At 32.3% G+C, this 72,089-nt stretch overlaps 3 protein-coding genes and 1 non-coding gene across 6 annotated transcripts; 3 read left to right on the top strand and 1 right to left on the bottom strand.

Moving 5' to 3' along the window:
- Positions 1–36,248: 36,248 nt before the first annotated feature.
- LOC129307117 (putative transcription factor bHLH107) lies at positions 36,249–39,438 on the top strand. The gene is made up of 2 exons (XM_054947985.1): positions 36,249–37,010; positions 38,585–39,438. The coding sequence occupies exons 1-2, from the start codon at positions 36,666–36,668 to the stop codon at positions 39,056–39,058; spliced, it is 819 nt and encodes a 272-aa protein (XP_054803960.1). The 5' UTR covers positions 36,249–36,665; the 3' UTR covers positions 39,059–39,438.
- Positions 39,439–40,412: 974 nt separating this feature from the next.
- TRNAG-GCC (transfer RNA glycine (anticodon GCC)) lies at positions 40,413–40,483 on the top strand. The gene has a single exon. It is a non-coding gene; the product is annotated as a tRNA-Gly (tRNA).
- A 1,713-nt stretch (positions 40,484–42,196) lies between these two features.
- On the top strand, positions 42,197–45,746 carry LOC129304400 (U-box domain-containing protein 7-like). The gene is made up of 2 exons (XM_054944035.1): positions 42,197–43,036; positions 44,675–45,746. Exons 1-2 carry the CDS (start codon positions 42,579–42,581, stop codon positions 45,519–45,521), a joined length of 1,305 nt encoding a protein of 434 aa, XP_054800010.1. The 5' UTR covers positions 42,197–42,578; the 3' UTR covers positions 45,522–45,746.
- On the bottom strand, positions 44,142–50,623 carry LOC129304401 (UBP1-associated protein 2C-like). 3 transcript variants are annotated; one of them, XM_054944038.1, is made up of 2 exons: positions 49,328–50,623; positions 44,142–45,351 (listed from the first exon to the last, which is right to left on the bottom strand). In XM_054944038.1, the coding sequence occupies exon 1, from the start codon at positions 50,562–50,564 to the stop codon at positions 49,329–49,331; it is 1,236 nt and encodes a 411-aa protein (XP_054800013.1). In that variant the 5' UTR covers positions 50,565–50,623; the 3' UTR covers positions 44,142–45,351; position 49,328. The 3 variants fall into 3 exon arrangements, with proteins under 3 accessions (XP_054800013.1, XP_054800012.1, XP_054800011.1); XM_054944037.1 differs by lacking the exon at positions 44,142–45,351 and adding an exon at positions 46,002–48,748; XM_054944036.1 differs by lacking the exon at positions 44,142–45,351 and adding an exon at positions 46,002–48,237.
- Between the last annotated feature and the right edge of the window lie 21,466 nt (positions 50,624–72,089).

Raw genomic sequence — 72,089 nt, 5'->3', positions numbered from 1 at the left:
AGTGTTGCTACCAATCTCATAGAATCACTTTTTTCTTCTTCAATGGTAGTGATTTTTGGTTGCCATTTAGTAGGGAGTCCTCTCATGATTTTTTTAACATGCTCCTTCTGTGGATAAGTCTTTCTAAGTGTTGCAGGCTTGTTTATCATGTGTGTATATCTTGCATTTTCTTGATGTTTTCTCCAGGATTTATCTTAAAAAGCTCATACTCTTGAGTAAATATACTCATTTTATTTTCCTTTACTCCTCTGTGCCTTCATGTGTTATCTCAATAGAATCTAACATTTCTTTTGCTGTCTTGAGATTGCTGACACAGAAGTATTCTTGTTGACTCAATGTGCTTGCTATGATCAGTTTTGCCTTAGAATTTAGTAGCACCAACTTCTCTTTTTTTCCAGTGAATTCACTCTTTAATTTTCTCAATGTCTCTCCATCTACTATTCCCATGGAAATATAAAGACCATTCTCAACAATCTCCTATAAATCAAGATCTGATGTCTTAAAGAACAATCTCATTTTGCTCTTCCAGAAGTATACTTTTCACTATTGAATCTTAGAAGCCTATTGATCTTGGCACCCTTGGAGAGAACACTATCACCAAAACTAGCCATAGGATCCTCTTAGACTATTAAATTCTTGATTAAGAGTCTATGCTTTGATACCAAATATTGGATAGGCTGGCACCTAAAAAAGGGGTAAATTGGGTGATACCAAATTTTTATGATAAACTTTAGGAGAGAGAAAACTTGATGTAAGGAAAGAGGAGATTTAACATAAGAGATTTATCCTCGTTTAGCCTAAATCTTGGCTTACATCCAATCCTCAAGATTGAGATTTTCAACTAAACTCATAAGCTTTAATAGGTGCTTGCAACCTTAGTACAACTCACAAGACTTGACTAGTCTTAATTCAACAACAAACCTTGCTACACTTAACAAGTTATTACAAAATCACTTGAGAAACTTCTTTTCAAGATTTCAGCTTGTTTACAAAGCAAAGAACTTTTAAAGATGAATTCTCTTGAAAGAATAGAATAAGTACAATTGAAGGCCTACGAACTTATGATAGCTTTTTCACAAGATTTATCAAGAATGATAAATATATGAATGCAACACTTTAATGCCCAGTTTAAAGCTTTTAAGAATTCTCAAAAGATGAATAGTTCACTCAAATATCAAAAATTCTTTTTCTAGGCTTAAATTGTATCACATATATAGTTTTAGTAGTTAATAGACTATTGAAATAATATATGTAGCCATTGGTGACATTTCTTGCATGCAACAAGACGATTCATGTGTGAAATGGAGCTAACCAAGTTCTAGACATGTATATGTTACAATTTGTAACCCTTCCCTACATCCACCAAAAATAGGAAAGGATTAACACAATCTCCCCTCACACGTACCAAACTTTACATTTAAATACTTTGTTTGAAAAGCTTGGGCCCAAGAATTGTTTTGCAAAATCATCAAAATCAACATATTAAAGCCATATTTAGTGGAAACAAATCATATACATTCATATTAACCATTGCATGCATGCCTTTGAAATAAAAAAAATAAGGTCAGATTATAGTCCACGTGTTGTAGCATGCATCACATGTGTCATGGCATGTTATACAGAGCCACGAGCTATGACCTTCTCTGCGCCATGCACCATGGTGTGATGTGCAATGCACCATGGCACACATGCTAGTTTTTACAGCTGTCATTTGATAGCACATAGGACAAACTTTAGACGTGCACTATTTCCACATACAACATCTAACAATAGTGATTCAAGCGCCCACATGAAGTTTAACTCATAAGCTAACTAATGAGATAGGTTTGGACATGATCTAATGGTCCGATCAAAATTTGGACATTCAAGTGTAACACACTTTTTATAACAATTTAGTGCTCCCAAGCGCATAAATCTCTCACATTATCTCATTAGACTGTTTTAGGCCTTGAACCAGGTCTAAAGGGACATAATACACCTGATTGACCATATTTTATATTATATACATGCATATATCACATTTTGGCCTTTCAATAGCGCCTTTCCACATTTAACAACTTAACATACACTGACCCATTTGGCCATTTTCACTACAAATTCAACAAAAATCATAAATTTACACATTCACAACATATTTATAACTAAATCTTAGCCCTTGTTAATCATTTCACCACACATTTTCACCTATGGGCTAAGATTTATAAAATCTCTACAAATTTTTCACAAATCACAACTTAAACATGCATGCAATCCCTATGGAAATTTATATACATAATATTCACATTAAATCTTAGTTCATTATATAAACTCAGAGATTTCATAACCAGGAACCACTATGCCAATCCTGACTTTTTTCCTATGCCTTGATTACTACTTTGACCTATAAAATGCAACCATGGGGTGAGATAATAATCTCAGTAACAAAATAACTATATACTATTAACTATCACATGCAACCATAAGTAGGTATAGCATAATATACAATTGAACATAACATATAACAGGTATTATACTTCAAATCTCATCAATATATATCACTTCACCACTTTTAAAACTGTATTCACAACAATTCACTACTTTTCTAACATATAGCATAATCATTATTGATCAAACTTCTAACTCACCTTGACTTAAAACCACAAGCTCGCCTTAGATCAATATATACTCTCATTGGCTTTGAGCTCACCTTTAATGATAGAATCATCCAGCTAAAGGTCTTCTATTCTAGACTATGGTTTTTCCTAACACACACAATAGGGTATCATTGACTCCAACATCACATCATATTGATACTAAGGAGTTTAAATCTCTAACACTGTACCTCAATAAGAATTAAGGAGATAATCTCCAATACCGCACCTCAATAGGTACTCCAGAGATGCAATTTTCTAATACCGCACCCTCTTAGGAACTAAGGAGAATAATGTCATATGGTTTTTCACTATATCTCCACATAAGTGAACTCACATCCCTATAATCATGCTTTTTGAACTAATTATAGGTTCCTAATCACCACCATACACATATATACATATATAAAATTATACAATTTCACTTGTTTATTTAATCAAAGTTCATTTTTGTGCCATAACCATATAATAACACAAAATATTCTCAGTTTAAAATACTTTCATGCAATAGATAGGATACTTACACACAGTTATAATAAATAGTCAAACAGAGAAAATTATTCAATTATTTCAACCTTTTTGTTACAAGAAAGGTTATTTGTGAATTTTCAATTATCACTATAAAGTCACAAGCTCCTTCCCACAAATTACTCATAAAATACACCAATCTATACACAATTGGCATTATTAGTCAATTGATTCAATTGACAAAAATCACTTAACTATTAACTAAAGCCACATTTAATTGTCCATTTTTTCTCACCTTAACCACTATAGGTTCATTGTCACTCAATTGCCATATTCTGCCACTTATATCAATCTTATTTCACTTCTACTCAATTTTCACCTCACTTCCTCTTTAATTTAGGGCTAAATCTAGCTTACAGGCTCAAAACTTTATCATTCAATTCTAAACTAGTCACAAAGCTTTAATTTAACTCTTAAAAACCTTTTTATTAATATAGGGTAAGAAACTAACCCTTAAAATTTTCCCAATTCAATTTCTCTATAACTTATACTAAGAGAAATTAGAGTAGAATTAAAGGTAAGGGTTGTATAATGCTTACCCGATAAGTTACTGATCGAAATTTCCTTCCTTGGCTTCAGAAATCCATGCCTTAGCAACCCATATCATCTTTTCCTCTCCTTCTTGTGTTTTTCTTCATTTCTTCTCTACCCTCACTAGCTAATTCATGACTTATCAAGTCATTTTCTAGTCAATGCGCCACATGATGTCATCATTAACTGTGATGTATGGCACAACAAGAAAAATTCTTACCACATGCACGCACTTCATTTCAAGATGTGGTTCTTTCACCCATATCTGCTCATTTAACACTCTAAAGATTCAAATTATCAAGTAATCATCTAAATTTTTAATCATTTAATAATTATTAATTCACCTTTGATTATTAGCTAATCACAAGATTAAGAAATCAAGATGTTACAGTTCTCCTCTCCTTTTAAGAATTTTATCCCTAAAATTCATGAAACACTTGAACACATACTTATGAAAAACAGACAAGGACATTGCTGCCTCATTTTATCCTCCATCTCCTAGGTAGCATCACCAGGAGCCATGGCTCATCAAAAAACCTTTACTAATCAAATGGTTTTATTCCTCAATTGTTTATCTTTCACATCCACAATTCGCTTTAGCTTAGCCATATATGTCAAATTCTCCTGGAGCTCAATCTCTTCTAGTTTTATAACATGAGAGAAGTCTGGTTGTTACTTTTTAAAATGAGATACATGGAACACATTATGCACACTTGACAACTGTAATGGCAAAGCAACTTTATAAGCAACTGGTCCAATTTTCTGTGGAATCTCAAAAGGACCAATGAATTGAGAAGTCAATTTCTTGGCTCTAATTGACCTCCCGATTCTGTCACTGGTTATACCCTTAGAAACATATGGTTACTCACCAAAAACTCTAACAGCCTTCTACGCTTATTCTCATAACTTTTCTACTTGCTTTAAGCCATTAATAACTTTTACATGATCAACTCAATCTTGAGTCATCTGATGTATAATGTCTAGTCTTAATATAGTCCTCTTACTTAATTTGGTCCAACAAAAAGGCAATCTATACTTTCTCTTATATAATGCCTCATAGGGTGCTATTTGAATACTGGAGTGGTAATTATTGTTATAAGCAAATTTAGTTAAATGAAGATGGCTATCCCAGCTACCCTTCAACTCTAATACACAGGCTCTCAACATATCTTATAGGGTCTAGATGGTTTACTCCGTTTGCCCATCCATCTGTGGATGATAAGTTATATTGAATCTCAACTCAAATCTTCAAAGTAAACACTACGGCTACAAGCTCTGAGTCATGAGCAGGATAATTTTCCTCGTGTAGCCTCAATTGTCAAGAAGCATACTCTACTACTCGACTGTCTTACATTAAGACACAACCTAAGCCCCTCAACGATTATAATGACCTAAATTTTTTTAAAAAAATTAAAATTAAAATTATTAAATATTTTGATTATATTTTATAAATTTTTGGAGCAGATACAATGAGAAGGAAGGGTGGTTTAATGGTATTTACTATGGATGTTTAAGTTCAAGTTGTAATAAGAAATTTTAGTGAAATTATAATTGGTGATATGGCATTTTAAATATATCTTTATCAACCAAAATACATAGAGGGGGTGGTGCTAAAAATCATTCAAATTGCTAGTAGGGGATTTTATTTTCTTTTTCAGCTTAAGACATTACTAAAATGCCCTCTAAAATATATATATATATATATATATATAATAATTATAAATTTGATACCCAAAAAGCCATAAAATCAGTTTTTCCCCTCCCCATTCCATATATTTTTTGATCTTTCTAAAAAACCAAAGGGGCAAAGGGAGATTAGTGATCATTCAACCTTCTTCCTCCTTTTCATTCTCTCACCATCGTCAACCATAGGGGTTCTGTTCGTCCACCATTATAGGGGTTCCTTAAGGTCACAATTTTATTCTTCCTTCCCTACCTTGCATTATCTTCCTCGATCTTTGATTCATCTTCTATGTTTTTGTTTACGTAACTGGTAGTGCTTGGGGAGCTAAGTTCTAGAATTGGAGGTCTCTCTTTTACCAGACTTTCTTCTTGGATTGACATCAAAATCTCTATCCTTTATCTGCCTCACATAGGTGTATTAGACCCTTCTTCTTTCTCCCATGTTTACTTTGCTCGATCCTTCTTCCTCTATTGTCTTCATATTGTTTGAATCTTCTACTCCCTTAGTTCTGCATCATTGTTGATCCAATATGGGGATAGGTTCGAATTATTCCTTCCTCATTACATTGTGTGTGTATGTTTTTGTGGCTGAGCTTGTAAAGTTTCCCTTGTTATTTGTTTTGCCCCTGCGTATGCTTGAGTTAGGAGGGGATTTGAATCAAAATGAAGATAGTTTAGGTTGAGTTTTTCTTGATTTTAAGTTGATTCTTAGTGCAGACTTTGACTGCCAAAATATGATAAATCCAAAAGTTATATTGGACATTGTTGGGATGACATTTGAATAGAAGTGTTACAATCAAAGTTTATCAAGAATTAGGGTTGAGGAACTTTTATGTATATTAATAGTTGAAGGTTATTTGACTTGTATTTTAAGAAGTACAAAAATTAATTTATAAGTTATAATTGGGAATTTGGGTTATATACTAAATGTTTGATAAAATGAGTAAGAGACAAATTTTTCAACTATTGAGAATCAAGAGTGATGAAGGTACCATTGATTACATTATAAAATAAGTAAATTACTTTCTATGATGAAGCTTAGAAAAATTAAAAAGTTAGCTTATTAGTGATAGGTTAGTATTTGAACTTGTTAGGCAAAATTATGAAATTTGTTGGATCAGTTTAGGTCTTGAAACACATGGGAACAACAAAGAAATTTTTTATACTTGATAACATTTATGATATTGAATTAAAGGTATTATGCGATTAGTTATGACTATGTAGGATAAGAAATTGTACTGTCTTGAATAAAGTATACTTTTCTAAAGAATTATTGGAGAATCTTAAGGATAAATTACTAATTGATTACTAAAGGAAGGAGGCATGGTTGAAATAAGTATATTATTATAGGTGGGAAAAAGGAATAAGAAGAATATAGTTTTTAACTATGGTTGGTGGATTAAGTACAAATAAGGATTGAGAGAACTTTAATATGCTCTAGATTATATATAGTGGGTTTATGAATGTTAGTTAGAGATATATGAATTAGAGCTTTTAATGAAGAAAGTTCTTTGTTCTTGTAGTTTAGGTAATAGAGTACGTAGCTAAAGGGAAGTGGAGAGGTGTTTAGAAAGAACATATGATTATTTTAAGAGCTTATCAGGTAAGTGAATAACATCCCAACTGATTTATGAACATAATTTTTTTCCAAAATATTTTTACTTAGATAATTTAATAATAATTATATTACGTATTTAATACTTTATTAATTAAATTATTTTTATCTTGAGAAATTATAAAGAGATGTGGAAGGATATTTGAAATTATGACATGTATATGTTTTTCTTTACAAAGGATACTTTCAAGATTGATGAAATTTTTTTATCAGCTTTGGTAATTTTGGTTTCTTAATAAATGCAAGTATGGACATCAGTTATGAAATTTTATTCTAGTAAGTTTTTAATGTTCAAAATTTGTCATGTGAGTTTGATTTTGATGATGGAAATTTTATTTTAATAATGATGACTTCCTCGCATGTTTGAAAATAGATTTGAAGGGGATCTTATATAGAACATTGGTTGCTATCAATAGTTCTATTAGCTCTTAGCATGCCATAGTTAATGACTATCTAGTTTGATTTTCATTAGCTTCATTCTCACGTTTGTTATTCATGGGTCTTGTATCTATATTTGTTTTTGTGGCTTCAAGCCGCGTTTGGTTAGCATTACCCTTGTGGACTATGTGTCCATGTTTATTTTGTGACTCCTACTATATTTGGTTACTTGCCCTGATGGACTGTGTGTCCACATTTCCATTCATGACGTAAGTCACGTTTGGTTATTTATCCTTATGGACTGTGTGTCCACGTTTGTGAATTGTTATGATAAATCCTCATAAATATAATTTTTTTAAATTAATTGATGATTTCCTATTTAATGGTTTTCAATTAATAAATATTTTTATTTTTATTTATTATTTAATTATTTTGACTTATTAAGATTAAATGTTAAAGCTACTTTATTATTATAGATTTAAATATTCTTGTTATTGAAGTTGGTTAGAATTTTTTTTATTAATCTAAATTACAAATTTTATTATATTGAATTGCTTTATCTTTAATTTCTATAACTATTGTAAATTATTCAATTTTATCTTGTAAAATTTGATGGTTAGGACATTATTCACTGGAAAGTATTTTGGTCTCAAATAGCATAACTGGCGCCGTACGTCTTGCTTACCAATAATGGATTTTTGCTAAGCTGGGTGGAGATTTGTAATGTAAATATTTATTAGTGATGTAAATATGAAATTTATCTATCATGTCATGAAGAATATATTTAGATGCTCCACATAGACTATAGATAGAGTTTATTATACATTTTGTCTGTTGGTTGAAAGTAGAAGAGGCCTTAATTATAGTGATTTCTATTTGAGAATTTTATAGTAGACTTTTGGGGGTTCATATTTATAGAAGGGATTCATATTCACAGAAGGGGTTCTACCCAAATATTTACAAAAATATTAAGACTTTTATTTAAAGGAAAAACATTAAAATGTCCTAATTCTAATACAAATATAATTACAATTTAAATAAAATAGAAAATTTTATTTAATTAAGGCTTAAGGGATGTGGGTTTATACACATGTCCCATGCCGGTCACTTCTATTTTTTAGGACATGACAACAATGCATCAAAGTACACCTCATAAGGCAACCTTAGATTAGAGATAATTAACACTAGAACTATAGTTAACTTTTCTTTTTAGCTTTTAAAATGTCATTTTGCACCAGTCATCCCAAATATAAGGCTAATCCTTCCGTGTCAACTTAGTCAAAGGAGATGCTATTTGAGAAAATCCCTAGATAAGTCGCCGATAGTTCCTAGCTAATCCCAAAAAATATGTGTCTCCATGATCGAACTAGGACATTCCCACTTCAACACTGCATCAACCTTACGTGAATCCATAGAAATCCCATCCGTTGACACCATGTGTCCCAAAAATCTAACTTCTCGCAACCAAAGCTAACACTTACCAAGCTTAGCAAATAATTTCTTTTCTTTCAAAACTTGAAGGACTATTCTTAAATGCTTCACATGTTTCTCCTTATCCTAAGAATAGATCAGAATATCATCTATAAAAACTACTACAAATTGATCTAAGCACGACCTAAATATGTGATTCATATAATCCCTGAACACAGCAGGTCTATTGGTCAAACCGAATGGCATTATAAGAACTCATAATGGCCATATCGAGTCCTAAATGATGTCTTAGTCACATCTGATGCATTAACTCTCAATTGATAATACTCTGACCTCAAGTCTATCTTAGAGAAGACTGAGGCACTAGCCAGCTAATTTAAAAGATCATCAATTCTTGACAAAGGGTACTTGTTCTTTACAATTCAATTGTTGATAATTAATACAAAGACATAGACTGTTGTCCTTCTTCTTCACAAATAGAAATGGTGATCCTCAAGGGGATACACTTAGTCTGATAAACCCCTTGTCTAACAAGTCTTCGATCTACTTCTTTAATCCTACTAATTTTGATGGTGACATCTGATACAAGGCCTTTGATATTGGTTTAGTTTTAAGAACTAAATCAATTGATAATTCCACTTCTCTCTTAAGAAGTAATCTAATCATCTCATCTAAAAATACCTCTGTGAACTTCCTCACTATCCTGATCTTCTCGATTCCACCACCAGAAACTATACTAGAGGTAAAGAATACCATCTATGAATCACAACCTTGCTAAATCAACTTATCTATACTAACTACTGATAAGAACTTGAACTACTCAGAAGAACCTACTACTGCAGACAATATTGGCAATGAAACCATTTTTTGGCATAATTAAGCATAGCATTACTCACTGCTAGTCAATCCATGCTAATAATCACATATATTCCCTTAATAGGGATATAAATTAGATCAATCCTAGAAACTCTGCCCTTAAACTAAATCCCCACCTCCTAACAAGCTGTACTTGTGATGTTAGTAAATCCCGAAGGCATAGTTACTCTAATGAGCATAGGTAATTCTTGCAGTAACAAATGCAACCAATCCACACATTCATTAGACATAAAGAAATATGTGGCACCAAAATCAAACAGTGCCTCTACTCAGTGGCCGCAAATAGAAATCATACCTTAGATCAAATTTAGAGGTGCTCTAGCCTTTTCTTGTGTAACTGCAAATACTCAGGTAGGAATCTTAGATCTTTGCTCAGTCCCTTTAACTTTGCCTTCGGGCACTACCTCACTAAATGTCCATTCTTGCTACACTTTTTAAAGCAAGCCCAGCATCTTCCTAGATGAGATCGGCTGCAAATACCGCACTAAGGCAACCTTCTTATACTCAATGTTAGTGCTGGAATATTTGATGCTTGCCTCAAAGACTATGAAGATCTAATTCTCACTCCCCCACTTCTCTGCATTGATCCCCTTTGTATTGATTGAGACTAGGATCCTCTATTAAAACCCTTCCTTCTAGAAGAACTAGAACTGCCAAAACTTTACCTAGGCTTCTTCAAAACTCTGCCTGTCCAAATTAAAGGGGATGAGAACCTCCCCATATTGTCTCGCCTCATCTCTACCCCTCCTAGCATCTACTCTTAACTTGTGACACATATCTTCATATGTTGTCATATCAAACAGTCCTATTTGTTGTCGGTACTCAGGTCTTAGCTTCTCTACAATCACTTAGCCTTCCACTTAGTATCATTACTGTGCTAAAGGTAGGTAGAGTAGACTGACAAATCATTGAACCTTCAGATAAACTCTTGCTCATCTAAATCTCCCTTCATGAACTCATGAAACTCTTCTTCCTTTTTAGTTCTGAATGAGACTGGGAAGTATTGGTTAAAGAGCATCTTCTTGAACTCATCCTAACTCAGAAGAATACCACTGAAAGGTCTCACAGACTCCTACCATCTCTTTGCAGCTCCAACTAACTGAACTGTGGCCAGGATAACTTTTTGCTCGGTAGTACAAACCACCACTCCAAAAATGGTTTCTAACTGTTCAATCCACAGCTCTGCTTCCCCCACTTTCATACTTCCATCAAAAGTTAGCAAGTTGAATCGAACAAAAGTCTTTTAAGCACGATTAATTGATGGATCAGTATTAGGAACTTCTTGTCTACTACTTGAACCCTAAGAATCAAGGCACTAAAAATTGGACCGGTTATTGAACCGGTCAAGCCAATGGGTTATGAGTTAGTGGTTCAATCTGGGTTGAACCAGAGGGTCAACTCGAAGGGCAAACTGATGATGATTAAAATAATACAATTTAAATAAAAAGACATTAATTATGAAAATACTCAACCAAATCTAAGATTAATCTCTAACACAAGATACAAATACAACAATAATTATAGAATTACAACCACCCAAAAGTCTAACAATAATAAAATATAACTTTCTAATATTCATTCTTACAATTATAATTTATAACCCTTCAATCATTAAAAAGTCCAAAACTAATTACCACTAACACTAAAATCATCAACAATGATAGTCATAATTCATAAATGCTAAGCAACAATCAGATAAACGAACAATAGCAAATAATAAAAGATTAAAACAATTAAGGCACAATTAATTTATAAGAATACTAAATCTTTTAAGTTTAAACTTATAATTAAGGCTCTCTATTCAAAGTTCAAACTACAAATAGTGAAATCTAGTTTAATTGCCTTGCCCTCCATTACCTCACTTTTTTAATTTTCAAGCTACTTTTTTACTTTTTATTTAGTTTTTACAATTTCAAAAAAATAAAAATTTAAAAATTTAAAAAGTGACCCGGCTGACCCAGCAACCTGGTTGCCGAGTTAGCCAGGTTATCCTCAGTTGACCTCGAGTTAGCCAGGTCACATCGGCTCAGTAGCTGGCCGGTTTAGGTGGAAACCCAGATCAGAAAAGAGATCGGGGCATCAATTTATGGGCTAAACCGGCTCGTTTAGTTTAGGTTTCCATACAATGCCTGAGATGGTCCAAGCCTGCTTTGTGCTTCCTCTTGTACTGGAACACCTTGAGCCTCAACTCTCCCTTCTTACTTTCTACCTCTCAAGATTGTATCATGATCCCTAATCGTTTATGTTATATCTACCATCATGTTTCTCAATTCTTCGAAGAGAAAATCCCTTCTATCTCTTTGTGGCTGTACCGGTTGGAATTCTGACTCTTATCTTTCCTTATTCACCCATCTAAATATAACACTTCTAGCACGAGTGCCTCTCCTTATCTTATACTATCTTCTCTCCTCCTAAGAATAAAAATGAGAAGAGCATCAGGGAAAGAGTTATGTAATGAACGAGAATAAATTGTCATATCTAAAAATGAATGTAGCAAAAAAAATCACCACAATCAGGTCTCAAAACTTGAGAAATTGATACCAAACTGTAACCCTTCCCTATATCCACCAAAAATAGGAAAGGATTAACACAATCACCCCGGACACATACCAAACTATACATTTAAATATTATGTTTGAAAAGCTTGGGCCTAAAACTTGTTTCGCAAAATCAACATATCAAAGCCATACTTAGCAAAATAAAATCATATACATTCATATTAATCATTGCACGCCTTTGAAACAAAGAAATAAGGTCAAATTATGGTCCACAAACTTTGACCTTCTTTATGCCATATGCTATGGCATGATGTACAATGCGCCATGGTACACATGCCAATTTCTACAGCTACTATTTGATAGCACACAGAATGAACTCTTGGCGTATATCATTTTGACATATAATGTCTGATCGAAGTAATTCATACACCCACATGAAGCTTAACTCATAAACTAACTAATAAGATAGGTTTAGATATGATCTAATGGTCCGATTAAAATTTAGACATTCGGGTGTAAAAAGTTACTTTTTATAAAAATTTAGTGCAACCAAGCACACAAATCGCTCACATTGTCTCATTAGACCATTCTAGGCCTTAAACCAAGTCCATAGGGACTTAATACACCTGAATGACCACATTTTATATCATATACAAACATACATCACATTTTGACTGTTCAATAGCCCCTTTTCACATTTCACAACATAATGTGCACTGACTCATCTAGCCATTTTCACAATGAATTCACCACAAATCCTAACTTTACACATTCATAACATATTTATAACTAAATCTTAACCCCTGTTAATTATTTCACCACACATTTCCACCTATGGGCTAAGATTTACAAAATCTCTACTAATTTCCCATAAATCACAATTTAAACATACATGTAATCCTTGTGGCAACTTATGTACACAATATTCACATTAAATCTTAGTTTATTAAACAAACTCAGATATTTCACAACTACAGCACCACTATGCTAGTCCTAACTCTTTCCCCTTACATTAATCACTACTCTAACATGTAAAATGTAACCACAAGATAAGATAATAATATCAGTAATAGAATAACTCTCTACTATTGACTATCACATGAAACCATAAGTAGGTATAGCATAATATACAATTGAACATAATAGATAACAAGTGTTTCACTTCAAATCTCATCAATATATATCATTTCACTACTTTTAAAACTAAATTCATCATAATTCACTGCTTTTCTAACATATAGCACAATTACTACTAATCAAACCTCTAAATCACCCTGACTTGGAATCATAGGCTTGCCTTAGACCAATAAACACTCTTATTAGCCTTGACCTTACTTTCAGTGGTAGAATCACCTAACTAACTGTGTTTTATCTCACTTATGGACTATGGCTTCTCCCAATGTATACAATAGGGTGTCATTGACTTTAACATCGCATCACATCGATACTAAGGAGTCTGAATCTCTAACATCACATCTCAATAGGCACTAAGAGATAGTTTCTAACATCACACTTTAATAGGCACTAAGGAGATATAATTCTCTAATATCACACGCTATCGGGCATTAAGGAGAATAATGCCATATGCCTTTTACTGCATCTCCATACGGGTAAACTCCCACCCATATGATCATGCTTTCCGGACAATTATAGGTTCCCAATCACCACCATACACACACACACATATAAAATTACACAATTTCACTTGTTTATTTAATCAAAGTTTATTTTCGTGCCATAACCATGCAATAACACAAAACATACTCAGTTTAAAATAGTTTCATGTAATAGATAGCATACTTATACACAATTATAATAAATAGTCAAACAGAGAAAGTTATTCAGTTACTTCAACCCTTTTGTTACAAGAAAGGTTACTCGTGGATTTTCAATTACCACTGAAGCTCTTCACAAGCTCCTTCCCACAACTTACTCGTAGAATACACCAATCTACACATAATTGACATGATTAATCAATTGATTTAATTAACCAAAATCACTTACCTATTAACTAAAGCAACATTTAACCATCCATTTTTTCTCAACTTAACTACTTTAGGTCCATTGTCACTCAATTGCCACGTTCTACTACTTCTATCAATCCTTTTTTGCTTTTACTCAATTTTCACTTCACTTCCTATTCAATTTGGGCTAAATCGAGCTTATAGGCTCGAAGCTCTATTGTTCAAATTCAAACCAGTCACAAAGCTTTAATTTAACTCTTAAGAACCTTTTTATTATTATAATGTAAGCAATTAACCCCTAAAATTTTCCTGATTCAATTTTTCTATAACTTCTACTAAGAGAAATCAGAGTAAAATTGAAGGTAAAGGTTGTACAAAGCTTATCCAATAAGTTACTAATTGAAAATTCCTTCCTTGGCTTCAGAAACCCATGCCCTAGCAACCCATATCCTCTTCTCTTCTCCTTCTTGCATTTTTTTTGTTTCTTCTCTAACCTCACTAGCTAATTCACAACTTATCAAGTTATTTTTTAGTTAATGCACCACGGCATAAGCATCATCAGCCATGGCATGTGGCACAACAAGCAAAATCCTCACCGTTCGCATAGGCTTCATTTCGAGACACAATTCTTTCACCTAATTTGCTCATTTAACATCCTAAAGACTCAAATTATCAAGTAATCATCCAAATTTCTAATCATTTATTAATTACTAATTCATCCTTGATTATTAGCTAATCATGAGATTAGAAAATTAAGATGTTATATAATTTAAGCATGAATATCAAGGTGACTCATGTGTGTGACAAAGCAGGCATGCGACCCTCAGTCTCTCACGACTGAATTAGCTAGCAAAATGCCAAAGCTAGTTTTGTGTGATGAATCATACATGGGACCAACTCATGATTACGCGTGAAATGACTAGTTATAAAACTCAGTCTATTTGAGAAGACAAATCACACGTGAAACACTCTATTACATATACATGAAATGGTTAGTTACAACACTAAGCCATTTTGTAAAACATATCATGCATGGTGCTTATATGAATTCAAGCATGGATTGTATGATTGAAATGTCTTAGAACAATAAGTGATAAATGATGCAAATGTACAAGATGAAACATGCTTGAAATGGCTTAGGACTAACTTAAACTAAATGTGTTCAAGAGACTAAGTGATAAAACATGCATGAATACATTCCATTTCAGGAGTGAAATGATACTTCACAATATGCATGGGAACACAAAGTGACAATTCAAGCATTCATACATAAGATTGAATTATGTAAATTGGAGCATGGAAGCTTTATCAAGGCATCACACAAACAAATATGACAAATCAATTGTGATCACTGTTAATTCTGGCGTAAAACACAATTAGGATGCCTAAGATGACAAATCACACGTGGGATGATATTGAATCACTCTTGAACCATCAAACAATGAAAAGTTCAACTTCTATTATCTAAAATAAGCTTAAATTGACTAATACAAATCATAATATGCACAAATAAAGCTTATGAGCCTAAGATGATACATTCACTTTAAAGATTGATAACTTGTGATTAAGTTCTCAAAGTTTTCACATTGAATCTATGAGAAAATAAATAACTTATCCTTTAAATCTTCTTCTTCTCTTGATTCTTCATGCTCTTTAGGTTTTATCTTTATCTATGAATCTTTATGCATCCAGACACATAAAACACACCTCTTCTCTTGGTTTTGTAATTATCAAAACATATGATTTAACAAAATTTTCCAAATTGAAATCAAATAGTCTTAGCTTCACACTTTAAATATCCATGTCAATCCTCTCCAAGCTTACAATTCCAATTCCAATTCAAAACCAAAACCCTATTCCTTCTAGTAGTTGTTTAGGATCAATTGGTGAAGGTTTAAGAAGATATGAAACTAACACAATATATCCTTTACAAGTTATAGCATCAGTATAATCAAGATAAACAGTGACTATCTGAAAAGATTCAAAGGTAAGTTTAGGAAAATAAAATATCAAAACATCCAAATATCTTGAACAACCAATAAAGTCAATTAGGCTCCCATTAGCAAGAGCCATCAAAGCACTAAATAATGTTGTGCAAATAATTTTCATTTCCATTGCATTGGCAAGTCACGAGAAAGTTTTTTTATAGATTTATCATACTTAATTCCATCACACAAGATTATAGAATGATCCCTATTATCATCATTAATTTTTTCATGTTGGTAAGAATCAAAGTCACAAAAAAATGAATCATACAGTTTATGCATATATCATCACTAACACAAGTGTAAGATAATGACCTATGAAAAACATCATTTTTATTATTTTTAACAGACAAAGAAATGCTTATGTATAAAATTATCATATGCAACCATGTCAACCAGCACACCCTACACTTATTCTCAACTTTAGTGTCTAATAAAAATTCATAGCACTCTATGGAACTAGCATGACCTTCAGTAATCATGGATATATCATTTAAATTGTAGCTAACAATGGTGTCAAAATAAGGAGTAGAATAAGACATATGTGCATCAATTTTCAAAGATTTAGGAACAATGTCAACACCATGCACAACATGCTTATTCATATCAATATAAGAGGATGTAGAAACACGGCACATATTATGTTCTTCCTCACTATTACTACTAGACATAATAAGCTTCCTACTCTCAAGTTCAAACATAAAAGGAGACTTAATGATGATTTCTTCATCTACATCTTCATCCCATGAATAATAGGATGTCTCATTATGTAAAGTAGAATAGTTAAGAGAATCAATCTCGATAAGGATAGGGACATCATTATCATTATCTTGATTAAATGGCCTAATAGGTTAAAGTTGGGCATGTTAGGCATTCATTCTCTTCAACTCATCATTCAATTGGGTCCACATATTACTAATTGCACCAAGATTTTCATCCATCCAGGCTTTCATTTCACTCTTAAAAGTCACCATGTCATTCATTGTAATACTTTGAGACTTGTCATCAATGTCATCTCACATGAAGTTCTCTTGATATTGGATGGGAGGAAGCCAAAAGGATAGCCATGAATTTCAAATGAATAAGGATGGTGAAGATAAGGATTAAATTGGGCATGATTTTCCAATGAATAGGGATGGTAATAATAAGGGTTGATTTGATCATGATTTTAAAATGGATGGTGATAGTGAGGGTAATGGTTGAATTGATCATTGTTATCAAACCAAGCCATCAAACAAGAATGCAATTAAGCATTTTTAAGAACAACTTAAAACAAAAAAGGAAACTAAGAAAGGCAATCAAAACAAGAAACAAAGATAAAAACTCAAATCTAGAAAATCCACACAAAAATGAGAACAATACTTAAAAATTCTAAAAATCAATGAAAATAGTCGGATTTGGCTAAATTAAGGAAGATCTAATACCTAATGGTATTAAAAAAAATTACTAGAAGGTTGAAAACCTTTATATTGGAAAGTTTTAGATTTTTATGAACACTTCTGAAACAGGGCAATGAAGGTCAATAATGAAAAGTCAAACCAACAAAACACTTAAATAAATAACTAAACAAAAAAACATAGAAAATGATATGAATAGGGGACATAAACAATGAGAGGAAAATTAAACAACTGAAGAATTCATTTAACTAACTTCTGGGTAAGGGTGCCAAAATTGCATGCGCACTAGTCGCTTAAGCACCCAAATTAAATTAAGAAATAAGTTAATGTATATAGGGAGTAACCTAGGTCAAATCTCTCATGAAGTTGGTTAATTAAAACCTTAGTTGATTAAATCTACCTAAAATAGTAACAACTTAATTGGAATTGATTATTTGAATTAAAACAAGCAAGGAATAAAAACTAACTTTTTTTTGTATTTTTCAATATTGGATAGATTTGTAAAGTAAATAAATTTATGATTAAAATGCAATGTTATGGTCTTCCTAGGCACATGAACTTCCTCTCTTTGTTCTATCTAACTAATTTCATCTTAACTCTAATTGGTTTTAAAGACATCATAGTAATCACTAGGAATTATTATTTTTGGGTTCTTTAGATTAACTAGGATCCTAAATTAACCTTTACAACTAAGTATGCTTAAAAATAACTAATTGATTATGTTGTTAATATCAATTTCAGCCCTTGCCTTAACCAAATGAGACCTCAATTGATTAAGAAAAATGATTAGCTAACCCCAAGTGTGCTAAATGTACAACCATGACTCATAAGCTCATTAGAGATAACTAGAAATTAAATCCAACAAAGGATTGAATAAAATTAAATTTGGACGACCCCAAATTCAAAATTGCAACATCTCAATTGGAAAATAAACAATATAATAACTTCATATAATCAAAATTGTAAGGAATTAAACAAGATGTAGAAATTAGAGAAACTCCTAAAATCTAAGAGCTCAAAGAGAGTTTATCCATACATAATAAAAAGAGATGACTAGCCTCGTCACTCCTCATTTGGACCCCCATAGCTCCTTCTTGAAGACCATCAAAAGAAATCAAGATGGAAGAGCACCTTCGGAAATGGCCAAGATGGAAGATGAAAGGAATGGTGAATCTACTTTGTAAGGTTTGATACAAACAGAATAGTAAGAAATTTGGTGGGCTCAATTGGTTAAATGGATAAATCAAAGGTGGAGAAGTGATGAAAGAGGGTATAGCATTCATGGGTGTTCTTGAGAGAAAAGATGAAGATGAATAGAAGTGAAAGATGAGTGAAAAACTTGAATGAGAGGGTTGTGAATGTGTTGCCTAAGAATTTGAAGCTAAAAGGGGCGTTTGAGGCTCCCAATTATCAATCCAAGGACTAGGATTCATTCCCTCCAAGTGCCCTAAAGTGATGTAACACTTATGTGCACTTAAGGGTTATTTCACATGGTGTTTCATGCATGACCATAAATTTTGGGAATGAATTATTTAAATGGTAATAAATGGAAAGAAAGACAAATAATAATCTGAAAATGGAAGAATAAATTCAAAAATAACATGATGGGGATGATGGAAAAATGCATAATAAAAATAAGGAAAAAGGGAATTGAAATTGGAAGATGAAATTGTCTTAACTATCCTATGTTTTCTTGAGATTTCATCAACTAATTGTGACATTTTGATCATCAAATTATCTCATCCAAGGGCTTAATTTTGTACAATGGAGCTGCCATCATCATCCAAGAGCTTCTCATGGCCTAAAACACATAATAAACTCATTAAATATCAAGTTGTGCACAACTAATTTCATGTGTCTTATGAATTTATCCAATTTAGGTATAAATTATAAAATTATCATGAAGTGAATTATGGTGATAAAATGGAAGATTAAGAGAATTTAGTTGTGAGACGTTTTTTCTCTTAATCTAGTTGTGAGATGTTTTTTGAGAGTTCTTGGTTGCAAAAACTAAACTCAATACACTTCTAAAGTTTATGAAAAGTACAATGAAAGTGCAAAAAGTGTGTATTTTAAAGGTTGTTTTAGTAAATAACTCATAGTCTAAGTTGATTTAACTCAAATTAAATCCATGAGATTAATGACGAACTAAAAATTAGAAGATGATGAATTTTTTTTTGTATTTTTTAGAAATTATTTTCAAAAATTATAGTTTTGCCCCTAAGCATTCAAAAATTGCACTTTGGACCTAAAAGTTTTAAAAATTACAAAAGTGGCCAAGATGATCTTAAATGCTTCTAATATGCACAAAATACCCTTAAAAAGTGTCAAAAGCTAGAGAAAATAGTATGAAAATGATATGAATAAATAACATCTAATATAGATATGGATTATCGGCCTACACAAGGTGTTGATGTTGATATTAGGCTAAGGGCAAGGAAGAACCAACAAGCTACATTAAGGAAGTTGAAACATAAAAGAATTTGCCAACAGAAGCCCATATGGAAATTAGTGATAGATCATTTATTCTTCTCTAAAATACCAAATTAGCAAGGGATGTTAATTTCTTAGCTCGACTTAAAATTAGCAAGAAAAATAGTGAGAAACTGTCAATCCCTCTATAAAATAAGATAATGAGCAAGGAAAATAGAGAGGAATTGCTAATCCCTCTATAAAATAAGATACTTAATGAGGGATTCTATCCCTAGCCAATTACTACATAAAAAGTTAACTTTTGGCAATGACTTTTAATTATGTATTTAATTATTTTTATTTTAAAATAAAAATTAAATAAAATATTCATAATAAATTTATTTAATATTTAATATTTCTTTATTTTAAGTTCATTTCCATTAATAAAATAATATTTTATTAAAAATATAATATAAAAAATAATTTAAATAAAAAATAAATATTTTTAACATATTACTAATTGAAAATAAAATTTAATATATATGTGTATTTTTATAATATATTATTTGATATATTTGTGTAGTTAAATAATATATATTTAATTTCTTATATAATGACTATAGGTGCCCTTTAGTTTAACTAACAAAGAAGGAGAGCATAAGACTTAAAAGGTAGAAGGTCAATGATTTAAGTCTTGGCTTTAGCGTAAACATGTGAATATATGACATAGCAAGGAACGGGTGATATGGTGCGAGGTGGACGATGACATGTCATAAATTGTTGCACACGTGGTAGGTGATGGGGCATGAGATAATAAGTGACATGACAATTGACAAGGCACAAGGTTGTAGGCGACATGTCACAAGTTCACGCACATATGGCGGGTGATATGGCATCATCATTGTTAAATATTAGCATATTTAGCAAGGGATAAAATTATTAAATTTTGAATAGTATTAGCAAAGGATATAGCCCTCACTAAAAATTAGTAAAGGATTGAATCCCTCACTAAATTCCTCGCTAATTAGCGAGGAAAATATGATCCCTCACTAAATTTAGCGAGTTGTTTTTTAGTTATGAATTTAGTGAGAGACAAAATACCTTGCTAAAACTCAATTTAGCAAGGGAAAATGGCATTTAGTGAGGGATTTATCCCTCGATAAATTCCATTTTTCTTGTAGTTAAGAGAGAAAGTGCAGATTGTGAAAGAACTTTTCTCTTTGATTATTTTGTTTTGCCTCTATATACCTTTTGATGATTATATTATTTCCCTTTGCTTTATGTTATGCTTTTGTACTAATTGGGATTAAGACTCATATTTCATTAATATGATTTGCTTCTCCCATTTGTTTTATATAATTCTGATATCTTTAGTGCTTTTATTGAGAGACAACATGGTGTCCAATAATGCACGATTTTGTGAGCTGTAATCAAAGGTAAGGAGAATGCAAGAATGGATGGAGGTGTAAGATAAATGGAGGTGAAAGATGAATACAGGAATGTGAGGCCATATCATTATCCTTTAGCCAAAAAGCTTAGACAAAGAAGCTAGTTCATGAACTCTTGGAGGAGAGGTACATTCAACCTAGTAGTAGCCTTTTTTGTGTCGGTCATACTAGTGAAGAAGAAAGATGGATCATGGCACTTTTGTGTGAACTACTAAGCTCTTAATAGTATGATTGTCAAGGGTGCACTTCCAATATTTATCGTGGACGAGCTTTTAGATAAGTTGCATGGTTCTATATATTACTCTAACCTAAATCTCAAGCAAGTTACCATCAGATCTTGATGGAAGGAGACTGTGCTAAGACTACATTTCATACTTACCATAGTTTATATGAGTAAACAATAATAATGTTTGGCTTGATAAATGCTCTAGCAATATTCCAAGCAACGTATGAACTTAGTTTTTCAACCATATCTACATAATTTTGTTTTTATTTTTTTATGATATTCTTGTATGTAGATCCACTTACGAGTAATATTTACAAAACCTAGAGTTAGTGTTGTAGGTCTTTCATCAACAATGTCTGCATGTTATGTTATTGAAATGTTCATTTAGTCAAGCAAAGATTGAATACTTAGGGGACTTCGTGTCTCATGAAGGGGTTGAGTGTAACATCCCAAAATTATTTCTTGATTAATTAAGCTAATAAAGGGCAATTATATAAATTAGTATCAAAGAGTTTATAGTTAGAGACGGCCAATAGGCCTATTGGGTTTGGTTTTAGTCATTGGATTGGGTTCAAAACTGAATTTGACCACCTAGGCTCAAATTAAAGAGAAAAAATTAGAATTTAATCCACTATTTATTACACTGTAACATAATGTATTTACGCTACAACATAATGTTGAAAATCATACTTAAGAGTGAAAATAGAAAGGAAAAAGAGAAGAATGAAGGGGCTCATGATTCTCTCTACTAATACATGATTTTTCTAGTGTTTTAAGGAGATTTAGAGCTTTTAGTCACTAAGGTAAGCCTCCCTTACCATTCCTCTTCCTCTCCACATCATTTTAAGTTAGACTTTGTAGTTGGATTATAATTTTTAGACCTGAGAAGCTTTAGGTCCAAACCCATTAACTTAAATGGAGTTAATAGTATTTGTTTGAGTTATCTAAACCTAGAGATAGTGGTTTTATGTATCCATGAGAGTGGGCCCTCAATTATGGATAAATTTATGCATTAAAGTGTTGTTAGTGATGAAGGTTGGATTTGTTTGAAGCCACTAATAGTGATACATGATTTTAATGAAGTTAATTAGAGCTAATAGGAGTTAATAAGCCTAACGTGGTTATTAAACTCAAGATTTGAGAGTTTTGAAGGATTAAAGTATTGAAATTTGAGAGTTAGAAGTAAGTAATTTGTGACATTAGTGATGATTTTAGATTTTTGGATGATATATTAGTGATTATTTAAGTTTTGAGAGCTAAATGAAGTTAATAGGAGTTAATGAACTTATTGGATGTGGGGTTGATCTTGTATTTAAGAAATTTAGTTATTAAAGTATGAAATTAGATATTGAAAGTGGTGATTTTAATTATTATTAGTGATGAGTGTTAATGTTAATTGTAAACTAACCTCATAAAGCATCGGTGAGCTTGAATTTAGTTCAGAAGGGAAGTTGTGATTGAGGGGTAACCTTTGACCTCTCAAAAGTTTGACATAATCAGAGAAAATCTTACTTTTACTTTTACGTGTTAATTAGTTAATTAGTTTTTATAAACTATTGTTGAGATATGTGAATATGCTTTTATACAAGTGTGGTATGAAATATTTAAACATCATATATTATGATTTAAGAGATATTAAAAATAAATGTATGTGAAATTGCAAATGGAATGATTGTTTTGATATATACTAATTTAAGAAAAACTTGTGTTTGTTTCATGTCTCAAATGAATAATACAAGATAATGATAAATTGATGAGTTATGTGGAGTTATGTGAAGACAATTATAAGTGAGTATGGAGTTATGTGTTAATTTGTGATGCAAGAAGCATATGATGATTATGTTATGGTGAAAATAATGATGATAAACTACATGCTATGGTTCGTGCATTTATACATGGCATGATCATATGAAGTACCAGTTCTCCTAAGGAGAGAAGTAAAAAATCTAAACCCATGTGGTATGGCCATCAATAGGAACTCAATGGCTTGCCTTGATTATGTTCATATTGTCTTACTTATTTTATAAGGGACTTAAACCTAACTAGTTTTTTACTTGTTTGATGAAGATGCTAGTTTAGGGGAACGACACCTATAGTGTGAGATTTAGGAGAAATCATAAAATCACAAGTGAGTTACTACCTTGGTCGAGTAGCTTCTCACACATGTAAGGCTAGGATAGTCTCATTATATAGAAAAGCCCATTATGTAATAGCCTTACGGTTTCAAGTTGAAGGCATAAGGAAGTTATAAGGAAGGTGGGATCATACATATATTGTTAAAGGCACATGGTTGTTAGTATTGTGATCCTAGTAGGATTGATGTGAAATCATGTGATTGATGATGTAATTGTGTATTTGTCCCTAAATTGAATGCACAGGTGAAAGTTATGTATGCCACTTGCATTTTAATTAATTGACATACATTATTATAGGTTTGATGTATCTTGGTTACAGGTGCTAGTTCTGATCAGAAGAAAGGGAAAGTACCAGAGGCTTAGGAACCTTATTTCCTAATGTAGGCCTCTTTATTTTGATTTATATATGTGTAACTAATTTGACATGCCAACTAGGAAAATGTGTATTTTGATATTTCTTGCACCATTTAATTGTTTATGTTGATTGGTTGTATTTTAGGCCCTAGAATGGTATGTTGTGATTTTAGAAGTCTGGGCAGGGCCCAAAATATTAGTGCAAGTATGACTTTTGAGTTTAAGATGATTGTAATTGAAAATTATGAAATTTGATGTTAAAATGTCTACCTCTTTGCTTTTGATGAATTTGGGGGTTAAGAAGTAAAAATATAATTTATGATATATATGTGTATTATGGTGTGTTGCATAGGTCATCTTAAGTCCCTTGAGTATGATTTAGGTGGTTGTGTAGGCTAATGCCACTTGGGTTGGATTTTGGACACTCTAGAAGTTGAAAAATGTGAGAAAATAGTAGTTTTGGTTCTTAGTATCCAACTTTTTGATATGATAGAATTTGTAGATGAGACCATTTCCATTAACTAGTTCATTGAATGAGTTTTTCATGGACACATTGATCACCTTAATTGAACATTGGACAGAAATTTAGAGAGCATCAAAAGTTTGTCCAAAAAGTTTGCCATGACAGCATAGGTTCTACATTTTATATTTTAACGTAAAATGTTATGATGCAACATAATTCTAAATTTTCTTAAGTGTGCTTGTTGTGCCTTATGCCACAGCATATGTGCATTATGTCTCAATGTATTATGCCAAAAATATTGTTTTGGTTGTTGTGACCCTAAATTGATTTGTTATCTTACCCAATATGATTTCCATGCTTCTGTATACATGTTTTTTTTCTGATTTTAGTTTATGAAATGATTTTATAACATTTTAAGTTTTGAAAACTTAACATCATAAAAAGGTGAAAGTGGTATAAGATTGGCCAATTCCAACTACAGTGACACAACTTCGAGGTAGCTTGACAGGCTACTATAGAAGATTTATACAATAGTATGCCTATATAGCAACTACTTTAACCTAACTTCTATAGAAAGATGGTTTTATATGGAACATTGAAGCTAATCAAGCCTTTGATGCACTAAAAAGTAGGCTTTGATGAATGCTCCTATTTTGGAATTATCAAACTTCTTCAAGCCATTCATCTTGGAAACACATGTGTTGAGAATTGAAATTGGGAGATGTTTGTCAAGATGGGCATCTTATTACCAATTTTTCAAAAAATCTCTATAAACAATTACAAGCTCAATCTATGTATAACCAAGAGATCTATGCGATAGTAAAAGTAATCTTCAAATTCCATCATTACTTATTCAACTATTAATTTATTATTTGGATTGATCATGCTAGCTTAAAACACCTCACTAATTAGTTTGTTCAGAACCTTGAGTAATAGGCATGTCTACCAAAACTTTTGGGTTATCAATTCACTATCAAGTATAAACGCATTCTCTACCATGACATTAAATACTTATAAGCATCCGTTAAATAGTCAAACTACCTTCTCTCACATCATATTAATGGTCAACGTCTATTGTTTAATATCAAGATAGAAAATGCTACATTTTAATTACATTAGGGGAAAACATGCTATACCAAAATAGTTTATGACATTGGAAACTCCTCGAAGAATACTTCAAAAGCAAAAATACACATTTACCCTTAATTATATGGATTAATTATACCTAAGATGCAGTTTACAAAATTGATTCTATTTTTTAGGACCGAAATCAAATTTCAAGACAAATATGAGTTTACTTAAGGCCCAATTAGGAGAAACCCACGTTGCCAAACCCAATCCATTATAACATAAATAAAGGTTAAACCCAAGAGAAGTTAGTGAAATGCCATGTTTTGATAGAACAATGACCCAATCTTAAGGCCACCTCCCCTACTTCTTGAGAAACTTGGAGCACTCACCTTGTCATTCTCCTTCAACAAGGCACCCCAATGGCTGTGAGATTGATGTGTATAGTTATAACTCTTTCTATATAGGCAAAATTTATATTTGAAGAAGCACATTATTACCTTTATAAAAGGTAATGAGCATGTAAATGGAAACTCTCTCTTGAACTCCTTCAACACTCAACACAAACCAACTTGCCCTAAGCAAACTCAACTGACCTAGCATTAATTTCAATCTCACCTAGTGTAACCCAGAATTCTAAGTCTAGACCCTCTAGGCTTGTTACTTTGTTTTTCCCTCTAACTATCAAAGCACCCTCATTATAATTACTTTCTAGTAATACATCATTATTTTACACTCACACTTGCACACCCTAGTCTAACTTACTCTTTTAGAATTTACTCTTCTAGCATGCTTGGCAATTTTAAAGGGGCACAATGCTCCACATTCAAAATCCAAACCATTAACACTATCAAAATCTAGTTTTAGCTCACTCAAATCTAAACACATCCTTACAATAACCATAACAGCCTAAAGAGCAAGAAAAGGCTCGCCAATTACTAGTATCATCAATTATGTACGTGCATGCATGTCACTTTTATCTTTTAATGCATTTTCCCTTTCATATCCCTAAAAAAAGGAAAATTTTAATATTGGAAGAATTTAATTTAAGGACTAGGAAAGTAACATATCTTTAGGTGGGCCCAAAAAAAATTTCAAAATTGTAGTTCAGTCTTAAGGGACTAAATTGAAAATAAGTTGAAAGTAGAAAAGACCAAAATACCCTTAATTCAAATATCAAAAAAAAAACCATCAGCCATCGTCGCTAGTGACCAAAGCTTCATCGGCAACAGCAACCACTGGACCTCCATCACAGTAGCTTCGACTATCGATTAGACCACCGTCGGTGATGAGACCCCTTAGTTTACCAAAAGGTTTTGGACCACTAAGCTACTCAACCCATTCAATCATATAATGTACAAAATTATATATATAATAAACCTTATTTTCAAATCACTTTATTATTGCATTACTTGTTAATACGCAATATCGCCTATAAGTTTTCCTCGCTCTCTCTAGAAGGGCCTTTCTCTCTCTTTTAGGGAGCTGAGCAATAAGCTCTTCTTGTCAATAATGGCAAGTGCATAAACACATTGCTTGATCAATACCTTTAGTAGTGGTCAACTTGAGTATTTCATTTCCTCTCTCTTTACTACCACTGCATGTAGTAGGGTTTGGGTCAGTGGGTTGCATGGTGGATTTAGGGTAACTACGTTTTGATGATAGAGGTAGACGATGCTAAATGGGATGATCTTGGGCTTAGGGAACTGCAAAAACAACATTAATTGTTAAAATTTGCTCCAAAAAGTCAATTCGTAAGCCAACTTTCAAGAATATGTTTGAGAGGGTGTGGAATGTGGTTGGTAAAGTTAAAATTGATGATTCTGGAATCAATAAGTTTGTGTTCAAATTTGATTTTCAAGAGGATATTGAGCAAATATTGAAAGATGGGCCATGGAATATATTAAGGAGCTATATGTGATTCGCAACTAGCCATCGTGGTCAGCGCTTGATGATGTTAATATGGATATTTATGAGTTCTAGTCCAATTTCATGGGGTTCCTCTGAGGGCGATGAGGCTGAAAAATGTGTTTAAGTTTAGTGCTCGAATAAGGAATGTGTTGGCAATATAGAACCCGATTCTTGATAGGGGATTGGTTAGAACCTTTGTTCGAGCTTGAGTGAAAGTGAACATTTTAGCCCCTTTATCACGTGGATTTTGGCTCTATAAACCTGATTCATCGTGTTATTAGGTAAATGTAAAATATGAAAAACTCTAGTACTATGTTACACTTGTGGAAGGATTAGTTATGAAGCTCGCTCATGTTCTCAGGCTACTGCCATAGATCCTTATGGACATGGTTTGGGTATAGCTCTAGCAAAGGGGGTGACGAAGATTATCAAGTTTGAAGACTCTGCTTTCTCAGTTGGAAGTATGTTTAATATTGATAACGAAGACTCGACTGCCATCAGTTTTGTTAACTGACAAACTCAATTTTTTATGTAAATTATATATTCATTTTAACAAGTGATAATAGATAATTAACAAGTATTGTTGAGGAATTAACAAGTAAAGTTATGCAATTAACAAGTAATTTGGTTGCTTTTTTGAAACAACAGTTAAAACAAGTCTTGTTATGGTATTAACAAGTCAAGCTATACAATTAACAAGTATTATTGTGTAATTAACAAGTAAATTTACATGATTAACAAGTAATGCAGTTTAATTGAAAGAGTCATGGATTTGAAAAATAAATTCAAGTAATTAACGAGTCCTATTAAGGTATTAACAATGACAATTTTGCAATTAACAAGTAATGTAGCTCTATTGTGGGAGTCACAGACTTAACAAGGAGAGTTAAGTAATTGACAAGTCTTGTTAAGGCATTAACAAGTGTACTTATGCAATTAACAAGTAATTTATTTCTATTGTAGGAGTCATGGAGTTAATAAGGAAAGTTAAGTAATTAATAAGTCCTGTTAAAGTATTAATAAGTAAAGTTATACGAATAACAAGTAACGCAATAATTAAGTAGTTTGGAAACAAGGTTTATTATATATATATATATATATATATAATTTTGTACATTATATGATTGAATGGGTTAAGTGGTTTGGTGGTCTAAAATTTTTTTAGTGAATCAAGGAGTCTTGGGTTTTGCACCCGTCTTGGCTACCTTTAAAGAAATTAATTCTCTATAATTCTTCAGCCACCGCTGACGGTGGTCCAACTGGCAACCAAAACTCCAACGACGGAGGCCTAGTGGCTGTCGTTGCCGGTGAAGCTCCAGTCACCAGCGACGGTGGCTGGTGGTTTTTTTTTAAAATATTTAAACTGAGGTTATTTTTGTCTTTTTAACTTTTAACTTATTTTTAATTTAATCCTTTAAAACTGAATTGATATTTTAAAAATTTTTGGGACTCATTTGAAAATATATTGCTTCCCTGATCCTTAAATAAAATTGTCCCTTTAATATTCAACTATGCATATTATTTTAATTACATGTTTATATCACGTTAAATATTAATATAATGCGAAGCACCTGATGAAACGCCCGATAAGGTGTCTAGATCAAGCTAACGCCAATGGCTAGATGTGTAAAAGCATCCCATAAGATTGAAATTATTGGTGTCCAAGCATTTTGTATTCAATATTAATAATAAATTATTTATATTTAATATTAACTATTAATATCAGTCGACTTGCTTAATAAGTTATTTTTAAATAATATAAAAATTTTATGAAACGTGATTTATTGTTTCAATTTTTTTATAAAAAACAAAACATATTTTACCTATAGTTATAATAGCAATCTCAATAAATGCACAATTTATAGTTAAATAGGTTTATATTTTGGTTTATATTTGATTAGATTTATTAATTATTAATATTTCATACCTATTTAATTAATATTTATATATTTTTCTCCTATCACTTAATTATAAGATAGAAAAGAATTTTGATACAAAATCTATTCATATTTTTTTTATATTTCGCAGAAAAATGATAAATCAAATGAATTTAAAAAAATTAAAAGAAGAAAAGGCAAGGGTGTGAATTTGTGAAGCAGTGCGTGGGTCATGCGAGATATTCTCATATATCGGTAGATAGATGAGGCAATGACATGGGAAAAAATCAAGCGGTTGAGATGCGATTTTTATTGAAGAAAAATGATGCATCAAGAATATTTATAATTTATATAATAGAGTCCACGTCGATTATGAAATAAGAGAGCAACTTCTATTTTAATTAAAAATATTTTTTATTAAAAAAAATTATCCAATTACTTATCTAAATATTTTAAAAATTTGAAGGTTAAAAACGAGATCATTCAAGAATTTTATAAATAATAATTATTTTTTACTCATTAATTTTCTTTGTGATTGTTTTTATGATAGGGGATTTTATAATGGTATTATTTAATTTTATTATGTATTTTTAAATTATCCAGTTGAAATAAGAATGTAGCCCAATTTAGAAGCTAGTTTTCTATTTATTTTGCTTTGACTATTTGATTTTATATTTATATATTTTATTTTTTTAATTATATTTATTTATCTTGTTCTTTATATTGAATTTATGACTAAATACCATTTAATTAAATCTATGAGTAATCTTGATGAACTAAGAGGTGAAGAAAAAACCTAAATCTAGATAAATATATATAAATAATTAAGTTAGAGATAGTTCTAAAAATTTGTGGTGACTTAAACAATAACTTTACAGTTTAATTAGTTGCTTGAGTATCATGAGAACGAATTCAACGTTAATTAAAAAATGACTAATAATTTAAGAGAGTATTAGAATACTTTAGAAATAATTATCATTATAATTGATTAAAAAGTTAAATTAAATGTTAGAAACTAGCAACTTATAGGATGAATTTTAAATCTCAATACTTCAAATGATTGTATTTTTATCATTATTATTTTCTTAATTTATTTTCATTATCTATATTCTCATCAAATTATCCATTTTATTTATTTTTTTGAACTATTAATTATTTGAATTTATAAATGTGCAACTTTTTTATGAGTTTGACATATGAAATACTGCGAGTGCTTTATTATTGTGATCCTATGCACTTGTGGGAGTAATTACATTTATATGTATCTTTATTTTTTTATTAATATTTTCTGTCATCTATGTATGGTTATTTTTCAAAAACTAGGTAAGTTTTTAAATGATGCGACATCTATATTTTTGAGATATTGATTATTTTTACAAGTTGAAGCAGACTTTAAACATCTTGAAACTTCTCCAAAGTATATTTTAAAATAGAGTCATTTAAAGAAAGTGAAATCTTATCAAGAAACGAAAGAAAGAAACGAAGAAACAAAGTGAAACACACTGCCCAATGCTAATAATAGAGATCTCTTAAATTTCACTAAAAAAAAAAATAGAGACATCTTAATTGTTGGCCTTTGACGTAAGCTAAGGCTCACTTGAGTTTTTCTTAATTCAATAATTGAAATAGATTAGAATATGAATCGAAACAAAAAAAATGTCAAATGCTATTTTGGCGAGACGTCCAAATCAGTCCTCGTTGTAATTTTGGTTAAATAAATTATATATATTGCTAAAATCAACGCTAAATAGTACTTCATGTCTATCTGAAAATAACATCTATGAAATGTCAATGTAAAATTTATAAGAAATCATATTATTCAATAGCCATAAGTAACATAACATATACTTCATCAATACAGAGGTAGTGCTTGGGAGCGTTAAGAGATTTTTTTTAAAAAAAAAAAGAAAAATAAGTTGAATGGCTTGGGTTTGCGCTTAAACAAATTCTTAATTAGTCACCTTAAATCAATTTTCTCATAATTTTGATAAAATGATTCGAAACAAATAATATTATTATAAAACTATCCATCGTTCTTCTTACCCTCCCAGTCTCACTCTTACCCCTCCCCCAACTCTAAAATTAGAAAAATGTAATTATAATAAATTACATGCCATTAATTTTTTTTAATATTATCAAATGCTGGTCAAATAAAACCGGTCCATGTCTTAATAAAATTCCTAAATAATTAAATTTTCCATCCTATATCATCATAATTATATTCACCATATTACTAGCTAGAGTTGTACAAAAATCTTTTAATCCTGTCCAACTTGGTCTAACCTGAGATAATTCGGTTTGATCCTGTCCAGATAAAAACTAATCTTTTAGGACCAAAAGGATCAAAAAGATCAAACTCCTTTTTCTGGTTAGATTGGACAACAGACCGAGCATTTGGACTACTTGATTCAGTCTGATCCTATAAATTTTTTATTATAATTATAATTAATTTATTAATTATTATTACAATAAGTTAATTTATAATACTCCTTTGATCTTCTTTATAAGTTACGTCTACCAATATTCATCAACACTAATGCAAAAAAGGTAAAAGGAATAAAAGTATTTAAAATTTTATATATGTCCCTATATAACAAATATAAAAAGTGATACTCCCTCTATTTCTATATATAAAAGAAAAAAATTATATCATATAGTTTAAGAAAGTTGGTTAACTATAATAATTATATCTAAAAATATGAAATTGGACTAAAATTCCCTATATTAATCAACATAAGCATGGATTAATTATTTTTCATTAATATAAATTATGAGGGGCAATTTAGGAAATGTGTAATAAATGCTCATTGAAATATGTGATTTTGCTTATATAAAAAAATAGAAACGGATTAATATCATATTACTTTTTTCCTCTCATAAAGGATAATTTTGAAAATACTTTTCAAATATTACTTAAAAAGTCGCATCATGACTTATAAATAGGATCAAATAAATCTTTTAAAATGTGTCTTATAAATGAAATTGGAGGGAGTAATAATTAGTAATTTTTTGTTTTTCTATACTTGTGAAGTTATGAATAGTGAGTAAAATTTCAGCATTAACCAACCTCAATTTTCTCCTTTTATTAGTGAATTTTATTATTAACTTGATATAATAGATTTTAAATATGTTAAAAGTTGTTTAATGTTGTTGAATTTGAATCATTTGTATTATAACTAAAATATTTTTTGTTGTTGTTAGAGATTATTATAGATTTACAATCGTTGTGATAAATTTTATATGACTATAAATAATTTTATTATGTTAATTGAGTTTATTATATTGAAATAAATTGCTATCCCTCATAGATAAAAAAAAAGTGAGATACTAGACAAAAACGAGACTAGTCTTTTAGTCCTACTAGACCGATCTAATCCTATTCAACTTCAAGTTACACCAAAATTAGACTAGATTACAGGTTACCTAATTCAATTTTTTTTTATCAAAAGGATCATATTTTCGATTAAATCTCTTATCGGGTTAGTCTTTTGTACAGCCTTATTATCAATTCTATTCTACTATGCTGCATTCCATTTTATTAGCGAGTATTATGTTCCATTCTATTGTAAACTCCCAAACATTCCCAAAAACCTGTTAAGATTTTCTCAATCTTTTGAAGTAATCAATTTAATATTTATGTCAATATTGTGTCTAAACCTTGCACATCGCACCAGGACGAATCTACAGGGCCCCCCTTTTAATAGTTCTTGGCTAAAAAAATAAAACTTGTAGTTGTGAAAAAATGTTAAAGTAGTTTTTGGGGTCCTCACTTCTTGTTTTATTTTCAATTTAACCCTCCATTCATCACTTTCTGAATTTGTTACTGCCTCTCACTCGCAAGAGGTAGCATCGCTAAGACACCTTGGCTTTTGCGTCTTTAAGACTTTTCCATAAAAATAGAAAGTAAAATATGTTTGTTTAGATTTTTTTTCCACGCACAGTCTAAAATACATCTCAACATAAAATTAGTAATTAGGAGCGTCGCCACACATTTATATAAAAAAAAACATATTTCCATTCAATTTATTACCTGATAAATTGAGGAGTTTCATTATTTTCCCTTCTAAAATATCATCATATTTTTTTATTCTATCCTCTTATTTTAAATTATAATATAAGTCATTTTTAATTAATTTATATTTTTAAAAAAAGGTGGTCAAAGTTTTGATTTTATAAGAATTTTCACATATTATCAACACACCTTTGAGTATAATAAATATAACATTTAATTCATTCAAAATATCATTATTAATTATTTGAGTGGAGTACAATTAAGTAAGAATATAGTTTAAAAAGAGCAAAAATATATGAAACTCCTTTAAACTTTAAGGCAATTATGTATAATCTTCCTCACATTTAAATATTTAAAATAAACCCCCTAATATTTAATTTTTTTTTCAAAATTTCCTACTATTAATTAATATTATTTTATTAATATAGCTATTGCCATGTTAGATTAATACAATAAATATGGCACATAACATGGAAAACTATTTTTATTATTTTTTAACAATTTAAGGAAGGACAAAATTATAATTTTTACTTTTAATACTCATGATGATGCTCTCATTTTTTTTAATTTAAGTAACATTATTCTCATTGTTCACTGGTAATATAATTTAAAAAAATTATAATTTTATTATTCTTTATCAATTAAAAAAATCTGTTGATATTAAACAAATAAAAAAGTATTTAAAAGCTATCATTGATAAGAATCATATAAATAAAAAATTATCTCTTAATACAAAAAAAATTATAATATTTTACAAGTTCTTTTTAATAAAATCAATACAAATAACCAATAGCAAAAAAAAATTATTCTAAAGCAGCATACATTCTATTTGTAACATACCAATAACATATAATTTTATTTGAATAAGTACTAAAAACTTCATTCAAAAGAGAAAATAACATCTACAAACAAATAAGAGTTTGAAAAAAAATAAACAAAACAAGTAGCAGAATTTATACTCCCTCCATTCAAAAATGTAAGGCATTTTTAACTGAATCTTACCTCTTAATAAAGTGATTATCTATTTTTAAACTAACTCTATCTTTTCATATTTATCCCTATTAAATACTCTATAATAAGTATAAAGTCACTATCAATAAGGGCACTTTTAAAAAAAAAGGCAATGATTACATCTCGAAAGACTAAAAATACTTTACATTTTTGAATATACAACTCCTCAAAAGATGCCTTATATTTTTAAACAGAGAGAGTATAGCTTTTATCATTGACATCTTTTAGATATTTTTTTCTTTTTATTTGTTTAATGTAAAAGGCTGTTTACATTAATAAAAAATAATAAAATTATAATTTTTCTTTTAAATTATATTGCCCGTGAACAATGGAAACAACATCGCCCTACTAAAACATGAAAAAAGGAAGTATCATTATGTGTGTTAAAAGTAAAAATTGTAAATTTACTCCATCTTAAATTGTGTTAAAAAATAATAAAAATATTTTTTCCATGTTATATGCCATGTGTTTTTTATTAATATGACATGGCAATAATTATATTAATAAAATAATATTTAATTAATGGTAAGGAATTTTGAAAAATAAAATTAAAGATTAAGGGTTAATTTTAAACTTTGAAAAGTGACGAAAGTCATATGCAAGTATATCAAAGTTGATGGAATTTTATACATTTTGGTTTTAAGAAAATATATAAAACCTACTCTCTCCGTTAAAAAATGTAAGGTATTTTTAAAGGAGTTGGATGTTAAAAAATATAAAATATTTTAAATCTTTTGAGATATAATCATTACTTTTTTTAAAAAGTATCATTATTGATGAATAATTTTATATTTATTATAGAGTACTTAATAAAAATAAATATAAAAAATATGATTAATTTGAAAGTAAATAATTATTTTATCAAAAGTGAGATTTAATTAAAAATATTTTATATTTTTAAATAAAAAATATTAAATATCCTATATTTTAAACCAAATAGAGTTTCCTGAATCTTGAATACCATTCTATTATAGAGTGGAGAGAGTAGTTTGAAAATGAAGTCATCCAATCAGGTATTGCAAGGTTGATAGTTGACACATTCAGCAACCACTAATCAAAGCCTACACTGAACTTCTTCGTGTGTGTTTTAGGATAAGGTTTAATATTTCCACTACCTTTCAAGGCCAATCATGCATATAATATTTCTATCACTTCCCAAGGGCAAATACTCCACAGTAAAAATCAATTAAAAAAATTAAAATAAAGCAAATACTCCTAACCACGAAGAAAAAAAGGATAAAACCGATGAAGTCCACGATTACAGCTGGAGGGCTTTAATTTTCCATCCAATAAACCTTTGCTTTTCATACATCAATAATTTGATACTCTCTTCTGTTTTTTTTTATAAATTATATTTTTATTTTTTTTATTTTTTATACAAGACACTTTCTCTGAATTTTTTAACTTTTGATATGTAATTTTAAAAATACCCTCTAACAAATTTAAAAAAATGTGATATTTCAATTTTTAAAATACATCAAATTACTCTTTTTCTAAATGGATGAAAAAAATTAAAAAGTAATTTATTTTTAATGTTCTCTCATCTCAAACTTTGTTAGCATGTGTGATTTTCTTTAAAAATGTTTTATAATTTAAAATAAAGTGAGTACAATTTTATTATCCTAATTAAATTAAATCACCTTGATTTTGGTGATTTAATAAAGAGTGACTTACGAAAAGTGTCTTCGAGTACTAACATTCTTTCTGTTATTTGCCTGAACCAGAAATTATAACTGAGGCTACTGGTAGTTCATAGTTCAAGCCTTGCACGCCTTAAACACCAATATATACAGACGAAAAGGTGGACAAAGTTAGCCTTGTGCTTCTCGGGTCTATCTGCTCATGGACTGAAGAATGAGGTCGTATAAATATTTATAGAGCAATAGTCAACGTTACTCCATTATTGTTTTGTCCATATAAGCTCTTCAACAGCTATAAGCCTTATTTTCTCCTTTCAGTCTCGCCTCTTTCGCAAAAACTCTTTGCCTTTTTCCCACACATGAACGATGTCTTTCGAAAATATCAAGATGAAAATGTGGGTGTTTAGTAACTGATCTTCCTCCTCCAGCCCCTCAACATTTTTTTTCTGTTGTACGTAATGGAAGTTATGACATACACCATCAACGGAAAACAGAGCAGCAAAGCAGGTTTCCAAATTTTCACTCTCCAAAAGTTATCGTTTTGGTTCGCTCCCACAACTCGTCCACCAGGTTTTCGTCTTCTGCTCCTGAAATGATCTCAATAGAAGATCTTGGGACAACGGCTAACTGCTCTTATAATTCGATTTCTTCGTCTGCGACTGGGTCTGATATCTCGAGGCTGTTCAATCCAACTTCGCATAAAATTGTTGATTCTAATGGGGTTTCGCAAGGTGCGTTGGCGTCACCGAATTCGTTGGTGCTGAATGGTGAGAAGGAGGATCTAATGAAGTCCCCTATAAATATAGGAAAGAAAGAGGCGTCTGAGGCAAAAGCTTTGGCTGCTATGAAGAACCACAGTGAAGCAGAGAGGAGGAGAAGGGAGAGAATAAATGGTCATCTTGATACACTTCGTGGTCTTGTGCCCAGCAATGCGAAGGTTATGTCTGCTTTTTCCCTCATCTGGAAAAATTTACTCCTTTGTTTATAAGAGCATTTAACATCGGCTCTGGTTACATGATTGGTCAAGGATTCTCCTCAAATATATGACTTTGATATAACTGGTTTAGAGTAAATTTAGGATTGCCCCACCTGTGTATATGCTGCTAATAAAATGGAAAAGAATCAATTCAAATTCAGAAGACGAATTAACATATTTTAACAGATTTTGATTCCTGATACAAATTTCCAACGATTTCCAGACTCCCCCCCCCCTTGGTTGTTATTTTTTCAAGTACCCTAACAATTATTGCAGATCATGGCTACGGAAACCTGTGTTATGGCCCTGTAAAAATGCATGTTGATTTAGTTTTTCTTGATTTAAAAGAAAAATGAAGCTGTTTCTGTATTGTTCTGCAACCATCACAACAACCTGAGATTTGAGACACGTTTTCCAACTAAACAAAAGGCTTTAATTGCGTCATTGTTGTCCTTGATCTGTGAACTGTTTTTTCTAATCGGTAATGTCAACTACAAGGTGGGTCACTTATAATGAAATGTAGAATTATTTATTATGTATGACAGACATCTTATAGCTCTCAGGGCTCTATCTGCTACACATTTGAATCAAATAATTTTGCTCCACATCACTAGCTGAATGAATTTAATATTTCTTGTAGGGTATTATTCAAATGTGCAAGCTAGCCAAATGGTTAATGATTTTATGTATTTATTAAAATATTAGAGGTTACTGGTTTCAATATTATATTGTTTTATATCAAGTCAAAAATATTATATTGTTTTATTAGTACACAGTTGAACGACAACAATAAAAGAAGCACGCTATGTGCTTGATCGTGCGCCAGAATATAGAATGATTCTTTTTCTTGATCCAGTCAAAACAACCAAATTATAAAACATCAATTCTGTTTGAAATGGAGAGTATTTTTCTTAAATTTATCTCTGTTGATGCAAACCATAGTTTCTGGCAAGTATTTCACTAATGATGGAAAACCTAATATTAGGGCAGAGTGCCAGTTTTTATTCTTCTCAGTCCTATGACAGGTTCGGTTTAGTACATTATAAGATTGTCTGTGGCCTGCATGTTTTGTCTTGTTATGTTTAATCTGACATTCTCTGTTTGTTTTCCAACTAGTAAGTGTGATACACTAGAAGGAAACCTATGTGCAAGCCCTTATGTAATTAAGCTTCCAGCATGTAATATTCAAAATATGCTAGACATTAATTTCTGCTGGAAGGAACACCTCTATGTAAACCCTTATGTAATTAGGCTTCCAGCATTTACTATTCAAAATATGCTAGACATTAATTTCTGTTACTTGTATTTTTATATAGTATTTCCAAAGTATTAATAGCCTACCACGTCAAAAGCTTAAAATCCACCACTAAATTAGGTGTTCTCTGTCATGGAGTTATTTTGTAAACATCAATCAGCAGAAGTCTGAATGTAAAATTAAGTGGAACACAGATTATAAACAAGTTTTCCTTTTCTGTTGGAAAACATTTGTTGCTGAAGTTTTGACTTTGATTTGTTGGGTTTAATTGTTAGGACAGATGGACAAAGCAACGTTATTGGCTGAAGTAATCAACCAAGTGAAGTTACTGAAGAAGAATGCAATGGAAGCAAGCAGAGGTTTTCTTATCCCAATGGATGATGATGAAGTTAAAGTTGAATCATGCAACCATGAAGGAAGAGATGGATCAATGTTTTACATGGCATCTATATGTTGCGATTACCGGCCGGAGCTACTATCTGACCTGAGACAGGCTCTTGATGGCCTTCAACTACAATTGATGAGGGCAGAAATATCAACTTTGGGAGGAAGGGTGAAGAATGTGTTTTTCTTTAGATGCTGCAAAACAGAACATATTAATATTGAGGCATGCCAACTTGTTCCAAGTACTGTCCACCAGGTGCTGAGCTCCGTACTGGAGAGGGCTTCTAGCTCACTGGAATACTCTCTAGGAATGTCACTTCGAAGCAAGCGTCGAAGACTTTGCTTCCTTGAAACATCAACTTCCTCATGAACACTGTGCATAAATGATATACTTAATTCTCTGCTTTCACTTGACTACGAGGCAAGTTGGATCCCCTTTTTTGTCTTGTTGTTTTGGCTCTAAAGGAAAAATATAATGTTACTGAACAGAAAATGTGAATCATGTGGAATGTTGCTGCTCCTGCTGCTGATAGTATCCTCTATCCATTTGATCTCTGTCAGTAGAAAAATGTGTACTAGTTGGAACACTAAATCTAATCTGCACTAGTCTTGGTTTCCTGTGTTGAACATGAAAGAATCCTGAGTAGTGGGTCATTGTAAGCATCTAAATGTATTTGTAAGCTGTTTGTGTGAGAAACAGGCATGAATGTATTTGCACATTACTGGCAGTTTCAAGCTTGACAAATTGAATTTTGCGTGTCCTTCAGCCTCTTAACTTACTTCTTTTCTTTATGATACTGCTGCTAACGGGCTTCACTATACCATAGCGTCCTCAAACAGCATCCAAATTTCTGACTTAACCACCTAGTTCTCATCCAAAAGTCCTAGATTAACTCTACGTCAGTCTTACAGGGAGAGTGGAAGTTCTTTGCTTCGTCGCTTTTAAATTTAGTACTATTTTGAGACACATTATATTTCTTTAGTTTTTTTTTTTTATCTATTATATTTAACCCTTCCTCAAAAAGAAGGAGTTTCCACGCACATGCATCACACACACATTCCACATTCTACCTACACACATACCAAATATAATTTTTTTCCTCCTTAATTATTTGGGCATTTGATCCTAGAACCTCTTACATCAAAGGATAGAGATCATGTTCCTTGAGCTATAAGCTCTTGACAACACATTGGACTTCTTGTTGAGTGTAAACACGGCACAATATGGATCCAGAGTCCCTTTGCAAGTAGCATGAAGTTAGCCCCATTAGGGTTTTTCTTTTTCTTTTTTTTTTTCTTTTTTGTGAGACTTTTTCTAGGGTATAACTTCAAATAGATAGGTTAACAAATTAGCCAACTGATATTACATGAGGTTTTTAAATGTAAAGCAAAATATATATATATATACATATATATGCCTACTCCTCATATGTTATTTATATTTCGACGGTAGTTACACTTTTGAGAAAAAATGTTTCTAAAATCACTATTTTTTAGGTACACTGCAAAATCATTATTTTAGTCATAATTAATATAAATTGAATCCATCATATCAAACACAAACAATAAGTTTCATTATCTATGATTTATAAATAATGTGATTGCTTAGATTTTTTATACTATATATAGGTGATATTTTATGTTTTTTACATTAACAGGCATTGTTAACCAGCCTTAGAATTAAATTTAATATATTGTTTCGATGCCTCCATCCTAACGTCCTAGCACCAGTGGTCTAGTGGTAGAATAGTACCCTGCCACGGTACAGACCCGGGTTCGATTCCCGGCTGGTGCATGTGCTTTTTCTTTTTTCCCCATCTGTTGCCAGATAATAAATTTCGTTAGCTGTTTTTCAAACAATAACATAGCAGCTTTTGGATACTGCGCCAACCTGCGCAGTTTGAAGAACCTATCAGAGAGAAGCTTCTTGTGTTGAACTTTCTCATTAATATGCATGCTGATGCTCCAAGGAGGATATATGCACGCACCACCACGTTAGTGGGTCTTGTGCACTTTTCATCTTTCTTAGTCTGATAAGTTATCATCACACCACAATGCGACCAAGTCCAAACAACACATATTTCATCACCCCATCAACTTGTTTATCACTTGTACTGGAAGTGCAGCTACACAATATGTCTATTGTGGATTTTCAGTCTTCCATGCTGCAGATAACCCTTTTTTCACTTAGTGGAATGCCCATGCTGATTTCCACAGCCTCGTCATCCCACGTGTCTCAAACGCATCACTATTCAGGGGTTTTCCAGGGAATGGATATACCCATATGGCACTATATCAGTTAGAGGGCATTCACGGCCATAAATAATGTTTGGTGCATCTCACCTCTCTGTTTGCTTTTAATGGAGAAAGACAGATCCTTCTCTTCTTTCCCTTTCTTCCTTACACTCTCTCTTGTCTTTCTTATCTTCAAGCTCACCTAATTTTGGGATTCAGATTCTGTGGTCCAGTTTAGCACATCAGCCGCTGGGAACTCTAGAATTCTTTGTTCTTGTTATCAAAAGATGTGCTGTGTATTTTATTTGTCGTCTTTAGGAGCAAGAGATTTAAGTAGTTAAATCAGAACCTGCAAATTGGGGTTGATTTGTTTATGGATTTAAGCACTTCTAAAGTGTCCGTACTTGTCCTTTCAGTTGGCTTCACACTAGTGATTCTTTCTCAAGCATCATCACTTTTCAGTTTTCAATTTGTTATTTGCTTATGACAAAACAAGAGACAGAGAACAATATGTGCTTCCAACTTTTAGAATCTCATTTAGTTTGGTAGAGTCCTATGTCTTAACCATGCTTATGTCCCAATGGAAGTCAACCTAAAGTTCTGCTGAAGTTGTATTTCTATATATGTTAGCTTGCCTGACTCTCTTGTTTGAGTCAAAATTGATCTCATATAACTCTGCTTGTTGCACTAACTTTACCTACACTAATGCAATTAGTTAGTGCATCAACATACCCAAACCAAAATGCCTTTGTTAACAACCTGGCTTTTTCAGTTCTAAATATTTCTTCTGATATTTCACTGCATATTTTCTTTTTGGAATCTCCCAGCTCAAATCTCTATGATACATCTACATTACATAATAGATTGAGGGCCTAGATTAGAATTCTTTATTCAAAAGGAGGCTACGGAAATAACAATATAATAAACTATGCCCCAGTCTTCTAGTGGTGAAAACTTGACACAGGAAATCAGAAATGCTTGAGAATACTGTAGATACTCATATAAACATGATTTTAAAGCCAATTAAGAATATGAAAGGTATCAATGTAGTGTGTCAAATGGTTTACATGTATGCCCTGCCTACAATTTGTGATTCCTTGGGGGAACAAGTACAGTGGGCCCCCTTGATTCCCACGTGCAGGAGAGATCATAGATGTCTTAAACAAGTTATTCTCAAACAAAATATTTGTATATCTCTATTTTCCAATTTGATGGATTGTGAATGTAATCTTCGATTTCTAGTCAACTTACGGATGAGGCAAGAAGGTTCTCAAATTGAATTTGGTGAAAATTGTGGAGTAGGTCCCACTTATAATCAACCCACTCATAATGGAATTGTGTTGCACGGCCAAAGAGATAGGTTCAATGTTAGTGATATTAAGCCAAATAGCAATTTTATATAAAAATAAATAAAAAATAATACGATTAAATGATAATGGGACAATAAATACCCATCAGATTAAACCGGGACAGCACTGTTTCTCTGCTCTGGCTCTGTTCTTTCCCTGTTTTATACGTAGTCCTCTCTTGCTCTCTTTGATTCTCTCTCTCTCTGCGCCTAGAAAAGGACAAATAGAAACAAAATTATATAAAGAAACAAACCCAGGACAGTTTTCAGAACCTCTTGGTGCGTGTCTTCCTCTGACAAGCCAAACATGTCGTCTACTTCTTCATCTTCTAATTGGGTGCTGTCTTCCATAAAATTTCATTTCCTTGCTCGCATCAAATGGTTTCTCAAACCCAAAGCGACACGAGTAAGCTCTGACCCATCTGAACAACTCGACATATCAATTACCAAAGCCAACAGCAACATCGACAAGGTTGAGAGTTGTGAATCAGCAACACAAGTTATGGAGAAACAGAGTGGTGAAGATGAGGGGTCTGAAATATCGTTGAAGAGGTGTGTGAAGAAGCTTCACTTTGGCAGCTGGGAAGAGAAGGAGGCGACGGCAAAAGAGATTGAAAGCTTAGCCAAAGAAGATGTAAGAGTAAGAAAGCTAATAACAGAGCTCGGAGTGGTGCCGGAGCTGGTTTCAATGGTGGCGTCAGAGGTGGCTGGCCGGCGGCGAGCAGGGCTGAAGGCGTTGATCCAGCTCGCTCATGGAAGTTACAAGTATGTTTTGTCATTTTTTTTCTCTTCTGCTTCTCTAATAAAAACTTTCTGATCTACTTTTGAGCTTTGGATTACCTAAAGACTTTGTTATTTGATTCAAACCGGAAATAACTAAACTTGGTGGGAAATTGGTAAAGTCAATTGGTTGATTCTTTAGATATCTGAGATGTTTATTGGATGAGTTGGTTAATCTACAGAAAACATAGTCTTTAGCGTTTACAAAGGAACCAAAATAAAAGCTACAAATTTCTCAAAGTCCCTTCATCTGAAATTTGTTAGGGTGAAGCTCCAACAAAAATTGGTTCTTGAAATCACGTAATAAATTATAAAATATAAAAATTTGATATCTTAAAATATAAAATACTTTAATAAAAATAAGATTTTATCAATATTACCTTTTTTATAATATTTTTTTCTTTAATATTCTTTTATAATAGAGTATTAAATAAATGGCATTTTTAAAAGTTTATTTTTTATTTTTTAAAAAAATAAAATTAATAAAGTGTATTTAATAAATTTATTTATATATATATTTTTATTTATAAAAATCTTACAAAAGGATGGAGGAAGTGCAAGAATTTGTTCATTTGGTGAAACAAGTGGCCCTATGGTGATGGATGACTTGTCTTTATAGGGGGGAAAAAACCACACAAATTAATGAGAAAATAAAATCTGTATATAATGTAAGAATTATTCTTCCTTTTCTAGTTTCACCCTCCTACGCTATTTAAAATCTCAATTACCTCTATTTAATGCCTTCCATTTACCAGGATATTATTGCAAATAAATAATAATTATATATTAAAATTTGGAACATGATAACCTGACACGATTAGACAAGTAAACGAGAGAGGCAGTATTGTTTAAATGAGATGATTGTCTCTTTATACATTTTCATGAAAACTATGATACTACCATAAGATGGAAAAAAAAAAATCCCCACTTCCCATATTTTTAAAAAATAAAGAATAAAAAAGAAAGACATAAGTGTCTTTTTTTTTTTTTTTTGGTGAATCTTAAGGTAGGCATAGCTCATAAAGTGGCATGTGATCGAAGGCAAAAGTTGGTACTAACCCAAGGGTCTTCGGTACGTTGTTCAAGAGAGTTATCAAACTTTTCAAGGCTTGCATTAATGGCGCTAAATCCCATAATACAAATGTGGCCTGTGTTTCCGGATCACCGTTCTGAAATGTACATATGCATCAAAATAATATAATTAGCATTAATTCTCCCATTTGTGCTTCGCTGTCCACTACGTTGCAGGGTCGTAGGATGGGCTTGCGAGGGAACAGTATCGCTCTTAGGGCGACACTCCTGTCTTCAAAATGTATAAACAACAGATTATTTAGGTCTATGGTAGTTATTCAGATTCCTTCATGACGTGCGCTTTCCAAGACAGATCTCTATTTGAGATCCTCGTTGACTTTCTTTATGCAGAAATGTTGATATTCCCTAGTTGGGTTGGCATTCTTATTTCTTTCATATCAAAATTACACCACTCCCCCATAAAAGAAACCAAGACTGCAGAACATTGAATAGTTGACTTTTCGTAATGACTTGGTACAAGTTATTGTGTAAGCCTAACTTTGACAAAGTAATGTTTTTCTTATTTTCCTCATTAGTTTGTTCCTCTTTCAGAAACAAGGCTTTGATAGTGGAGGCAGGTATATTCCTCAAACTGCCAGAAAGAATTGACCTTGCAGATGAATCAACAAGAAGGGACTGCGCAGAGCTGCTCTTATCTTTGTCTTCTCTAGCAAACAGCCAATTTTCTCTTGCTTCATCAGATTTTCTCCCATTCATTAAACACATTCTAGAATCAGATTCAAATGTTGATACAAAACAATCATGCCTGGGTGCCTCGTGCAACCTCTCAACTGTGCTAGAGAATGTGGGGCCTCTGGTCTCTGCTGGGATTGTGCCAATCCTCTTAGAACTATCCTCCATTAAAGAAAGTTCAGAGAAAGCACTTGCCACTCTGGGGAACTTGGTGGCGACCTTGACGGGGAAAAAAGCAATAGAAAATAGCTCACTGATGCCAGAGAGCTTGATAGAGATTTTGACATGGGAGGATAAACCAAAATGCCAAGAGTTATCATCTTATATTCTGATGATTCTAGCTCACCAGAGCTCATCACAAAGAGAGAAGATGGCACAAGCAGGGATTGTCCCTGTGCTGCTTGAGGTGGCTCTGTTGGGGAGCCCATTAACTCAGAAGAGAGCACTAAAGCTACTGCAATGGTTCAAGGATGAGAGGCAATCAAAGATGGGGCCACATTCCGGGCCACAAACACCAAGAATGGCAACGGGCTCACCTGTAAATCAAATGGAAGCAAAAGAGGGAAAGAGAATGATGAAGAGCTTGGTGAAACAAAGTTTGCATAGGAATATGGAAATTATTACTCAGAGAGCCAATGCCTCTGGGGATCCTACCCAGTTCAAGTCATTGGTTATCAGCACAAGTTCCAAGAGTTTGCCTTACTAGAAGTGGTTTTGTTTTGTGTTTCAAGTGTATCAATTTTTCTTCTTTAGAATTAGAATTCCCTGATCTGTGCTGTACTTTCATCAGCAGCCATTAACGGATCAGAACATCATACATTTAAAGAAATATCACATTTCTTGCCGTACATCCTCACCTAGAGGCTACGGGTAAAGGAAAACTTTACCATGTCATCTTTTTTTAACAAGGCAAAAGATCTGTTATCTTAAACTCTAAAGCAAACAGACGCTTCATGTTATAGAACAAACACGGCCAATCGAATAACGGTACTGAGTTCCAAGGCATGCGTAGCATTACCCATACCTCATGACCAAGTTTCAAGCGTGTACCATCCTTTAGATAATTAACAAGACTAGCTTTTGGTTACACTATAATATAACACTCATATTTCCCCAAGAACAAGACACATGCAGATCATCGATTGATATCTTTAAGCACAAACTCAAAAAGCATCAAATTTGCTGATTTAGAGGCAGGAAAAGGTCAACTTATCACGTGAAACCTTGTACAAAAATATATGTAACATGATATTGGCAAACCATTTTTGAAGTAAAAGCATTCCTATTCCACTATAAAATAATTACAAATAGTCTCACTCAAGGGAATGATACAACAAAAGGGCCATCTACTGCGCTAAGCAACTGGAGGCCACTGGCATTGTGAGTCCAAAACCCGAAAGACTACATGGAATTTGATGCAGGTTGAATGACATCAGATCAAAACGGGACGTGGAAACCACCTCAAAATCATTAGTAACAGCATTAGTTAAGGCCGCCAGTGAGGTTTAGTAGACATGAAAGTTCAAGAAAATAGTGAGCACTGTTAAACATACATTCCCCAAGATCAAACTGAGCAGTTTTGAGCATGAAAGAACACCACAGCAATAATTGGCACTTTTCTATGTTAATAGATCAGTAAATCTCACACTGAGCAGTTTTGAGCATGAAAGAACATCACAGCACAATATGTGAAAGTACTTTCAGGACAGTTAAGTCGAGGAATTCAACATATTTAGAACAATTAGAATAGAAAAGCCTCTCCAGAAGTACGAAAAAAAAAATTCACAAAAGCTAAACTAAAACTTCCATTCCAAGTGTTTGATAGCCATGCTTGTTTCGATCAAAAGTTTTGCTCTCTCTTGGAAGTACCAGTAGCTTAGACTTGCCCTAAACTACAAAGCAGAAACTAAGCTTGAAATGCACTTAATTAAAGTAATCAAAAGATAAGTTCAGGCCCAAAAAAAATAATCAAAGGACAAGAATCTAACTAAAGAAAAGGTATGCACACAAACATAGACAAGAGATCAAGACAGAATATAAGATTCTTAGTGAAGCATATTACAGTCAAATGGGAATGAGATTTAAATTTACCCGTCTGAGGATACAGCAGCTCAAGAGCGTGTTACTGTCTCAAGGAATAAAGTGGATCAACTGGTATAGGGTAAACATAATAATTCAAATGATGCAGATGTAATTCGCAGAGTTTTAATGAAACCAGCAATCTGTATTGTCGTGTGGAAGAATCACATCAAATCATGCAATTTGTAATGCATATCCTCTGATACTAACAAAGTTGACAAGGGAAAAGGTATCATTTATTGTCAACGTACACATGCTCATTCTTTCCTTTACCCCCATTGGTTTTGATTTCCAATTTTGTTTTTTCCCTCTTAACCATCAAGGTGGGTTGAGCCTAACATTCAAGGGTACAAAATGCAATGTAGTTTTACTTTAACACAACGAGAATCAAAACACTTTTTAACAGTAGAGTGAACAGATTGCATACAACCCTTTGAGGTCTTCTTGACTAAACTTGCATATTAAACAAGCTGAATCCAAAGTATTAGACTCATAAGCTATTGGAGAACAAAAGCCATTCATTTAGATTTTATAGAATTCCACAAATATAATTTATATTCAACATTCTCAAGTTTACAAAGACATAATTGTTACTTTAATCGTCAGAAAATACCATTCTTGATTGGAAGAAAAGGTTATGTAGTTTTTGTTTTCTCGGAAATAAATTAAGATTTACACAACCAATTCAGTATAAACATTGCCAGATCAAGTGTCAGCAAATCCTCCATCAGACAAGAAGAAGCATACTCAAGGTCGGCAATTTTAAAACAGATTCAGTTTGAGCGCCAAATCAATACCAGATCCAATAGATAAGATAATATATGCATGGTCTCAAAATGGCGTTACCTCAACTGCTTTACTATTTCAAAACTTCAGAATTTAGAGACCAATTATAAGAATATTTCAAGAAATACTCAAATAGAACCCAAACTCCAGATAGTGAAACAAAGGCGCAGCAGCCGCATAATGCCCATAGATGCACAAAGTAACATGGCCAACAGCTAACAATATATCAAAGTTCAAGGTAAACACCTTTTTTTCTTCGTAGGAAGCATAAACACGTTTGAATCTACTGAATAATTTAAAACCATATTTAGGGTAAAATCATCTAGCACAATGTTCTACAAATCATCATATAAATACTACATTCAAATACTAAGCAAACTTATGTGAGCTTTCACTAAAACCTATCACAAATTGGAACAATACATAGAAGCAGAGGGCAGTGAAGCAGCAACAAATTCACAGCAGTCCATGTAATCAAAACCAAAGATTTCATTGTCTTGATTCACGAAATCAGCATAACCATTTAAAGCATTAGCGCCCAAGAAGCCATCACAAACCTGAATCAAACACCCATTTGAATTAACATTTTTAAAACTAATGATGAGCTATCAACAGTAATAATTATTGCTCAGAAGCACGTAACAGAATCATCAAATAAATAAGCATAACTCTACATATCATTGTATCATGTCCACTTGAGTGTGAAGACTGTATCCTGTAGAATTACATTTCCATATAGCCTACTGATTATTCATGAGTGTACGGTTTCTAGAATTAAAAAAGAAGAGGAAAGAATCAGTCATACACTCCTTCTGACAGATAAACCACCACATAAACTTTCTTTTTCAAGAACCAAAATAAAGAAAGATCAAAAGTTTAGTGCAACGAAACAAATATTCATATTCATGATGTGATTGGTTTCATCCAGATTACCATGTGCACGCGTCATGCCTGTATGTGTGTGTGTGAAATTATGGAGGGGCAGCAGGAGGAAGCTGTTCAATCCCTTTCCTTCCAAAACTCCATTAAGTCTCAAAGATTCTTTCCTCCTTTCTCTTCTCAAATATTCTAAGTCCAACCAGAGAAGCCATGCCAAAAAATATAGGGAGAGTCCACACACGGAAGAAGCACAGAAGTCATCATCAAAATAATTTCACATACAGAGGCAATGATTAATATACACATTTTTCCTTCTACGCATCATATTTCACACACATTATAATGCAGCTTCATAATCACAGATTGCCAGTTATAATCTCATTGTTCTAAATTATAATTCAAAAGGTAGATAATCCTAAAGCACCAAAATGTCCCAGTAAATTTAATAGTGCCTATCGCATTCACATACGGAAGAGTAATAACAATCGAAGAATTGTTGTGTACAGACCAATCGAAACAACCAAAAAGATTTTTTGAACCCAACGATGAGGATTGAATAACAAAAACAAAAGGAAAGGCTGCTAGTTGCCAAGGTTAGGAAGGAATGAAAATAGAAGTTTAAAATGAAACTATGAAAAGAAAATATGAAAAATAAACACACATGAAGTCAGGGATTAGTGGAACTATTACCCAAAAAAATGCAAACCGCATCACGCGCATATATTACAGCAATAAACCAAAGCAATTGAAAATCAAATGTAATACTACCTCAGTAGTAGGGTGGCATGCCTTGGTACATTCCTCCGGGAGCCAGCCTTGGCATTTGCATGGGCTGTTGATGCTGCGAGGGAACTGCAGATGAGGTCATATTATAATGAGAACCGTCTGGATATCCTCCGGAAGGCATTCCAGCAGAAGTTGGAGGCAGCCTAGCACCATAATCACCAGAAGTTGGCCCACTGAACTGAGAGCCACCGTAAGGCCCTCCAATTCCTGGACCGTACCCCCCACCACTATTAGGAGTTAAGGTAGATGGAACTTGAGTGCCATATGGCGGCAATGAAGACTGCAAACCATAATTATTACTAGGCACCGTCATGGGACCCGGATGCGCACCACCAAATCCCCCATATGAAGATCCATGACCGCCATAATTTGATCCCATCATAGGACCGGGTAAAGATGGTTGCGGTTGCTGTGCTGCCATGCCATTACCTTGTAAACCAGGAGGACCCTGGTTAGGAGCTCCTCCTGATTTTCCCTTCTTGTTATCCATGGCTAATTTACAAAGCACTTGATGACCATCAATAGTTTTGACTGGCTCAACTAGAGACGCCCTAGCGCCCTCCTCCGTTTTGTACACAAAGAATGCGAAACCTTTGGACTTTCCATTACCTTTGTCAAACCCAAGTGGCCCTTCTTCGATTTCGCCAAATGCCAAAAAGTAACTCAACAGCCTCTCCGACGAGATATCAAACGGCACATTGCCCACAAAAATTTTCCGGGTAGAAACATCACTTGTGGCTGCGGCAGCCGCATTAGTCCCTTGACTGGCCGATAATCCAGCAGCTGCAAGCTGGGTCACCGTCATTCTCCCATCAATTTTCTTGCTGGGCTCCTTCAAAGCCAATATAGCACCATCAACGTGCTTAAACGTCACAAAGCCGTATCCTTTGGACTTCCCCGTTGTTTTGTCGAAGATAACGATCGCCTCATCGAGCTCTCCAAAGGAGGAGAAAACACTGCTGAGCGTCTCCGTGGTGGTTTCCCCCGCAAGCCCCCGAACAAAGAGTTTCCGAACGGTGGAGTCACGGTCGGCGACGGAACGTATAGACTCGAGAACGTCAGGGTGATGAAGAGCAGCTGATTGAAGAAGCTCGACAAGCTGTTCTTGTGAGAAGGGTTGGAGAATCTTGTGGATGTCATCGGCGCCAAGCGGGGTTGTCGAGGGCACGGAATCGTTGTCTCCGTTCTCCTCAGTTTTGCGCTTCTTGGAGAAATCCATTGCAAAGGAACTTCGTTCAGGGTTTGGAAATTACGGATTCCTGTTTGGGGGGGAAGAAAAGAGTTACCCTCGATTGGAGCGAAGGATATTTAAACCCTAACTCGCAATCGGCTCAGGATGATTCGGGTCAGCCCGGTTACAAATCTACTAGCACCAATTGTTTTGGGCCGACCCAATATAGTTAATTAATTGTCAGTAACTAATAAATTAATAATTCCTACCAAAAAAATTAATTAATAATGAATAATAATTAAAAATTATTAACAAGAAAAAATGACATAAAAATTCCCATAAAATTTTCAAATAGTAATGAGATTTTACAAAATATTATAATTTTTTTCAAAACCTTAGAGACCATTCTAATATTAATTTTTTAGTGAAATAAGTAGAATTTCCTTAGCTTTAAAAAATAAAAATTAGTAATTACTATAGTTTAAGAAATAAGTAACTTTTTTATTCTTTTAACAATGACTAAATTGAAACAAGCAATTAAAACTTTTCCTGTGTAAATTTTTAATTCATTGAAATATAAGTATTGTAAATATCATCGAGTATTTTAATTTTAATTTAAGCAATATCAATCACTTTTAGTTTAAGTAATGACTATTTTGCTTCTAACAATGACTAAAATAGAACATGCAATTATAATTTGCTGTACTCTAGCCATTGTGAGAGACAAAGTAGTCATTCGTTAAGCTAAAATAATAACTAATATTTACTTTTTTATTTTAAAATTGGGATATTTTAGTCATTTTACCAAAAATCATTAATATCAAAAATTTTTATAAAAACTTGATAAGAATTATGGCATTTCGTAAGATCTTATTATTATTTGCATATTCTAGAGGAATTTTTCTATCATTTTCCCTTATTAATATGCCCACAATTTTTTCATCAAAGAAAGGGAGAATCACATCCATGTATTTGGTAATAAACTTGTTCGCTAACAAGAACTAGTAATAAGTCCTATTCAAGAAAAAACAACATATTTTTATTTTAACAATAATCCATTCTATATTAATTTTTATCTGTAAATAAATTTATTGTCAGGTTATTGGTTGTGATGCTCCCAAAAAAATATGTCCACAATTTTTATTTAACCTCCGTATTTTACTATTATATTTAAAAAAAATTGGTATTCTATATCTTTAAAATTTATATCTCTTCTTTTTTTAAAAGTTAAGACTATTTATTTGGCCAAAAGATTGTATCATTTAAAATAAAAACAAAGAGTGCAGACACTGATCGTTCACCAAAGTTTAAAACCCCTGCCCATAAGCATCAAATGACGAAAAAGTACTAATAGATTGAAATCATGAAAAATAGCAATAGCCAAGCAAAGACTCAGGTCAACACCGTACCATCCAATAATTATGCAATAAAAGTTAAAATCACACTTTGATTAAATCCAACAAATTTCATGGTTTAAAATGAAAATTTGTTCAATACATCAATACATTAGAATTTTGAAGTTTAATCCTACCTTGTACACTATAACATCTAGATTTTTACTTTAAAAATTTCCACTATTCATAAAAGGTTTTTTAGTTAAATTATATAGATTTTTGGTTAATAATGTTTTAAGGAAACTAATGTAGCTAATGGATCTTTGAACAGCTTTAAAAGAGGGTTAGATTAAAGTACGAACGAGCCATGGCGTGGAGAAAGATTCAAAATGAGTGTGGAGTTCTTTGTGCCATGTGCCACGACGGACAAGCCAATATTCCACGGCACACGTACAAAATTTGTGCTTATCAACTTGCAAAATTAGACAGAAAATAAGAAGTAGGATAGAGAGAACACAGAGAGACAACGGTAGATAATCGGTTGGTGTTAAGGCTCGACCTTTGGGTCACATTGGAAGCATTTGGAGTAAGATTTAGCTTTGGGTAAGCTTCCTCCACTTCTCCTTCTCCTTATATTCAAATTTTCTAATGATTTGGGTATTGTAAGGCTTTGATTTCGTGTTTTCTTAAGAAATGGCTGAACCTATTGATTTGTTTAAGGTATTGAGGAGTTAAATCAAATCTCTAACTCTAAGTTTTTGGGTGACTTAAAATTCTTGGTTAAGATTTAGAAAAATCCTAGGTAGAAATTGGATGACTAAGAGCAATGTGAATAATGTAATGGTATTGTTTATATATTGGGATGTTACATAGTGTTAATGCAGTGTGTTGAAAGGATTGTTGAGGCTAAATTGAGGTTTTGAACATAATGGGTACACCTAGTTATACTATAAAATAAGGTGATTAATGTGGAGAATTGACAATTAAGAGTTTAATTATGTAGATTAATCTTTGATTGAGCATTGTGGTGTTAATAGACATGTGTGAAGCTGTTGGTTGACCACGATAACCCTTTTAGTGACAAAAGGGTTAGTGTAACAAGATTGTGTAATCTCCCTTTTTGTGTTTGGATAGTAGTGTGTTAGATTTAAAAGTAATATTTTAGTTTGATAATAGCCTAGTATTAATATGAAATTATGATTGTGAAGTTATATGAAGTGGAATGAAAAGTTGTTTTAAAGTTTTAGTATTTGGAAAGATAAGTGCTATTATATATATATAATTACTTATGAAATTCTATAGCTTAAGTGGAAATGAGAAATTGTGATAAATGATATGTTATGGATATGTGTTAGATGTATTAAGCATGTTTGGCATGATCATTATGAGAGGGTAGGAGTTTACCCTAATGTGTTTTTAGGATATTATTTAGAAATTCATATCGCATACTGGTACTGTGGGGCCCTAGTGCTTAATATTATATTGTTTGAAAGTTTCAATACTATAAGTGGTAGATTGGGCATCGACACCCCTAGTATTTGTGGATAGAGAGAATTTGTGGTCCATAGTGGGTGAAGGCATTCTTGGCTGGGGTTACCTCCTACTAATGGTGAGCTTAAGCTAGTCCAGTCATATGGACTTAGTCCTATCGAATTGTTAGCCCATAAATTCAGTTGAAAGACATAAGGAGGGCATAGGGTGGTGTGTTGATCATGTATATCATACAATGACCATATGTGCATATCTATGAGACATGTTATATGATTCACTATGCCACTTCACATACGCACAAACTGTTCTTACACACGAGTAATTGATTAGACTATTTGATTACTGAGTCTTCAACTCACCCAGTTATTATATTTTATAAGTAAAGGCTCCAATATGGGTAAGAGAAAGGAAGGTGCAACCGAGTATTAAGAGGACTAGCTCTCAATTTTATAGTCATTTCACTTATTTTGATTTGTAACGAATGGTTGAATGCATATGCCAATTTAGGACATATAAAAATATAGAGTTTTGTAATACACTTGCATGAATTCTATTGTGAACTGTAGGTATCTCGACTTAGGTTTGTTATATCTATGTTGTAATGGCTGTGAGAGTTTGAGATACTAGTATAAGTATTAGTTTTGTATTGATTTATATGATAGATTGGCCATTGAATTATTTATGAAAAATTGTTGCCCTTAGTGAAATTTATATTGAAAATAGGGTTTTGGTAGCCAATTCTTGTCTTTGTTGTTGTTGTGATTTGAATATTTGAACAGGTTGTTTGTGGTCCATTTGAGTTGGTTTAAGTGGTTCCATGGTTATTGGCACTTAGTTTGGGGGTTTGGGCACCTTGGTTGTGATTTTTGAAAGAAAATGAGCCATTTTGGGTTCAGGTGTCCAAATCTCATTTGACTCAATATTTGGGTATGGGATCTATGCTAAAAGCTAGGTGGCTCTAAGAGCTACATGTGAACGCTTGAATTGCTGGAATCAAATATTAGACGGCAAAACGGCATGTTTTGAAATTTAGCTCGAAGAGCTGTCATGACAGCAGTTTACTATCATGATAGGGCACGTGCGTTGCGGTGCATGGTCCATTGCATAGCAGTGCAAGGCATAGAGAAGGGGAATTTTTCTCTATGTAGTCTACCACGGTGGATGATGCACTGTGCCGCGGCGTATTGCGCCTAGATGGCTAAAAATTTTTTATTGCTTAAATTGGCTTATTTAATCATTTTTAAACTATAGTTTGAGCTTAAACAATCTTTGATAAGGGTTTTCTTGAGATCCCATTTTGTTTAAATGTTTTTAACCTTAGGTTATGATAACTATTTATGGGATTAATATAATCTCAGTTATCATAACGTTGTTTCGTGTTGAGTGTTCGGTGTGCTTGGTAATGTTAGAAATGACGTTACATAGGCTTGATTAGAATATACAATATACATTGTTTTACTATATAAATAGATTGTTTAAGATGCAAAGGCAAGCAAAAGCTTGGAAAGGAGAAATAGAAACTAGGTTCTAAACAATGAGAACCATCTCATCCAACAACCTATTATTGGTCTTCAATAAATCTTTCCAAGCATCCTGGGGGATGAAATGAACAAGCACTATCCCAAGAACATTGTATAAGCATTCTTTGCCATGTTATCATCGCACATAATGGCCTCCTTGCCAGAGTGAGACGTCCCGTGCATCATACAACAGCTCTTAAAACCTTTAGCACAAATTTTCTCAAGGGATGGTCCAATGAAGAATCTTAGCTTAGGAGATTGAGAACATCCAACGAATCTGAATGTAAGTTAAATCTAAATAGCCCAAGCTATTGAAAAACTAATAGACCAAACTTAATAGCTTGTAATTCAGCATATGATGCACTCACGATCATAGTTCTGAAGCAATCCACTGTAGGCTGCTTTGTGTAAGTATTGGACAGAGCCATTGACATCAACACATACCCTTTCAATTATGGGGTGTGTCCAGCATTAGTCACGGAAGTTGATACCAGGGAAAATGTTGTGATGAAATTCCTGATTGACCACATTTTTCATCAACAGGTAGTTACACCTATGTATTATATTTGTAATTGAAGACGTGCTCCTGTCAAAGATGGATTTGGATTTGGATGTCTAAAGTAGCCAACAAATCATTGCAAAGACTCTCATTCAAGACCATAAGCCAATTTTTTCCTCTCAAAGAGTTATGTCTAGTATTCCATTTCAACCATACTTGTAAATTGCCAATAAAAAAAATAGAGGTATCGTTAGTTCTTAAAACATGGGACCACACCATCTTAGTTCTCTTACTGTCTCTCAAATTGTTGCAAGGACAAATGGATTGATATATCATAATGTGTGAAATTATACCATATATTATCTAGGGTTAAGGGTCATTTTTGTTCTCAAACTTTTTATTTAGAGTTTGTGGGTTCTTGAACTTGATTATGGGTTATTTTTACACTCAAAACTCTTAAAAGTTGATGCCTTGTTGTCATATGGTTCAAGCATCTCTTGTTCACTATTATCTACTAAGCTAGATACATTTTGTTAATTTTTCTTATATCGTTACTCACATTGTTCATTTATACTTTGACGAGGGGTCAATTTCATCTATAGAAGTCAACTAATTTTTTTAAAAATCAAAGAGGCAATTAATTAGATTAGCGATCAAATTGATGACATAATAATTAGATTAAAAATAATATTGATATGCATGTATATAAGAAACCAAACATTAAGAATACTAGCAGTCTCATTCTCAATTTAGAATTCAGCCATAATATATTAAGTTTGGTTTTTCATTATTTTCACAAGATATATGTTTTTTTTTGCTTTTTTACTTGCCTTATTATTTGTCATCTTAAAGTAAATATGTTTTTACTTTCCTCTGTAATTTAATTCATATAATGTCAATTAGCAAATCATGCATTTAGAATTTTACTATAACAATCTAAAAGAAAATTGATGTGAATCATTTTAAATTGAATAAAAATTCTTTTTACTAAGGTAAGAGTAAAGAGAAAAAAAAATGGCTTCATGAAAAGCACAAGATAATAATCATAGTATTTCAATCATTTTGAATTTTGGGTTAATTCCATGTTTATCAAACTCACTTGGTTCAAAATGATTCAATTAATAAGTTAAACCAAATCGCTTTTCTATTTGCATGGCAATTCAACTAATGTGATTGTTTGGGTTGTTCCTAGTCTTATACACATTAAAATCAACAAAAAGATTGTAATCAAGGCAAAGCACAAGGCTAATGAGAAAGGTTTCATCAAATACTATTTTTCATATGGAAGCATGACATAATTGAGACTACATTGCTCATCACTCATGAGGTGATATGGATCATCTAAATTTAATCTAGATAGTACTAATTTAAAACTTTTAACTTGTTTTGAAAGAATTTTTTTGAACTGTATTAATTAGGATATTATTATTAAATTATAAAAGTTTTTAATAGAATTATTCATAACCAATTTGGATAATCAAGATTTATTCCATAGTTCATGTTTGATATTAAAAATTTCTATATATTTTTATATATTTTTATTTAATAAATGCAATGTAAAAAATTAAGATAATTTTTTAACTGTTACTCTCTAATATATATATATATATATATTGTCAACACTACAATATATATCTTTTTAAAAAATATAAATTAAAAATAAATTTAAATTGTTCATTGAATTGTCCAACCTTATGAGCTAAAGAGTCAAAAGGGCAAGACTCTTGTGGCAAGGATCACATTCAACCCTTCTTCATAATCTTTTTTTTAATAAAAAAATGTTTAAATGAACTGGGTTTTGAACTCATCAAAGTTAGGACATGTTTTTAAATCTAAAGAGTACTTATAAATTATCCACCAATTATATCATCACATCAATAATAAGATTTGAATTTATAAACTTGTAAGTTATAACATTGGTCTGCAAAAATATATTACGTTTCTCTATTATGTGGACACTTTATTGAAAGTTGATATGCAAAAATATTTTACATTTAACTTTTATGAGTATATATCCAAATCTATGAAGACTATCCATAGAAATCTTTCCTTGAAATGGATAAAAAACAAACAAACAATAAATACTTTCTTCATTTCAAAACATAAACAAATTTTTAAGTAATTCAAATAATTTTTTAAAAAATAATTGAGTATAATAATTGTGTTTAAAATAAAAAAATTAAACTAAATTACCCTTGTAATTAATGAAACAATTTTATTTCATTAAAATAAAATTTAATTTTATAAAAGATAATTACAAAAATGTAATAAATGTTACTCCCTCCGTTTAAAAATGTAAGGCATTTTAATTAAATTTCACCCCTAATAAAGTAGTTACCTACTTTTCAACTAACTCTATCTTTTTATATTTACCTTTATTAAACACCCTACAATAAATATAACCCTACAATAAATATAAAGTCATTATCAATAGGGGCACTTTTGAAAAAAAATATAATGATTACACATCGAAAAACTATTTAGCCTTACATTTTTAGACATCTAATTCCTCAAAAAATATTTTACATTTTTGAATGAATGAAGTATTTTAAAATTTTATAGTTTTTCATGAAAAATTCGTGTCCTTTAATAAATAAATGGGAGAATCGCACTTAGGGCTCCTACACCAAAGAAGTTTGTCATTAAGGCCTAATTCATTCTGAATTTATTTTACAGGCCCAAGGGCCTTAGGTGCAAATATGTTTTAGTGAGAAAAGAAAATCTGCCCCTTGCTCATTTGAAAGCATAGCATCATGCGTGAAACCTTGACCTACAAAGTAATGATTTCTTCTCTCATCCTCACCATGAAAATTAAACCTCATTTGATTTGGTCTTGACCCTTACAAAACTCTTTTTAAGTATTTTGGAGTTGATTTCTTCAGCAATTAAGGACGAGGCTTGTCATTAGAAGCAAAGTGATGAAAGACTGAAATACTCTAATGCATTCCATCAGTGAAGAATGTAAGATCCTAAATTTTAATCGAGAAACTAATTTCTAATTAAAGATAAATTAGTGGATTAATTGTACAATTATGATTTTGAATGGTGAATTGACATTTTGAGTTGTTGGATAGTTGTGTGGACAAGATTAGATAGAAGTAGAGCTATCTAGGGCTAAGTGGGTAAGCTAGAGTGAGATTCAACTAACTGTAATATGCATTGCGACATTTGTGCAATGAGCTACGGTGTAACATCCTGAATTTCTTAATCCTAAGTTTAAAGGTTAATCAAGGGTGAAGTGGAAGTTAGAGTGAGATTAGAGATTCAGATGATTAATTAGTATTTTGACTTGCTTGTGTGTTTTATGAATAGAAATGGGTGATAGGAGTGTGTTTCTCATCGAAGCAAGTATGTGCGGTGAGAATAGATCTCACTGTGCCACGTGTCACAACTTGTGCTACATGTGCCACGGTGTATGGACTAGAAATTGCCTTTATAATTCACGAAATTTCAAAAATTTCACAGGAGTAAAATTGAGAAACACATGAGATAGAGAGAGGTGAAGGGCTGAGAAGCTAAGTTAAGCTATTTTGGAGTGGTGGAAGGTGATTATGATCGATAATTTGTCAGGTAAGCTACGTATAACTCTTACCTTCTGTTTTACACAAATTTTTCTAAAAATGAGTTATAGAAAAATTGAATTAAGGGAATTTAAGGAGTTTGATTCTTGCCCAATAGTAATGAAAAGGTTCCCGAAAGTTAAATTAGAGCTTTGTGACTGGTTTAAAGCTAAACGGTAGAGCTTTGAACTTGTAAGCTCAATTTTAGCCCTTAGAGAGAGAAAGTTAGGGTAAAAATCTGATTTGAGTGAAATAAGACTAATTGAGGTGATGTAAAGTAGTAATTGGGTAGTTATGAACTTAGAATGGATAAATGGAAAAGAGTTTACGGATAAAAATAGCCCTAAGTAGTAGAAATGAGTTTTTAGTCAAAATTGACCAAATGACTAAAATGTGCCAAATATATTCAGATTGGCATATTGGATGTGTGAGTAGAGAAAGAAAGCTTGAGATAAGCTTGTGTGATAATTGAAATCCATAGATAACCTTTCCAGTGACAGAAGGGTTGAGGCAATCGAATAACTTCCTTTATTTGACTGTTTATTGTAATTGTATGTTAGTATGCTATGTAGTGCATGAAAAAATTTTAAATTGAGCATGTTTTATAGCATCAAGTGATTGTTGTGTGAAATGGCTTTTAGTTGAAATAAGCATGGAAATGTGTGTTTTATAATGTAAAGTATAAATTGTATATGTTATGTGTAAGAAAGTGTGAAATGATAAATGAAAACTTTAAATGGTTTGGGAAAGCATGATCATAGGGGCGGGAATTCACCAAGTGTAGGAGATGATAAAGACCATATGGCAAGGTTTTCTTAGTACTCGTTAGGGTGCGATGTTAGAAACAATTCTCCTTAGTGCCTTAAAGGGTGCGGTATTGGAGAAGATTCTCTTAGTGCCTATTGAGCTATGATGTTGGAGATGAGAGACTCCTTAGTTTCCTTGTGATACAATATTGGAGTCAACAATACCCCATCGTGTGTATTGGCGGAAATCATAGTCCATATTGTGTGTTAGAACATCTTTGGTCGGGTAATTCTACCACTGTAGGTGAGTTCAAGACTAATGAGAGTGTACATTAGTCTAAGATAAACCTATGATTTCATGTCAGGGTGATTTAGAGGTTCGGTTGGTAGAGATCATGTTAGCATATTATGTGATATGATGAAATATGTTGAGATAATATGGAATCTTTTGTGATTGAGGAAAAGTTGAGAAAAGAAATGAGATATGTGATATAAATGCTATTTTATGAGGTTTTAATGATATATTATGTTTACTTTCATATTATTGCATGTGATAGTGAACAGGAATGAGTTATTCTATTACTGAGATTTTTATCTCACCCCTGTGGTTACATGTTTACAATCAAGAAGTGATTAGAGCAAGGAAAGAGAGTTTGGATTGGCTTGAGTGTGAAGCTATAACATCCTGAATTTCTTAATCCTAAATTTAGAGATTAATTAAGGGTGAAGTGAAAATTAAAGTGGGATTAAAGATTCGGATGATCAATTGGTATTGTGACTTGTTTGTGTGTTATATGGATAGATATGGGTGATAGGAGTGCGTTTCAGGTCGAAGCAAGTACGCATGGTGAGAATAAATCTCACTATGCCATATGCCGCGGCTTGTGCTGTATGTGCCGTGGCACATAGACCAAAATTTTCCTTCATAAGTCATGAATTTTCAAAAATTTCAGAGGAGTGAATTTGAGAAACATATGAGATAGAGAGAGGAGAAGGGCTGAGGAGCTAGGTTAAGTCATTTTGAAATGGTGGAAGGTGATTCAGATCAATAACTTGCTAGGTAAGCTACGTATAACTCGTACCTTCCATTTTATACAAATTTCTCTGAAAATGAGTTATAGGGAAATTGAATTGGTAGAATTTGAGGGGTTTGATTCTTGCCTAATAGTAATAAAAAGGTTCTCGTAAGTTAAATTAGAGTTTTGTGATTGGTTTAGAGCTGAACGGTAGAGCTTTGAACCCGGAGGCTCAATTTTGGCCTTTAGAGAGAGAAAGGTAGGGCAAAATCTAAAGACCGATTGAGGTGATGTAAAATAGTATTTGAGTAGTCATGGACGTAGAATGGGTAAATGGAGAAGAGTTTACGAATGAATATAGCCCTAAATAGTAAAAATGAGTTTTTGGTCAAAATGGACCAAATGACTAAAATGTGCCAAATGTGTTTAAATTGGCATATTGAGCAAGTGAGTAGAGAAAGGGAGCTTGAGATAAGCTTGTGCGATAGTGGAAATTCATAGGTAACCTTTCTAATGACAAAAAGGCTGAAGTAATCAAATAACTTTCTTTATTTGACTGTTTATTGTAACTGTATATTAGTATGCTATGTAATGCATAAAATGGTTTCGAATGAAGCATGTTTTATAACATTGAGTGATTGTTGTGTGTGAAACGGTTTTTGATTGAAATAAGTATAGAAATGTGTTTTGTAATGAAAAACATCATATATTGTCTAAGAAAGTGTTAAATTGTGAAAAGGGAACCTTAAATAGTTTGAGAAAGCATGATTTGAGTAGTCGGAGTTCACCCGAGTATAGGAGATGATAAATACCATATGGCAAGGTTTCCTTAATACCCTATTAGGGTATGGTGTCGAAAATAATTCTTCTTAGTGCCTTGAAAGGTGCAGTATTGGAGAAGATCTTCTGAGTGCCTATTAAGGTATTGTGTTAGAGATGAGAGACTCCATAGTATCTTTGTGATACGGGTTGGAGTCAACAATACCCCATTATGCGTATTGGGGGAAAACCTTAGTTCGTATTGTGTGTTAAAACATCTTTGGCCGAGTGATTCTTCCACTGTAAGTGAGCTCAAGACTAATGAGAGTGTACATTGGTCTGAGATGAGCCTATAATTTCATGTTGGGGTGATTTAAAGGTTTGGTTGGTAGAGATCATGCTAGTATTTTATGTTATATGATGAAATATCTTGAGATAACATGGAATCCTTTGGGATTGATGAAAAGATGAAAATTGAAATGTGATATGTGATGAAAATACTACTTTATGAGGTTTTAATGAAATACTATGTTTACTTTCATATTGTTGCATGTGATAGCCAATAGGAGTGAGTTATTTTGTTATTGAGATTTTTATCTCACCCTCATGGTTACATGTTTATAGGATCGGGAATTGATCAGGCCAAGGGAAAAGAGTCTGGACTGGCTTGAGTTGTGAAGCCGTGTACTTTGAGGTTGTGTAATGAACTGAACTGAATGATTGTATATACAAGTGTCTATGAGTTGCCATAGGTTGCATGCATGTATTGAATAGAGTTTTTGTGAAGTCTAGCCCGATTGATTGCATATATGATGAAATGAAATAAAAAGAAGCTTTGACTTGAAGTATATGTGTGAATTGGTTATTGTGGGTAAATCTTAAGCCAAGGGACAAATTATGAGGAAATGAGTAATTTGGGGGCTAAGATTGTATTGTGAATATGATTGCATATGTATAAGTTGAGAAATAGCCAAGTAGGCTAAGTTATGCTAAGAAATGGCATAGTATGTTAAGTTAGTGAATTGTAAAAATTGGCCATAGAAGGGTCATATTTTGATATATGAGCATGATTGTGATTAATTGTGGTCAATCAGATGTATTAGATCCTTTTGGACTTGGTTCAAGGCTTAGTGTGGTTTAATGAGAGAAAGGGATCGATTTGAGCGTTTGGGTGCACAAAATTTTTAGAGAAAGTGACTTTTTGCACCCGGGTATCCAAATTTTGATCAGACCATTAGATCATGTCTAAATCTATCTCATTAGTCAGTATACAAGCTAAGCTTTGTGTGGGTGTTTGAATCACTCCGATCGGAGGTCGTATGAGAAATTGGCACACGCTCGAAGTTCGTCATTTTTGCTGTCAAAATGATAGTAGAAATTTAGACAGGCGCGCCTCAGCGCACGACATAAACAGAGTGAGCGTGTGGCTCTGTGCCACATGCCGCAGTGCACTGACCGTCCACCACGGTGTACGGACCAATATTTAGTTTTATATGTGTTAAATTACATGTAATTGAGATAGGAATACCCATGGGTTATGTCCACTATGTATTTGAGGAGTGCATGATTTACTTCCGCTGTGTTTTTCTCTAATTGTGTTGTGAACTAATCAATTTTGTAAAATAAGTCTTCGACCAAAGCTTTTGAAAATGAAATTTATTATGATGAATGATATGAGTTAATGGTAACATCTTAATCTTCTTCTATATTAAATGAATATAGGAGGAGGTTATAGAAGCCATGTACTTTGAGTTTGTGTAATGAACTGAATTGAGATTGTATATATATGTGTGTGCAAGTGAGTTGCATAGGCTTGCATGCATGAATTAAATTGAGATTTTGTGAAGTCTAGCCTGATTGTGTGTATACGTGTTAAAATGAATCAAGGGGTTATGATTTGAGTATATTATATTGAAATGGGTTGTTTGTATCGGTGAATTCCTAGCCAAAGGAGAAATTATAATGAAATGAGTAATTTGAGGGCTAAGATTTTATGGTAAATATGAATATGGTTGAATGTGATGAGAAATAGCCAAGTGTGCTAACTTATGCCAAGAAATGGCAAAGTATGTAAAGTTAGTGAATTGTGGAAATTGGACGTAGAAGGATCAAATGTATGAGTATGATTGAGATATATTATTATTAATTAGGTGTATTAGATCCTTTTAAAATTGATTCAAGGCTTACTGTGGTCTAATGAGAGAAAGGGATTGATTTGAGTGCTTGGGTGTGCAAAATTTTTAGAAAAAGTGACTTTCTACACCCAGGTGTCTAAATTATAATTGAACTGTTAAATCATGTCTAAACCTATCTCATTAGTTAGCTTATGAGTTAAGCTATATGTGGGCGCTTGAATCACTTCGATTGGATATCGTATGTGAAAACAGCACACGCTGAAAGTTTGTCATTTTTGCTGTCAAAATGACAGCAGAAATTCGGATAAGCGCGCCACGACACATAGTGACACATACCGTGACACACAGACTGCACACTATAGCTTACGGACTAAATCTCAGCTTTATTTTGTGATGAAATGCATGCCATTGGGATAAGAATGCCAGTGGGTTATATCCATTAAGTATTAGAGAAGTGTATGATCTAGTTTCGCTGTATATTTCTCTAATTGTATTGTGAATTGATTGATTTTGCAAAAATAAGTCTTTGACCGAAGCTTTTGAAATGAAATTTGATTATTGTGATTGAAGTGAGACAGTGGTAACATCATAATCTTCTCATATATTGAGTAAGATATATAAGAGGAGGTTACACATGGCGCATGGATCAAAATTTTGACTTCAAGTTCATGATCAACTTGTAAAAATAGAAGGGAAAAAGGGTGAAACATGATAGAGGAGAGGGAGAGAAGGGAAGCTCTGCTAAGATAAGAAATGTTAGCTAATTGGGAAATAGTTTTGACTTATTGTCTGCATGGTAAGCATAGTACCTTCCTACTCCTTTATTGTGATATCCAGATTCCTTAATTTTAGAATTAGTTGCTAATCAAGGGCAAAATGGTAATTAATAAGAAATTATAATTTTGAATGGTAAATTGATATTTTGGCTCATTGGGATGCTTAATAATCAAATATGGGTGGAAGAACCACATTTCATAATGAAGCATGTATGTATAGTGAGAATTTTTTCATTGTGCCATGCACTGCGATGCATGGTTCAAAAACTTAGTTAATAAGTTCAAAGGGAGCTTGGGAAAACAAATGAAAAGAGAGCAAAAACGTGTAGAGAAGAGAGGAGCAGTTATATCTTTGCTAAGGCATTAGTTTTGGAAGTCAAGGAAGAATCTTCTGACTAGTGACTTGTTGAGTAAGCTTTATATTGTCCTGAGCTTTTAATCTATTATAAATTTCTCTTGGGATAGTTTTGGAAGAAATGGAATCGGGGAAATCTAAGGGGTTTGTTTCTTGTCCCTCTGTAATAAAAGATTCTCAGGGTTTCAATTAGGGTTTTGTGATTAATTTAGGGTTGAATGATAAAGCTTTGAAGTTGTAAGCCTAATTCTACCCTAAACTTATGGAAAATGTGGGTGGAATGAAGGAGAGCATGAATTGGAACTTGTAAAAGTAATAGAGAGTGTGAATGAGTGGTGATGGGCCTAGTATAACTTAGTAGAAGTGAAGGAACGACTAGAATTGGTTTTAAGCAATAATTTAGTGCTTTTGGTCAATTGTACTAATTGTGCTAATTATGTGTAGATTGGCATATTAAACATGTTACTTAAGGTGGAGAGCTAGTGTGGTGACTTTAAGCATATAAAAAATACATAGGTAACTTTTCTTTTGATAGAAGAGTTTGAGGTAATGAAATAATTTTTTTATTTGATTATCTATTGTAACTATTTGAAAGTATGAGTATTACTGCATGAAGATGTTTTAGAACAAGCATTTTTGTTAAATGAGCATTTCTGCATGAAGTTGATTTCTAAAGAATTGATTTCATAAATTGTATGCTCTGAATATGTGTGTGTTTGTGTGTGTATGTGTGTTCATATATGGTTTTATATACGTATGGAAATGTGGTGATATGAAAGCATGATCATAGGAGTGGGAGTTCACCCATAGGGAGGAGTAGTGAAAGACCATATGACATTATTCTTCTTAATACCTGACAGGGTGCGATATTGGAGAATCATATTTCATTACTGCTTTTAGAGGTACGGTGTTAAAGATTATCTCCTTAGTATCTATTGAGGTGTGGTGTTGGAGATTTGGGTTCCTTAGCATCAGTGATGTAGTGTTGGAACCAATGACACCCCATTGTGTGTAATGGGAGAAACCATAGTCCAAAGGTAAGTTAAAATGCATTTGGCCAAGTGATTCTACCACTAAAAGTGAGCTTAAGGTCAATGAACATGTATATTGGCATGAGGTAAGCCTATGATTTTAAGTCGGGATGATTTAGAGGTTTAGTTGGAAATGATCATGCTATTACTATAATAAGTGGAGAATTGTGGTAAACATAAGTTGTGAAAGTGGTGAAATTATGTATTGATGAGAATTGAAATGAAACTTGAATTTTATGCTATACTTACTCATATATTATATAATACTTGTTTATGGTTGCATGTGATAATTAGTAGTAGTGAGTTATTCTGTTACTGAGATGTTTATCTTACTCTTATGGTTGTATCTTTAAAGAAAAATAGTAGTGAGCTAAGTAAAAGGAAAGAGACAGGACTGGGTTAAAGCTGTGAAGCCATGTCAACACAAAGCTTGTGTAATGAACTTAAATCTTTTATGTATATTGTGTATATGAAGTTGCCATAAGATTTGCATGCATGTGTATGGTTGCAAACTGTTGAAAATTGATGTGATTTTATAAATCTCAGCCCTTGTATGTGTATATATATTGAAATGATAAATAAAGGCTAAGATTTAGTTGTGAATTTGTTATGAATGTGGAAACATGTTAGAGGTGAAATGGTAGAGAATATGGCTAAACTTGTGTTTTTGAGTAAAGTGGTGAGAGATTGAATGTTGTGAATTGGGCTATGCCAATTATTGATTTACTCGCTTGTATGATATAAATTGTGTTCAATCAGATGTGTTAAGTCCTTTTGGACTTGATTCAAGTTCTAGAACGGTCTAATGATATAATGGGTGCGTAAAATTTTTGATAAAAGCATCTTTTTACACTTGAGTGTCTAAATTTTAATTAGACCGTTAGATTGTAAGGTATCCATTACTAATCCATAATTAACTCTAAAATTTAAGGTAATCATGAGAATAACCTAAATAAATTACTAGGTTTGTAAAATTTATATAAATGAGACCCCAAGTTTTCAAAACTTAAAATGCTATAAAATCATTTAAAGAAAACCAAAATGAAAGCAAAACATATATACAGAAGCATAGGCATCATACAAGGTAAGGTAATATCAAATTATGGTCAAAATAGCAAAAAAAAAAAAGATTTTGGGACAATTATGATGCAGCATAAAATTTTATGTTGAGGTATAAAATGCAGAAGCTCATGACAAAAAAAAAACATATCATGGTAGATTTTCTGACCAAAATTTCGATGCATTCTAATTCTTTGTCTAACATTCGATTAAAGTGATTTTAGTGTTTATAAAAAGATTTCTCCAAGCTCTAGCTAATGGCACTAGTTTCATATTTAAATCATTTCTCAATCAAAAATTAGACACAAAAATGCAAACTTACCTATTTATGCTTTCAAAACACAAGTAAGGTGTCCAAAATCACGACCAAGTGCCATAAGTTTACAACCATCCTTAGACCACACTCAATAGACTATATAAGACTTGCGCAATCAATCAAAAACACATATCATAAATTCACCACTCAACCTCATAACACATAAAACACAAGGGGGAGGAATTTCTTACACAAGACAATCATTTTCATCCCAAGCCAATCAAAATGCACATATTCCTACTTGTATAAGTATTTTAGCCTTATACTAAGGTTTGCAACCAAAACTCATTAGCCTAGGGTACAAAATACACAATTATGATATAATAATAATGCAAGTAGTATAAAAATATTCATGTGAATCCTAGTTGGCAAGTTTATAATCTTAACATAAAACAATATAAAAAGGCATACAAAGGATTACTCTACAATCCTATACCTCTACACGTTTTCCTCGATCTTGATTCAATGAGCTAGGCCCTAAAAATATTGAGAATTGAGGAGTGAGTATAACCATTCAGTAACCAAGTTTCACCTAATCTATACAGTTGTGTATTAATTGAAAATAGATGTAATTGGCAATAAAACACACTCATAAAGCATGTATGACAGTGTATAAGCCTCGACCACAACAATTTCAACCATGTGATTGGGGTTTAGACACATAATCATATATATATATATATATATCAATAATATACAACCTGAGGTCACAATAATACCAACCATATGCCCTTAAACTGTACTGTACCACAATACTAATACCTATGTGGCTGGGACTAAATGTATGATCATATGCCAACTTTATACCCTCTTATTACCTCTGACATGAAACCGATGTCTACGTCCTTTACGGACTAACCTAGTCTTCCACTTGTGAGGAGCTATCGAGTTAGGGTCAACTCACTCACTTGTGTAATCAGGTTTCCTCCAATAATAACAACTATAGAGTGTCGTATCCCTAATCTAGCCTTCTCATTAATTGGTGGAGACTAGTTAGGTTTGAGTCGCTCATATAACAAGTAGGATTGTCTCGAATCAACTATAGGATAAGGGCTATCTCCCAATTGCAATGGTCGGTGCCAAGGTAAGCTCCCGATTCTAATGGTTACTGTCAATACCACGTGTTTAATCAACTACTCCACTCCCTAGTTGAACTCCCACTAATGATCATCCTATACACGTATATCACATTTGTATATGCATTTTAATCAACCAATCATATAATGAATCCACTTATCTATACTTATACCCAACTCACTCCATACATCAACTAGTACATAATCACAATTTCTCATTCATCATCACTATTAGCATGTATATGAACATACATATAATTTGCAACAATAATACATCACTAACCATGCTAAATTTACATCATGAGTTTAAAAATAATAAACACATTTCAAATTAACCATTTCAACAAATAATCAATTAATATTCAACTATATAAACTTGGTTTTCCCTGGTTATCTCAAACTTTGAGAGGTCAAAGGTTTACCCCTTAATAAAAGTTCTTCACAAGCTATACCAAAGTTTGAATAGTATACAAGATGATTAATCTACAATTAATTATACTAATCATCATTAAAATATCATAAACTCTCTTCCAACTTTCATTAATCAATACTTTAATTACCTAAAATTCTAATATCTTGCACTTAAGCATAATCATTAGGTTTATTAACTTTATTTAGCTTCCATTAACTTAAATAATCACTAATACAACACCTAACAATCTAAAATCACACTTTGGAGGTCTAGGATTCGTCCAAAATGGATGACCTAAGCTTACAACCTTGTAAAAACTTTTAAACTATATGTATCATACTTAAACAACTCTTATTAGTTCCATTTAGACCAATAGGTTTAGAACTATAGCCTTAAATCTGAAAATCACATCTCCTAACCTTAAATCTTACTTCTAAAATGTGTAGAGGGAAAAGGAAGAGATAAAGAAGGCTTACCTAGGTGAAACCAAGCTTCAAACACCTATAAAAGGCCTAAGAGTTGATGCCTTAATGAAAAAAATACTCTCTTGGTTGCCCTTTCTCTATTTTAGGTCTTACTCTACTTTTCAAACTGATTTTATGTTTTAAAAAACTCAATTCAAGAAGTTATATTGTGGCATAACAAATAGTAGGCTATAAATTCAATTTCTCTTTACAATTTAAGCTTAGGTGACCCAATTTACTTTTAAACCCAATCCAAAGGCTAAAGTTAAGGCTATAGCCATCACTAACTATCCTCAACCCCAATCATACTTAAATTTTTATAATTACTCTTTATTAGATTAATAAATTATGGGAAAATTTTTTGAGATGTTACATGGATCGTGTCCAAACTTGTCTCATTAGTTAGTTTATGAAATAAGCTTCGTGTTGGTGCTTAAATCATTCCAATCGAATATCATACATGGAAATGGCGTACACTAAAAGTTCATCCTGTTAGTTGTCAAATGATAGTAGTAGAAATTGGCTTGCGTACCATAAGGCATGGTACAAAAAGGGTGAGAGCTCGTGGCTTTGTGCCACATGCCATGGTACATGTAGCACCCGCCGTGGTGCACCCATGTTTTCCAGACTTGGTTTTTTTGATTTGAATGCATGCATTGGGCATAGTGAATGCAATTGTTAGTTTTTCTCTATAAAACTATGATTATGATTTGAATTTCAAATGATCTTGATGATTTTAAAATTTCAAGTTTTGGGATCCCAAGCTCTTTAAACAAAAGTTTTAATACAGTGTGGGTTTAATTGTATGTGGTATCAAATTCTTGGTCTCCAATCCCTGGTTGTTATACTTGCTTGTTGCATTCATTCTAGAAATGGCATCTTCTCACTATTCATTACACAACTTTTTCCCTGATACTCATCTTTCCTATTATTCTCATCCTTGGGAGGGGAGAAAGGAAAAAGGATGAGGAGAGGTACTCGTTCTAAAAGTTCTATTTCTAGATGAGCTATTAATGAGGAGTAAGAACTAGAAGTTCAATTGATTCAGCTATAGCCAAGAGATAGAAGTGATAAGCTGTTGTAAGAGCTCAAAGATATGATGGTAGCTATAAGGCGAATAGTTCCAGAGCATGATACTATTCTGAGAGGTAAAGAACAAGATGTAATATCCTCCTCCTTCTAATTCCATAATTAAAATCAAATCCTAAGTAATTAGAGAATGGGATTATAGTAATTATCAAAATACAAATTTTCATTGGTTAGCAAAATGGAGACCCCAAATTTACGAAACTGTCATGTCCCAACAAAAATGAAAGTGACCAGTATAGGATATATGCACAAACTAATATACCTTAAGTCTTGATCAAGAAAATTCTAATATGATATTTTAATTTATTTGAAATAGGATTGGAATTCATTGTAATATTTTTATATAAATAAAATATTTCTAGACTTGTAAAAATTTTTAGCAAAACCTTCCCTCCCAATAAAGCCTCCAACAACAAATCTACAACTATTTTACAAAACAACAACAACAAGAAGGAACTTTATTCCTATCAGTAGATAATAAAAATATAACTAATAAGAACGAGGACCCTAACTAAAGCTTATGTGGAGCACCTGACATAAGAATTAATAAAATATTATACTTCTATATAACATTAAATGAAATCTTAAACTATTAAATTATCATATCAAGTATTATTGTCACTTGTTTTCAAAGAAGCAAATAAACAAAATAAACAATTGTAAACAGATTACTAATTAAAACTAATAGATATAAAATTGCCAAATAATCAAATTTATATTTATAGGGACTTATCATAACAATTAACCAATGTGGACACAATTCACGAGGGTAAATAACCGAATGTAGCTTATGCCACGAAGACAAATGTAGACACACAGTCCACGAGGATAAGTAACCAAACGCAGCCAAAGCCACGAAAACAAACATGGATATATAGTCCATGAGGATAATGCTAACCAAACACGGCTTGAAGCCACGAAACAAACGTGAGTACGATGCTCATGAATAACCATCTCTCTGTTCCATGTGCCTTAGCCATCGCACGAGGCTAACACCTTCTATAAGCACCCTGCTAGCTAGGTGTACCATGGTGTGCTAAGGGTTAACGAAACTACCGTTAGCAAGCAGTGTTCTATATAAAGTCCCTTTTAAATCTACTTTCAAACATGCAAGAAATCACCACTTTCAAAATAAAATTTTCATTTTTAATGTCAAACTCGCATGAATCATTTTTTCCATAGCAATTCAAAATCTTTCAGAATGAAATCCCATAATCAAAGTCCAAACTTGTATTTATTGAATAATTAACATTTCAGAAGCGATAAAGGTAATTTCATAAAATAAAGAGGTTTAACCAACAAATTATTCAATACTCACATCGTTGTTATCAAATGACTTGTATGAACCTGTAATATTTTAGTAAAGAAAATTTTATTAGAAAATCAGTTGGGATGCTATCCACTTACTCATTGGGTTCCCAATTTTCTAAGATTTTCGCCTTTCAACCCTTATCAAAATCCTTTTTCTTCCACACCACCTATAAAATATGAATAAATAAGACTTTATTACACCTTCTATAAATTACAGAGATTTCCTTCTACATTTAACATTGTCCCAATTAACTTTCACTATTTAAAATTCCAAAACTAAAATTCATATCTTCAATTTTTGTCCCATTGCCATCATTTATATCACTAATTTTCTCCTTGTTGCTTTAACCATGCCAATTTATTTACTTGAGATATAATTCTCTCTTAAGCTTTGTATCCAACATCTTAGATACATTATTTCTAATCACTTAATTAACACTTTCTAATATTCAATCTCTTGTCCACAATTTACTGCTAACCATACCATTCCCAAGAATTCAAATAGTTTACAAATAGCTTACACAAACTAATTTCTACACAATACCAAGCTTAATTCACAAAATACTAGCATCCAAGTTAGTTATGTCTCCATAGAGATTTAATGAGTTTTGAAAAACACAAGCT

This window comes from Prosopis cineraria, unplaced genomic scaffold (assembly GCF_029017545.1).
Source record: "Prosopis cineraria cultivar Desert tree isolate PC_DT_omini unplaced genomic scaffold, ASM2901754v1 PC3, whole genome shotgun sequence".
Lineage (NCBI taxonomy): Eukaryota > Viridiplantae > Streptophyta > Magnoliopsida > Fabales > Fabaceae > Prosopis > Prosopis cineraria.
This window is presented reverse-complemented; position numbering and strand designations above follow the sequence as displayed.

What these genes read in the sequence shown, in the direction of transcription:
- LOC129307117 (XM_054947985.1), top strand. Translation starts at nt 36,666, where the DNA reads ATGATCTCAATAGAAGATCTTGGGACAACGGCTAACTGCTCTTATAAT. An exon ending in TTGTGCCCAGCAATGCGAAG is followed by an intron (nt 37,011 to 38,584) that starts GTTATGTCTGCT and finishes TTGTTAGGACAG; the next exon opens with ATGGACAAAGCAACGTTATT.
- LOC129304400 (XM_054944035.1), top strand. Translation starts at nt 42,579, where the DNA reads ATGTCGTCTACTTCTTCATCTTCTAATTGGGTGCTGTCTTCCATAAAA. An exon ending in CTCGCTCATGGAAGTTACAA is followed by an intron (nt 43,037 to 44,674) that starts GTATGTTTTGTC and finishes TTCCTCTTTCAG; the next exon opens with AAACAAGGCTTTGATAGTGG.
- LOC129304401 (XM_054944038.1), bottom strand. Translation starts at nt 50,564, where the DNA reads ATGGATTTCTCCAAGAAGCGCAAAACTGAGGAGAACGGAGACAACGAT.